Here is a 72,089-nt window from a genome sequence, read left to right as displayed (position 1 = left end):
TGAAAATTGATAGATCTATGTTAACATTTGTTTTATCAGGATACCTCTACTGGTCTTCAACCAATATATATTCCTCAGTTATCATTAGGATTAACTCCAACACCCACAAATATTCTAAATATAGGAAAAGGTAAGAATTATGTCATCAGTATGCCATTTTAAAGAATTATTAAAATCAGGGCCAGCATGTATTTTATCATCCATAAGTAGTCTATAAAATAAGTATGCAGTAAGGAATAAAAAGCATTAGATTGTAATAAGTTATAAGTATCCTGAAGCTTCAGTAGTATTTTAAATTGGGCATGTCAAGAGCTGAATTACAGAGCTTGACTCAGTGCTTAAGAGCACATACTATTTTTCCAAAGGACCTGAGTTCAGTTCCCAGCACTCAAATCACGAGGAAAACAACCACCCATAACTCAGCTCCAGAAGGATCCAACTCCTCTGCTTCTATACACACCTGTGCTCAGTAACAAACATACCCCCACAAGGACTTGCAGAAATAAATGCAATTTAGAGTAACTTAATTTTCACAAATAGGTGAGAATTATAAATATATTTTAATATTGTTTATCTGAGGAATTTCAAGCAATAAGAATTTGTAAAGAAGATAGGAAATGGTAGATAGAATGGGTATAGAGGAAGAGATTTGGAGTAATGTATATTGTGAAGGGTATAAAAAGAATGTCTTTAGGAAATGAAATGAGTTGTACTTATGGGGAAACATGTTGTGAACTAGTGGTATGGAAATATAACTGAGAGGAAAAAGAAAAGGGTGCTGTACCTTGGCGTCTTTATCATTTGTGGAAAGGTGTCAAAGACTGGAACTGGGCCATAATGGAACTTCTTTTAATCTACAGTAGATAATCTTAAACATCTGTGTCTCCCATAACATATATGGAATGCCTGTGGATTCCTGGGAACTCTAGCATCTGGTTTCTCCCTGTCCCTATGATGTCTCCTATCATAGTATCTCTTTCATTGCTCTCCCACTCAGTTCCTGTTCTAGCTTGACCATCCTGTTCCCTCATGTTCTCATCCCTCATCCCCTACCTGATATTGCCCCCCTCAACAAGGCCTCCTGCATAAGCAGAGAGTTGTGTACCTTGGTATGTTTAAGGGGCCCTTTAGCAGTAGGATCCATCCCTGGTGCATGAGCCAGCTTTCTGGAGCACACTACCTATGGCTAGAAATCATGCACAGCCTTGATGCAGTAGGGAGGTGCTTGGATCTGCCTTGGCTGAATGTACCAGGCTCTGCTGACTCCTCATGGAAGGCCTGGCATTGTTAGAGGAGGAAATGGGAGGTGGGTTGGGGGGGAAAATTGGGGGACAGGAGAAGAGGGGGATCTGTGGTTGGTATGTAAAATAAATTAAAAAAATCTTATAAAAATATACGGAATGTCCAATGCAGGTTTTTCTACTTCTCTGATTCTATGACACAGCCAAAATATCAATGACAGGTAGACGCAATACATGATTTGGAAATAATAAGCAGATGATCAGTCTATGTGATGATCATTGCCTCAGACTCCTTAGGCAGTGTGTATTAGAACAGTGAAAGAACCCTATGAGTTTGACACCACAATGTAAATTCTGTATAACAAAATGTGGATTGAGACTGTAATTGAACTAAGTCTTCTCAAATATTTATGGACCATCTATGGAGGACCATTGTTAAAATTTAATCTCTGATTCAACAGCCCTGGACCTCTACATGTATAAGTCATGTTCAGGTGATGCAGATTTGTCTGGTGGTTTAAGCAAATTAAATGCTACTTAGCGTTCAGTTGTAGAATAACGGAAGCATGCTTTCATTAGATGTGGTCCTGTGCCCCAAGGTAGGAGAGGATGGTTTATAATTTTTAGTACTTGTGAAAACTCAAGCTATTGTGATTTTATTTCAGTTATAAATGAAATTTATTTTGTATTTAAGTTTCCTTGATTCTAAATATTTCTTAATACAAAATTCACCTGTAATCTAGAAAGTAACAAGGAATGCATTACTCACAGTTTTAAGCATGTTTGTTTACAAAGTAATATTTTTATACCTTATTATTCTATGAGTGGATTCTTTGCTGATCAGTTCAATCCACATTTTTTTTGTGGAGAAGTGACTTATTCCCTTCACTGTATTTTGTCAGTGCCTCATGTTTGCGGAATTACAATTCAATATGGAAACTTTGAGAGTATATTGGTGTGAATGTCTCTGGAGTGTTTATATGAGATAGCACTCTACTTCAGTTTGTATGGTTGGAATTCCACTATGGGTAGCTGATTTCAACCTGCACTCACTCTGTGATAGGTTATCTTACTGTAATTACAAAGTTCATAGTGGTGTGTATGACTTTTGTATTTAGTTTAGTTATTTTTATTTGGATTGTGATCATGCTTTGGAATTTTTCATTCAATTAAATATTAGACCTTTTTGTTTTACCAACCAGTATCCTATATTTGAGATCTAGAAAGACTAAGCACAACATGCAAAGAGTAAATTTATCAAAATGCTTTCCAAATATTCTTACCCATTCCCCAAATCAGTTATAATGATTTTTCATTCCAGATCTGTAGGAAATCCAAATTTTTGATGTTTTCATAGTATATGCGGATATATATATATATATATATATATATATATATATATATATATATATAATGTTTGGAAAAAAACAGGCTTCCAAATGGACAATATGAGCCTCTAGATACATGAAAATGAAAATTTATTTAAGCATATTTACATATAATTGACTATCATTTTAGGTTTTCAAAAGAAATTTCCTGAATGGAAGGCAATAATTTCACATTATTTCCTGAAATATTAGATTCATAAGCTATAGCATGTAGAAGACTCACTAAATATATATTTGAAAACCCATTCAGCCTCCCAAGGAAATGAAAGATTGTGACCCACCAAGATTTCAGCAGTGATGCATGGACAAGGATTCCCAGGAGGTAAACTCTACAAACTACATGTCTTTAGCAATGTCATGTCAGGTTTCTTTTAACTATGTAAGTATTGATTTCTTTTAATAGATGCAGACTTAAAGTTGGAAACAGAGAGCCAGGACTATATTGATATCAATGAAAATACTTAATATATATAGTCTCTATTTTCAAACATGAAATTCTCATAATCTTCTAATCTCCAAACATCTGTTTCCAATTGTTTAGGGAAAGATTTGATGTGAATGTTAAAAATATTATTATATGAGCTATGTTTCCCTGCCTTCTAACCTGCATGGGGAAGACTGCATTTCACAAAATATCCAGTATTTTCTGAACATTTACCACTAGCACTAAATACTTATTACTGTGTTTGTTCAGTTGGTAGTTTTTTTTGCTCAGGAGTGTCATAAGTTATACTTGTTGTTTTCTATGTCTGTGTATTTACTGGAGTGTTGTTTGGCATTGTTCCTAGGCACTTTTATGTACAATTCATATCCTCAACCAGTTAATTGCACTCTCCTTTAAAATGAGAAAAATAAAACTTTACTTTCTATAACAAATAATTGCTAAACTTCTTTCTCTATGATTGTAAGATTGTGACTTTAGTAATGTCATGCCAGGTTTGTTTTAAATATTTGTTGATTTCTTTTAATAGATGCAGACTTAAAGTTGGAAACAGAGAGCTAGGACTATATTGACACCACTGAAAATAATCATCTGTGCATAATGTTTTATTTCAACTCCTACTTTAGTATTTTATTTTTTAAACAGTGTACTGTTGACTAAACGAAATCTTCTGGGTGTGCTTTCAGAATAATAAGTCCAAAGTTTAAAATTTAAGTTTCTTATTTTTGAGACTATAATAGAAATTCATCATCTCTCCATTTCCTTTCCTCTCTCCAAACCCTTCTAGGTTCTCCTTCTTGCACTCTTTGCCACTTTTTTCATGAATTGTTATACTTAGAATCCGCAAATATTCTTAAAATGCCTCAAATCTTCTAATCTCCAAACATCTAATTGTTTAGGGAAAGATTTGATGTGAATGATCAAAATAGTATTCTAACATCATCATTTCAAAACAAGTTATTGAATTGTGAGTCAGGTATTTTCACTTTCATGTATCTAGAGGCTCATATTGCCCATTTGGAAGTCTGTGTCTTATGACATGAAAAAATGGAAAGCAAAAAACTTCCTTTTTTTATTTTTTGATGGGATGGACATCGATTCAGAGGTCAGAGGTGAAGGACTAACCTTCACACACACACACACACACACACACACACACACACACATACACACACACACACACACACACACACACACATTTATATCGATATTTATATACATTCAGGAAAACATAACTTTTGCCCAAAGCGAATTTCTCAAACTGAAAACATCAAGAAAATTGGTTTTTAAAATTTTTTGTTTTTATGTTCATCCCCACCCCCATGCTGTACAAAATTCTCCCCTTTCAGCCCCCAGATACTATTTACAGTTTAACCTTTTTTTTATTTATTATAATAATATTTCTTTTACAAAGTTTTCTTAAATAGAGTATGGACCGGAAATACCTTTGTGCAGTGATTTCCATTTTTTCGTGGTTTTTTTTTTTTAAATCAGTGTTTCTGCAGGTAGGTTTTTTTGAATAGTAAGTCTTTCTTCCCCCGCGACTCATGATGTGGAAAAAAACCTCCCTCTGAGCGTTGCTCTGTGTTCAGGGTCTACTCCTCACCCAGCACAGGGGGAACTTGCCGATTATAATTCTTTTCTTTCTTGGTGCATCGTAATTAAAATAAAAATTCAAAAATATTTCCGCACTGGTCATCATCGCCCATTGAGATCATCACGCTGGGCTCCATGGAGTAGTCGCGCTTGGTTTCCATCAGACCTTGGCGTCCTCGTGACTCGCCTTTGCTTCCGGTGCCGCTTCCGGTGCCACAGAAGCTGTTTCCGGTGCCCCGGGTGCGGTGTCCTGTGCAGACGAGCCGCGGCTCCCGGTGCCTGGGAAGGACGTCATGTCCGGGGACAGCACCCGCGTGGTCGTGGACAGGTACTGGAAGATGTCATGCAGGCTGTGCAGGATCTGAGGTCCGCACTGCCGATGTCGTCCTAGTGATGGAGGGTCACGTGTGGCTTCCGTGTGTGGCTTCCGTGACAGGCCCTGCCCTCCGACATGGAGAAAGCCGCCAAGTAGGTTCCCTGTAGTAGAGCAGTGCTGAACAAGCATGACATGGCCTCCTGGGCATCTCCCTGAGGATCCATGCCGGCCGCTGAGGGCTCTGGGGTGCCCCTGTGTGATGTCATCCTGCAGTGACCAGGACTGACAGTTGAGTGCCCGGGGACGTGGAGGCGGTACCCGACCTATGATCATTTGTGTGACTTTCCCTTTTCTCCCACCAACCCCATTCCTGCTATGACGCGAGAATTTCATTGAAACGGTGAAATATTGTATTTTAGAAACATACATATAATTTCCTTTCTGGGGGAAGGGCTCGAGACAGGGCATCTAGGTGTAGTTTTGGTGCCTGTCCTGGATCTCGCCAGGCTGGTGTCAAGATCCACCTGGCTCTGCCTCCCTTGGGCAGGGGTTAATGGCTTGTGCCTCTGCTGCCCTGCGAAATTACTATTTTTAAGTAAAGCATACCAATTACTTTATGGAAAAATGGGTAATATTACATGGACAGAGAAGAAAATATTCATATATTTAAGAGTGTATATTAAAAGTTAAAGAAAAAAAGGAAAGGAATTTGAGATAGAGCAAAGTGGAAAATACCGTATATCATAGGAAGGAAAAAGAAGGGGAAGGTTTTGTAATTATTTTGGCTTTTTTGATAAGCAGACTTCTCTGCAAAAGAAACCATTCCTGAAGGGTCAGAAGATCACCTATGCCTGTAAGATTGGGCACCACAGCTGGAAAGACAATGAAATATGTCAAAGAATGATGGTTTTGACATTAGTCTTTCCCTGAACAAGTAACTTGATTAATTTCACTTCAGGGTTTTCAGTCTACTTCAGAAATTTGTATGTTTCCCATCATATCAAAATTGGTTCTCAGAGATTGTTGTCATATTTATCTGATTTTTGAAGTTGCCTGTTTTTTAGAAATAATTCCATAGTTTCATCATACATAGTGATTTATGACACACAACATTCTTGTATATATGTGGTAGTTTGAATGTAATTAATCCCCATAAGCTCAAAGGGAGTGACACTATTAGGAGATATGGCTTTTTTGGAGTAGCTATGGCCTTCTTGGAGGAAGTGTGCCACTGTAGAGGCAGGCTTTGAGGTCTCATATATGCTCAAGCCATGCCAAGTGTCTCAGTTCACTTCCTGTTGCCTGTGGATCAAAGATGTAGACTTCTCAGCTCCTTCTTCAATATCATGTCTGCCTATTTGTCGCCATGTCCCAACATGATAATAATGGACTCAACCTATGAACTGTAAGCCACCCAATTAAATGTTTTTCTTTATAAGAGTTTCCATGGTCATGGTGTCCCTTCACAGCAATAGAAACCCCAAGACAACATATCCATAGTGTAAGTTGAACATATTTGCACCATAACCTCTTCCCTCCCTCATTCCCTCTCATCTTTTCTAACTCTCCTTGTTCCCCTAGACAGTTGGTATCACTTCTACTTTTGTGTCATACATACATAAGTGATCTTACATGTTTATATAAAACTCAGGAATCACATATGAGAGAAAACGTTTTATAAAGACTGGTTTAATTCAGTAAATACGATTACATGTAGATATGTCCACTTTCCTACAAATGATAAAACTTTGCTCTCCTTTTTGACTGAAAACATTTTCATTATGTATGTAAACCACATTTTCTTATCTATTGATGTGTGGTTGGACACCTAGGTTGATCTGTTAACACAGCCACTGTAAATAGGGATGCAATAAACATTATACATAAATATCTCTTTTAAAAGTTGGCTTAGAACTTGTGGGTAAATAATCAGGAGTGGCATAGTTGGCTTATATGATAGATCTCTTACAAGTTTTATTTGTTTATTTAGAAATTTCCATTGGGGATAGTTGACATTTCCATTAACAGTGTGTAAGGGTTCATCAGACAACCTAGCACTTTTTGTTCTTAGTGACTGCCATTATGGCTGGGGTGAAATGGAATCTCAGTGTATTTTTAATTTTTCTTTCTCTGATGGATAGTAAGGTCAAACATACCTTCATGTTGAAAAGACATTTGTACTTCATATTTTGAGAACTTTATTCTTTTTATTAGCCCATGTATTCATTGTATTGTTTGATTTCTTTTTGTTTAGTTTTAAAATTCTCCATATACTCTACATATTAATCCCATCCTAGATACATAGCTAGTAAATATATATGCCTATTCTATGGGCTCTTTCTTTACTTGTTTATTTGTTTTCTATTGTGCAATGTGTAATTTTGGTAAAAAAAATAATAAGCTAACTATAATGGCTTTTGTAGGGAGTCTTTATTTGTCCTAAAAGAGAATTCTTTGTCTTAAACAGAGAATTCTTAACAGAGGAAACTCAAATGGTCTAGAAATATTTAAAGAAATGTTCACCATTCTTAGACATCAGGGAAACGCAAATCAAAACTACTTCGAGATTTCATCTTACATCTGTCAGAATGGCTAAGATCAAAAACACAAGTGAAACCTCATACTGGAGAGATTGTGGAGCAAGGGAAACTATCTTCCATTTCTGGTGGGAGTGAAAACTTATACAGCCACTTTGGAAGTCAGTGTGGTAGTTTCTCAGAAAACTGGGAATCAATCTACCACAAGACCCAGTTATATCACTCTTAGAAATATACTCATAGGATAGTCAATCATACCACAAAGAACTTGCTCAACTATGTTCATAACAACTTTATTTGTAATAGCCAGAACCTGGAAAAAACATAGATGTCCCTCAACTGAGGAATGGATAAAGAAAATGTGGTACATTTACCCAATGTAGTATTACTCAGCTGTTAAAAACAATGACATCATGAAATTTGAAGACAAATGGAACTAGAAAAATATCATCCTGAGTGAAGTTAACCTAGACTGTCTTAGTTAGGGTTTCTATTACTGTGAAGAGACATCATTACCAAGGCAATTCTCATGAGGATAACATTTAATTGTCTTGCTTACAGTTTTAGAGGTTCAGTCCGTTATCATCATGGTGGGGAGCATGGTGGCATGCAGGCAGACATGGTGATGGCTACGTCTTGATCAGAAGACATCAGGAGAGTAGACTGCTACAAGATTGGGCATGGCTTGACCACATACAAGACATTAAAGCCAACTCCCCCAGTGACATACTTTATCCAACAAGCCATATCTACTCCAGGAAAGCCACACTTTTATTTTTTTTTTGGTTTTTTGAGACAGGGTTTCTTTGTGTAGCATTGGAGTCTGTCCTAGAGCTCCCTCTATAGACCAGGGTGGCCTTGAACTAACAGAAATCCACCTGTCTCTTCCTCCAGAGTGCTAGGATTAAAGGTCTCTGCAACCACCGCCCGGCAAAGCCAGACCTCATAATAGTGCCACTCCCTATGTGCTTATGGGAGCAAATTAGATTCAAACTACCACATTCCATTCCATGGCCCTTGTAAGCTTTTAACAATATCATAATGCAAAATACATTTAGTCCAACTTCAAAAGTCCCCATAGTCTATCACAGTCTCAATATTTTTAAAAGTCCAAAGTGCAGAGTATCTTCTGAGATACATGCAATCTCTTAACTGTAACCCCCTATAAAATCATAATACAAAAAGAGATCATATACTTCCAATATATAATGGCTCAGTATATATATTATCATTCCAAAACTTAGGGAAGGGAGTATAGTGAGGAAGTACTGGACCAAAGCAAGACCAAAACCCAGCTGGGCATACTACAAACTGTTTCTCCATGTCTAATATCAAAACACTCTTCTGATTTCAAACTCTTTTCAGCTTTATTGACTGCAACACACTTCTTTCTCTTAGGCTAGTTCCACTCCCCCTTAGCAGCTTTCCTTGGCAGGTATCTCATGGCTTTGGCATCTCCAACATCTTGGGGTCTCCAAGGCAATTCAGGCTTCAACGTCATAGCCTCATGAAATGGTCTCACTGAGCCTCCATACAGGGATATCACTGACACATTTCTAGCCTCAACAGCTTTCCTTAGTCATCAAGGTAAATTCCATAACCCATTACTTCTAAACTTACCTCTAAAGTCAGAACTCCATGGCTGAAGCTGCCAAGTTCTGGTGTTTTTGGTGCTGGAACATGGCTTCTCATTCAGTTACATCTTTACCAGCCTTTTGTCTTTCACTGCCTAAGCTTGGCTATCTAGAAACTTGCTCAAACTCAGAGATCTGCCAGCCTCTTTGCCTTCCCAGTGCTGGGATTAAAGGCATGCACCACAACACCTGGCTCTAATTTTTCTTTAATTCCTTTTCTCAAGTTGGAAATTTAGCTGGGTGGGATCTTGCCCCAAGGTCATCACTCCCTTTATTCCATTTCTTAATCTATCTCCTTGAGCACAGGATTTAGTTCTATTCCATTTCCAGGGTGTTGTTGGTTGTTTTTATTTTTTGCTCTTTGGGGCCCCACCACCCAGCTCCCAAATAAATCATACACAGAGTCTTATTTTTAGTTATGAATGCCTAGCCTTGGTTTGGCTTGTTTCTTGCCAGCTTTCCTTAACTTAAATTATTCCATCTACCTTTTGCCTCTGGGCTTTTCCCATTCTCTCATTCTGTAAATCTTAAACTTACTCCAAGGCTTGCTATGTAGCTGAGTGGCTGGTCCCTGATGTCCTCCTCCTTCTCTTGCCCCTTCTTCCTATCTCTTCCCAGATTCTCCTTCTATATATTCTCTGCCTGTCGGCCCCACCTATCCTTTCCCTGCCTTGCTATTGGCCATTCAGTTCTTTATTAGACCATAAGATATTTTAGACAGATGGAGTAACACAGCATCACAAAGTTAAACAAATGTACAAAAGTAACACACCTTGAAATAATATTCCTTAACACCTGGTGCCCCTTTTCTCATTCTGTACATTTTATCTTTTCATTTTCTCAACTTGATCTGATGGAGATAAATCTTCATCAGAGTTAACACTAATAACTACATGACAGAGTTTATACTAGGCTGTTTTGAGAATTCCTCTGCTAACAAAATTAATCCAAAAGTCTTCACTTTAGCCTTAGGCAGACTCTTTGGACAAGGACAAAAAGCAGCCACATTCTTCACCAAAATATCACAAGAACCATAGGTTGCTTATTAATATTTGTCTCCTCTATAACCTCTTAAGCTAGCACCCCAGAATTCAAATAACTCTTTGCATCATTGTCTTCCATGCTTCTACTAGTATGGCCAACTAAGTAGTGCTTAAATCATCCCACTGCTTTCCTATCCTAAACTTCAAAGTCCATATTACTCTAAACAAAAACATAGCCTGGTCTATCTCAGCAACATCCCAGTCCCTGGTACCAACTTCTGTCTTAGGATTTCTATTGCTGTGAAGAGACACCATGGCCACTGCAACTCTTATAAAGAAAACATTTAATTGTGGTGTCTTGCTTATAGTTTCAGAGGTTCAGTCCATTATCATCATGGCAGAGAGTATGGTGGCATGCATGCAGACATGGTGCTGGCTACATCTTGATCAGAAGGCAACAGGAAAGTGAACTAAGACACTGAGCATGGCTTGAACATATGTGAGACCTCAAAGCCCACCCCACAGTACCACATTTCCTCTAACAAAGCCACACCTAGTCCAACAAATCCATACCTCCTAATAGTGCCACCCACTATGAACTTACAGGGGCAAATTGCATTCAAACTATCACACAGACCCAGAAAGATAAACATGGTATGTAATCATTAATAAGTGGATATTTGCTGTAAAGTAAAGGATAACTATACTGCAATCCACAGACCCATAGAAACTAGGTGACAAGAAGGATTCAAAGAGAGGAATGCTGGATCTCCCCAGGATGGGGGAATAGAAGAGAGTTTGTGAGTGGATTTTGCATGAGTGGGCATGGTAACATGAGATATCAGATTGGGAAGGGGGAAATGGGGAGAGTACTGAAAGAGACTACTGGGAAGGGGGGCATTTCAGGTCAGGTAAAAACCTGGTACAAGGGAATCTCACAGTAATCTACAAGGATGACCCCAGCTAAAAATCTTAGCAAAAGAGTACTATACTGAACTGGACACCTGTGATCATGCAAGTCTTCAAGTAGAGGGAGTGGAAAACCAAACCAGCCACATAACCTTGACCTAGAGTCTGTCCTGCCTATGATATATGCTGGGGTAAGGGTGGTCTAGAGATTGAGGGAGTGACCAAGAAATGGTTGATCTAGTGTAAAACCATGCCAAGAAAGTAAACCCATCCCTGACACTGCCTAGAAGACAAGGAACCACAGGCTGGATGACCCAGAAACCTAGGATAGAACCAAATACAATTGGATGAAAAAATGTCAATGTAATGGTGCCTAACAATATTCTGCTATACACATAGATTGGTGCCTAGTCCAATAGTAATCAGAGAGGCTTCATCAGGAACTAATGGAAACAGATGTAGACATACAGCCAAACATTAGGCAGAACTTGGGAAATCTTGCACAAGAAGGGGAGAAAAGATTGTAGGAGCCAGAGGGATCAAGGAAATCATAAGAAAACCCACAGAATCAACTAACCTGGCCTCACAGGGCCTCACGAAGACTTAACTGACAAACAGGGAGCCTACATAGGACTGACCAAGGCATTCTGCATGTATGTTACATTTGTGTAGGTTGGTCCTCTTGTGGGACTCCTAACAGTTGGAGCAAGAACTGTCTCTTGGGACCCTACTCCTTATATTAGGTCACTTTGCCTAGCCATAGTGCATGGGAGGTGCTTAGTCTTATCGCAACTCAATATGCCATATTTTGTAGATATCCATAGGAGACCTGCACTTTTCTGAAAAGAAAAAGAGGAGGAGTGGATTGGGGATGAGGAAAAGAGGGAGATTTTGGGGAGGGGCCAAGAGGAGAGGAGGGAGTGGAAACTGTGGCCAGGATGTAAAATAAATACAAAAAAGAATTACAGGCAAATAAAGAATGCTGAATATTGGATAAACAGTGTTCCCCACAAAAGAGCACATCAATTGGTTATCCAACACCAAATGGCCATCCCTGAAAATATACATAGAAGTAATACATACACTGAGCAGATTACATTTAGGAATGTGTGTGTGTGTGTGTGTGTGTGTGTGTGTGTGTGTGTACTGCAGGTAACAAAAATCAATGAAAAAGTATAAATTTGAAAGAAAGGAAGGAAAGTTTTATGGGAGGCTTTGGAGGGAATAGAAGGAGGGGCAAATGATGTCATTATAATCTCAAAAATAAAAGAAAAAAAAAATTTTCTGGTGGAGACTTTAGAGTGTCTTATATGTACATTATAGCTGTAAATAAGGATATTTTAATTTTTTCTCTTCCCATTGATTTTCTTCTCATGTCTTTAAGATTTAATAAAGATGTCAAGCAATATATTAAACCAGACTGAAATAAGAAGACATCTTTGTCTGATTACTGATTTTGGCATACATTGTAAGTGTCACTAGTTCCTTGTACTCAAAGATAAGCATGGAGGAAACCAGGAATGTTAAACATGAAGGGCTGTTCCTTCAAATGAAGAGATGAACAATCTGGTATTTACCCAGTAGGCAGAGAGCAGCCATAGTTAATAGCTCAGTTACCTTTGTACTACCTGTGTGAACAAGACCGCACTAGGTCCTCCTCCAGACCCCTATCATGACCTTATTTTTCTCAGTCAGTCTATAAACCCAATATTTATGGAAGATGTTAAATGTACTTTGCAGAGTTTAGATATACTCATACATGATCATTATTCAGTTTATTTGTTCATCAAAGAGATTTATATATGCTTTATTGTATACATGGGACTGAAGAAATTATTACCAGAATAGTTTTCATCAAATTCTGCTGTTCTTAAATTTGCCTAAAAGAAACTCCTTGGGGCCAGACTCCCCAAGTTTAAACCAGTACCTACTACTTAGTCTTGCTAAGTTGAACTGCCTTCGTGCCTCCTGTGGATTGTTACTTTGCTGCCTGTGATGGTTTATGACTGATTCTACCAACCCCCACTCATTTAATGTTATACTGTCTGCAGACTAGCCATATGTAGTTTTTATTATGTTGAGAAATGATCTTTCTTTCCCTAGTTTCTTCAATGCATTTTTAAAGTTGTAGGAAAAAGGTCTGCTTTTTACTAATGTTATTTTTTTTCATAAAATATCTTCTGAAAAACGGTTTCTACTCTCTCAAACCCTCCCAGATCCACACCACTTCCCTTCCCCACCCACTCATATCCACACACTTCCTGTCTCTCTATATATAGAATAGAAAATAGGCATTTTCCCACATGAAGAAGTTGGAGAAATCTCACACTAGTGACTTAACAGCACACCTGAAAGCTCTAGAACAAGAAGAAGCAAAGTCTCCCAGGAAGAATAGACGCCAGGAAATTATCAAAGTGAGAGGTGAAATTAATAAAATAGAAACTAAGAGAACAATACAAAAAATTAATGAAACAAAGAGTTGGTTCTCTGAGAAAATCAACAAGATAGACAAGCCCTTTTCCAAAATAACCAAAAGACAGAGAGAGAGAATCCAAATCAACAAAATCAGAAATGAAAAGGGGGACATAACAACAGACATTGAGGAAATCCAGAGAATTATCAGGTCATATTTCAAAAACCTCTACTCCACAAAACTGGAAAAACTAAAAGAAATGGACAATTTTCTGGATAGCTACCACATACCTAAGTTAAATCAAGACCAGATAAACTATTTAAATAGTCCAATAACTCCTAAGGAATTAGAAACAGTCATTAAAAGTCTCCCAACCAAACAAAGCCCAGGACCAGATAGTTTCAGTACAGAATTCTACCAGATCTTCAAAGAAGAGCTAATACCAATACTCTCTAAATTGTTCCACATAATAGAAACAGAAGGAACATTACCAGACTCCTTCTATGAGGCTACAATTACCCTGATTCCTAAACCAAACAACGATACAACAAAGAAAGAGAACTACAGACTGACCTCCCTCATGAACATTGATGAAAAATACTTATTGAGTATACTGGCAAACAGACTCCTAGAACACATCAGAACAATTATCTACCATGTTCAAGTAGGCTTCATCCCAGGGATGCAAGGGTGGTTCAACATACGAAAGTCTGTCAATGTAATACACCATATAAACAAACTCAAAGAAAAAAAAACACATGATCATCTCACTAGATGCAGAAAAGTTATTTGACAAAATCCAACACCCCTTCAAGATAAAAGTCTTGGAGCGATTAGGAATACAGGGAACATACCTAAACATAAGAAAGGCAATTTACAGCAAGCCAACAGCCAACATCAAATTAAATGGAGAGAAACTCAAAACAATTCCACTAAAATCAGGAACGAGGCAAGGCTGTCCACTCTCCCCATACTTATTCAATATAGTACTTGAAGTTCTAGCCAGAGCAATAAGACAACATAAGGAGATTAAGGGGATACAAATTGGAAAGGAAGAAGTCAAGCTTTCCCAGCTTTCCCTATTTGCAGATGACATGATAGTATACTTGAGTGACCCCAAAGATTCCACCCAGGAACTGACACAGCTTATAAACACCTTCAGCAACATAGCAGGATACAAGATCAACTCAAAAAAATCAGTAGCCCTCCTATATACAATGGACAAAGAAGCTGAGAAGGAAATCAGAGATACATCACCCTTTACAATAGCTACAAATGACATAAAATATCCTGGGGTAACACTAACCAAGCAAGTGAAGTACCTACATGATAAGAACTTTAAGTCCCTGAAAAAAGAAATTGAAGATGTCAGAAAATGGAAAGACCTCCCATGCTCATGGATAGGAAGGACCAACATAGTAAAAATGGCAATTTTGCCAATAGCAATCTACAGATTCAATGCAATCCCCATCAAAATTCCAATACAATTCTTCACAGACCTGGAAAGAATAATACTCAACTTCATATGGAAAAACAAAAAACCCAGGATAGCCAAAAGAATCATGTACAATAAAATAACCTCTGGAGGCATCATAATCCCTGACTTCAAGCTCTACTATAGAGCTACAGTAATAAAAATAGCTTGGTATTGGCATAGAAACCGACATGTGGACCAATGGAATCGAATTGAAGACCCTGACATTAACCCACACACCTATGAACATATAATTTTTGACAAAGAAGCCAAAAGTGTACAATGGAAAAAAGAAAGCATCTTCAACAATTGGTGCTGGCATAACTGGATATCAAAGTGTAGAAGGCTGCAAATAGATCCATATCTGTCACCATGCACAAAACTTAAGTCCAAGTGGATTAAAGACCTCAACATAAATCCAGCTACTCTGAACCTGCTAGAAGAGAAAGTAGGAAGTAGTCTTGAATGCATTAGCATAGGAGATCACTTCCTAAATATAACACCAGGAGCACAGACACTGAGAGAAACAATCAATCAATGGGACATCATGAAACTGAGAATCTTTTGTAGAGCAAAAGATATGGTCAACAAGGCAAAGCAACAGCCTACAGAATGGGAAAAGATCTTCACCAACCTCACATCTGACAGAGGACTGATATCCAGAATATATAAGGAACTCAAGAAATTAGACATCAAAACGACCAACAGTCCATTTAAGAAATGGGCTACAGAACTAAACAGAAAATACTCAACAGAGGAAACTCAAATGGCTGAAAGACATTTAAGAAATTGCTCAACATCCCTAATCATCAGGGAAATGCAAATCAAAACAACTCTGAGATACCACCTTATGCCTGTCAGAATGGCTAAGATCAAAAACACTGAAGACACCTTATGCTGGAGAGGATGTGGAACTAGGGGAACTCTCCTCCACTGCTGGTGGGAATGCAAGCTTGTACAACCACTTTGGAAATCAATATGGCACTTTCTTAGAAAATTGAGAATCAATCTCCCCCAAGATCCAGCTATCCCACTCTTGGACATATACCCAAGAAATGCTCAAGCATACCACAAGAGCACTTGCTCAGGTATGTTCATAACAGCATTGTTTGTAATAGCGAAAACCTGGAAACAACCTAGATGCCCTTCAACTGAAGAATGGATAAATAAATTGTGGCACATATACACAATGGAATACTACTCAGCAGAGAAAATCAATGACATCATGAGGTTTGCAGGCAAGTGGATGGATCTAGAAAAAAATCATCCTGAGTGAGGTAACCCAGACTCAGAAAGACAAATATGGTATGTACTCACTCATAGGAGGATACTAGATGTGGAACAAGGATGACTGAACTGCTACTCACATCCCCAGTGAGGTTACCTGGAAAACAGCACCCCAAGAAAGACACGAGGATAGCCCAATGATGAAGAAATGGCTGAGATCTATATGAACAACCTGGACATGAGTGGGAGCAATGAAGGGCAAGGGTCGAGGGAAAGAGAGCAGGATATCCCAACTGGATCAAGAACAGAGGGGAGAACAAGGAATAGGAGACCATGGTAAATGAAGACCACACGAGAAAAGGAAGAAACAAAGTGCTAAAGAGGCCCACAGAAATCCACAAAGATACCCCCACAAAAGACTCCTGGCAATGGTCGAGAGACAGCTGGGACTGACATACTCTGGTGATGGGATGGCCAAACACCCTAATAGTTGTGCCAGAAACCCCATCCAAGGACTGAGGAATCTGGATGCAGACATCCATGGCTAGGCCCCGGGTGGAGCTCCGGGAGTCTAATTAGTGAGAAAGAGGAGGGTTTATATGAGTGAGAATTGTTGAAACCAAGGTTGGATAAAGCACAGGGACAAATAGCCAAACGAATGGAAACACATGAACTATGAACCAAAGGCTGAGGCGCCCCCAACTGGATCAGGCCCTCTGAATAGGTGAGAGAGTTGATTGGCTTGATCTGTTTGGGAGGCATCTAGGCAGTGGTACCAGATCCTAGGCTCATTGCATGAGTTAGCTGTTTGAACCTGGGACTTATGCAGGGTCGCTTTGCTCAATCTGGGAGGAGTGGACTGGACCTGCCTGGACTGGGACTACCAGGTCGATCTCAGTCCTCTGGGGAGGCTTTGCCCTGGAGGATGTGGGAATGGGAGGTGGGCTGGAGGGAAGGGGAGGGGGGCAGGAAGGGGGAGAACAAGGGAATCTGTGGCTGTTATGTAGAACTGAATGGTATTGTAAAATAAAATAAAATTAAATTAAAAAAAGAAAATAGGCATTTTGATAATAATAATAATTATTATTAATACTAATATAAACAAAGAAGGACAAAACAAACAGAAGAAGAAGCACAAGAAATGCACACATATGCAGAGACATGCATAGCTATGTATTTGTTTCCCCTTCTAGGAGGATTCAAGCCCAGTCCCTTTTTCTATTCCTAAGCTCTGCAGTTACATGGATTATAGCCTGCTTATTGAAGACTTAACAGCTGATATCCACATATAATTAATATGTGCTTCAGTGCTTTTTTTTTTCCCTTGGGCAGGCCTGTATGGCATTTTCTTTTTTTTTTTTTTTTTCCATCACAGGCAATTTATTTTGTTCTATTCATTCACAGTTAATACAGAAAATACTTGGAAACATTTCCATATAATGTTTGACACAGAAATCATCAAATAGAAGTATACAATGTTGACAGGAGGTAGTACATTTATAATTTATAACCCCAAATGTATTTATAAATTAGAAATGGAAAGATCTACTAATGAAATTATGAAGGTTCACCAAAGTCATTTAATCTGTCAGTTTCTCATTCATTTTATGTCTTAAAAATATTCTATTGTATGAATAAGCCACATTTTATTTCTCTCCAGTATTTGATAGCTATTTGAGTTGTTTTAACTTTTTTACTATTAGCAACACACTGCTGTAAACTTTCATGTACATGTTTCATAGGTGCACATTTTCAGTAGTTTGAGGATATATTCCTAAGGGTAGAATTGTTGAGTAACAGAGTAACAATGTTTTGCATTTTGACCAACCACCAAACTGTTTTGCCAAAGTGGCACACCATTTTACAGTCTCACCAAATCCTTGTTTTTAAGGCTCTGATTTTTGTACAAAAGCATTCAATCATTCTGTCAGACCAAACCAGGAAAAGTAAGCTATAGTTCAGAGCTGTTCTATTCCATTTACTATGCAAAGCCATTCTTGGCGTTTGCAACTCTCAGCCCTTTTGAGTATTCTTGCAGTGTTTACCTTTTCCTCCACCACTTTTTTTTCTTCTTTTTTTCTGGTTTATTTCTATCTATTACAAATGTATAAAAAATCCTCCATCAACGCTGCTGTCAGCAGCAGAACCTTGAGAAATATACCTTTGGTTTGCCTCAGAAAAGGAACACATATTGCACTGTAAAGTTTATAAAATTGGCACAAAACATTGTGATAATGTTACAATACCAGTTTTAAGAGTTCAGTGACTAATGGGGAGCCAATGGGATACATGCACAACTGTGAAAGCGATCTCACTTAGCCAGCTGTACACATAGACTGTAAATCTACATTCAGATCATTTCTGAACTAAGACTATCATCTCAGTTTATCTGTTGAGGTCAACCAGGAAACCCTAGAATATACCTTGATTTTTGCAAAAAGCAAAATAGGGGGAGGGGTTTCTTCAGCATTTCAGTTCACGAGTAACTGTATCCTAACAGGCAAAGTGTTCTCTCACTGTCAACATAGAATGAACTGCTGCTGGAGGTCAACTTGGGTTTTAATTTGCATTAGCACTTACATGCATAGTAGTCCAAGTTGTTGACCTCATGACTTTAAAAAGTAACTCTAAAAAAGTAAAATGGCCCTTCTTGGAAGACTAAAGAAAGACATCCAGCCACAGTTGTAAAAAATCTCATCCAAACAATATACCCTTTTATGAATTACTCCTCAATTAAAAAAAAAGTAGCCCCAAATAAGAAGCAGCTCTGAAAAAGAAAATATAACTTAAGATATTTGAAAAAAACAAAGTGAATACAGGTTCAAAAATAATTAAGATTCATTTTCTTAAGGCTATCTAGAATTAGGCTTTAAAGAATTCTACCATTTCAAGTTTACCACTAGTTACTAGATACCTATTTACAAACAAGATGTTCACTTTTTTTGTTCCTTTATCAAGAGAAAAATCTACCTTCAGACTATGAGGGTGGTGATGGGGAGGGACCAGAAAACAAGATTCAAACAATCCCATGCAAATATCACATTTTTCAAATGGAAGAACTCCAAACTGCACTAGAAGTTCCAATCACCAAGACACTTTCCATTGAAATGATTCAAGTACAACTACATGGCACCATGGCCTAGGCCTAACATAGGCCTGACAACCAAGTCCTTGCTTTCTGGAAGAAAGGACTCAAAAGTCCCACTCAATTCCACATAACAATACTTCAAAGATCAATCAGGTTTTCCTTTCCTTAATATTTTTGTTTTTGACTTCTAATCTTAAAGACTAGATTAAAACTCAACTCATTTCCCAGAAGGCATTGCTTCCCTTTGCTCCACGAAAGAGTCCACCAAGACCTCTTCCTCAAAACCATCCAGCCCCCAGCCTCCAGTCTGTGCCCGTGATGCATCTTTCTCAACATCCTGAAAAGGCAATGTAGGTAAAATATGCTCACAAACACCAAAACTAGCTGTCAGAAAGACGTAACGAGCTTTATAATTTAAGTTCCAAAACACAAATACTTGCAGCTTAATCTGCACTGACAATGATTGTCAAAGCCCAGGATTCAACATTCATAAATTCTCATTCACACACACACAACACACCATTATCACACAACCTGTGTCTTGAGAGAATCTTCCTGGGTTGTCCCCAGACAGAGTGCCCAGACTCGCCCTGGTTCCGAGATAGCCTCTTCCCCAGGTGTTGGGGCTAGGGTGTCCCTGTTCCAGGCTGCGTCCGCCCCTCTCCGTCCCCGGGCCCGTCCACCCCTGTGGCCCGCCACCACAGGCCCACCCGCGTCCACTTGTCTCCGCCGCCGGGCCTGTATGTCCCTGTCAGCTGCCGCTGGGTCTGTCTGCCTCAGCGGGCCGCCAACGGGCCTGTATGTCTCTGCCGGCTGCCTCAGTGGGCCCACCCACCTCAGCTTGTCACTGCAGCTGGGCCCATCCACCTCCGTCTGCTTAATTCTGCTGCAGGGCCTGTCCACCTCTGTGGGTCACCGCTGGGCCTGAATGTCTCTGCCGGCTGCCGCCGGGCCTGAATGTCCCTGTCGGCCGCTGCCACCTGGCCTGTCCACCTCCGCGGGCCGCTGCCACAGGCTTACCTGTGTCTGCTTGTCTCCGCCATCTTGATTCGTGCTTCAGTGCTTTTATCATGAATATATTATGATAATACAGATAAGTCAGAATTGTCTTTCTGTCTTTATTGAGATCTTTTCTATCATTAAATACATTTATGTGATGTATTGCATATATTGGCTTGTATATGATGAATCATCCTTGCGTTTCCAAAATGAGGCCAACTTTATACTGATAAATTAAATTTTGTGTCTTTCTTTGTGGTCCTTTGTTTGATTATAGTGGTTCATTGGGAATTTCATACAAGATATTTGGTCATATCCTGTTCCTCTGACTCCTCTAAGCTTCACTCTCCTCCTCTTCCCACCCAGCTTTGTTTATTATTCATTTTTTAGCCTATCAGATACTGTTTCTGCAGTTCCTTCCTTATTTCTGCTTCAAGACTAGTTTTGGATCTCTGTGTTAATCTCCATCTACTGCCAATAGATTCCTCTTAGAAAAAGATTGAGGGATACACGAATATATAGGTATAATAAAAAGTTTAAATCTGTGACCCTATACTGGAATATATATTAATAGATTTTTCCCCAGGACCTATGACCTGTTTGGTCATAGGTAGCCACTGGTCATTTTAGAGGATAGCCACACATTCAAGAATTTTTGTGCAACACAAATAGATTTGATAAAATTAAAGAAAAAAAAGAACACAAAGGTGAGTGTGTAAAGAAAAGGGATGCATCTGGGAAGAGTTGATGGGATCAATATCATCAAATATATTGTGCAACATTATCAAAGATCATGTAAAAATAAAGAGTTGGGAAGTTTAATGAATAAAAACTTCACACACACAAACACACACACACACACACACACACACACACACAGCCATATAAATGTAAGTTTAAGCAAATATCCTTTTGGCAACTGCCTATTCCCAGCCCTTGGAAAGACTATATTTTATTTGCTCTTTAAAAATCTCTATGCTCTATAGTATGAACACATGTCATCTGACTTTTTTTTTTGATGGAGCAGGAAGACAGGAAGACTGGGGAGCTAAGTGGAGTCTGGAGCCAGAGCCCAATGAAACTGAGGTACTAACTCACAATATCCAAGTTATAGAACTACCCAAGTGGCTGGTGCTTTTCAGATGAATAAAAATGGAGACACATATATGCACTTAATTGAATAATACTGAGTCATAAAAGACTATAAGTAACATTAAGATGAATGCAAATAAGTTACCTCATAAATTAAGAAAAATATATCAGAAACAGAAAGTGCCACACATTTTCTTTCATATACAAAACTCTATAACAGCAATAAAAAGATCAGAAAACAGATAAAGGATTTTAATTCAACAACTAAAATATTTAAACCTAAATTAAAAATAAAACTAGGAGATTATAATTTAAAAACTAAAATTTTGATCTTTCATACAAATAGAGCAATTCATAGAAGAGAAATAAATTATCAAAAATCATATGAAAGGGAAATAAATGATAAGATTTATTAGTATCTAATAGCAAAAGTTAATCAGAAATTACTAATTTTCTTAAAACATGCAATTGATCTTATTAAACATTATGGAAGAATGGATATCAATTGTTGAAAATTTCTTTCACAAAAGGAGGTACAAGTTGAGACTCTTGACCATTTCAAATGGAGAAATAATAACTATAGACATTACAAAAATTTGAAACAAATTTTGTCTATTGGCAAAAAATATTTAATAAAGTAATAGCTTAGTAAATTCAGTAAGTATGCAAACTGTAGCCATGGCCAACTGCTAGATTTATTTTAACCATGCAAGGCTGAATTAGTGTTTTCCAATGAATTAATGCAGTTCTTTATATCAATATTGTTGCATCAATTGATTCATCAAATGATTATGTACATTTTGTTTGTGGTGAAGTTCAACCTCTCATGATAAAAAAAATGTCGTAGCAAGTTAAAAACAGGGCAAATATAGCACAATGTGTTTCAAGAACTAAGCTCTGATATGTAGTATCATTCACTCTTGTTATAAGTGCCATGACTGTTCAAGGTATTCTCTAACTAAAGTTGCTGTGTGAACTGGATAATTGCATACAAAGGCAATTACATGAATAAACTTACTAGTAGTTTAAAATAATGATTAGTTAATCATTTTAATATCCATCTCTTTTCATCAATGATATCTACTATTTAAGTAAACAATGAAATGTCATTAATTGAAATTCCTGAATATTTTGCTGTTATGCTACTAGATGGAATTATCTTTGTTTTTCACTCGATTGTTGTTCAACATTTACCCTTTGAGTCAACAGGCTATAATAGTGGAATTCCCATGATAAAAGTCTTAGGGACTCAGCTCACCAGCCTTCAAGTGGCCAAAAACTCCACACAGTACCAAAGAGAGGACACTTCTTAAGAGATTCAATAATACTAGAAATAAGGATTTCTATTGCCTTTATTCTCATTAATCAGGTAAGTTGAGATGCTACAATTAGTCAATAGCCTACTAAAGTTAGCAGTTATTTTTCTGGTGTAAGTAATGGATAAGTCTCAGGTCACAACAATAAAAGTTTTTATTCTTTATTGTTATTTTTATTTAAAAAAGCATTTATTATTGAACCTTTACTTAAACTGGACTTCCACAGAGAAGTCAAAATTTTGACTCCTTACTCTTATCCTGTTTCTATCTTGCTTTGCTCAGTACCGATTGTATTTCTGCAAAGATTAGCTAAGGTTTTGGAAACTTGCTTTTAATTGACATTCTTCAGTTCTGCCATAGGAATATAATAATCTCTAGAGTAGCAATTGATAATTCTTCTGGAATCAGTTTTGAGTAGCTTTAAGATGGAAGGCACATCTTCATTATCAATAAAATGGTATCATCAATTATCCTTATATTTATATTATTGTCTATCTCAAACTTAATTTACCATGGATCAGGATTTATTAATAAGATACACTCCCTGCTTTTGAGATGCTCATGGACTTGGTATAGCTCCAAGAGAATATTCATTGTAAATTATGCTATGGAATATGAAATATAACATATTTACAAGCATGATGTTAGGGCATGGAGGACGGCTATCTAGTCCATAATTAAGTAAAAAGGCATTCTTGATGAATTGACATAGGAGAGAGTTTTTGCAATAAGACATAACCTGCTAAATAAAAACATTAAGTGATCTTTTAAATAAAACAAGGAAACATTTACAGCCATAAAGGAGCAAAAGGTGTTTGAGACAGATGAGGCAGAGGCTGGGGAGATAGAAGGATTACAAGAACTTTTCTGGCACACAAAAAGTGAGAGCAGTGAGTGGAGCAGAGAAGCATCAAGAAATTTTCCACTGGTGTGCTTGTCAACTGCATCTCCTTTAGTGTTTATGGAATTCCCTCTGCTTGTTTCTATTTTCTCCTGTTTCTTTCTGCTTGCTTTTCATGTCCCATCTCCTCTCTTCTCTATTTGCTTTTCATCTACTTCCTTATTAGTATCAGCTGGCTAAGAATAGGTATATTTTAGGGAAAACTAACAATGGATTGCTCACAAACTTGAACTTAATATTAGTGATAAAACTCTTGCTGAGAATTCTCTTTGTTAATGGAATTGTGATATTTTATGAGAAAACCAGTGTTTTAATATTGGTAATCTTTGTCATAATTTCTAAAGTTTGTTTGAATGACTCTGACATTACTATATTGAATTTGTAGAGCTGTTTATCTTGATTCTATTCTGTTGTAAAATAATCCACTTTTAACTTGACAGCATATAACTTCGTTTTAGCCATCTGAATAACACATAAGTATAAATGTGGGGAGGTAAAAGCAAATGGGAGCTTACATTTCCAGATTATTGAATGATGGTACTTAATATACATTCTAGAATATTATTTCTCTTTCAAATAAAAATTTTCCTATTACTAATTTTACTTAATACCCTCCAATCTTCAAATTGGAAATATTTCCAGATTTACATATGTAAAATGACTTAGTCTAATAACTTCAATCTATTCCATTGCATATATGCACAATTATGTAGGTAATAGGTTTGTACTATTCAACATTAATAATATTCATGATATAGGATGTATAATAAACATTACTTACTTATGCACAAAACTTGTGTTGTCATTTGTTTTCTAGAAGTCAACCTGGTGTCTCATCTTAATTAATGTTTTCAACTTATAAATCAAGAGTGTAAGAAAATTTTTGTTCTGAAACATTGATAATACTGAGAATTATTTCTCTCATCTATATTTTATCACTCTTTGTTGATCTTTTTCTTGACTATTTTGATTGTTAAACTAAAAGCTACCAAACTACTCATGACTGATAAGGTTGATTGTTAATAAGCCTACTGGCCTTTGCATGCCTGTTTTGTGAGTTCTCTGCACATACTTTCTTTCTCCTTAAAATTAGATCTACTCCTTCCAGCATGATTACTTTGATTCTTCATTAATAATAGTAGTAAAATTGTGATAGTTTTCCAAGCCATAGTCAAAAAGTAGCAAAGAACAGTTTGACATAAAAAGAAAGTCAGAGTAAACTAGTCAGTTGCCCAATCATTTAGAAACAAACAATAAACCTAGTAGTATTGCTTTCTGTTAGTGTTTGTGCATATAGTGGGCATGTTTGTTCATGTGTGTGTCCACGTCTGTGAGCATGCAAGAGAACAATGATGGTTGTTGTTCCTCAAATGGCACATACCTTGATTTTGTTTGAGTATGTATGAGAGAGACAAGGTTTCTCACTGGCCTGAGGCTCACAAATTTGGTTAGACTGGGTTAGTCAGTAAGGTTTAGGGATGTGCTTGTGTGCATACTGGAATTACAAACTCACATCACTATGCTTGAATTTTTAACCTGGGTTCCTGGGTGAAATTAGAACCTCATGCTTACACAATAAGCACTTTACTAGCTGAACCATCTCTGCAGCCCTGACTTTTGGTCTTGGTGCTTTTCTATGCCTATTCTTTGGAAATACAGTATGTATAACTTTGCACTTCTAAATGTGCATGCCTTGGTTTCCTCACAATGAATGATTACAAGTTTTAGGCCTAACTAAAGCTCCCTTGATGGGAAAAATATATTGTCATTCAATTCTGTGATTATGCCTTTACTCCTTGCTTAGATTCTGTGAATTTGAATTATAAAGATTTACCTGTTACACAAAAATGTATATACCATGAATGATTTGAAAAAAAGTATATATAATTTCATATTGTATATTATTCAAATTAGGGTTAACCTATATATATGCTCACATATTTGTCATAACTTTGTTGGAAAAATGCTATTTTTCTCTTCTGGGTCAGTATCAAATTGATCACTGATTTCAGCTCTAATGTTCCCCGGTGACTATCTGTTTAATCATCACTAAGTGGTGTTTTTTTTTTAACCTCTGTAGTGTTTTGTTTTGCTTTAATATCTATTCCTACATTCTGACCATCATGATGCCTCTTCTTGTATGGTTTTGCTGCACAGAACTCTATTTCTGACTCCAGTGAGTTCCTGGTGTTTGCATCAATATATTCTATTTTGTGAGTATGCAGTATAAGGATTTATTCTTGTGAATACCAGCTTATTAAAAAATTACACATAGGAGAGGAAGTGGCATAAAAATTGAAAATGAGTCATTGTCAGTGCTGAGTCTAGAAGGAGCAAGGTAGTTGAATTACAAGGGGGAAACAATGGCAGTCAGTCATGTGTAAGTTAAACATAAATTGTTTGATTGAGTTGCCTAAAAATTAAGTAGTTAATAAGACAGAAAAAGTAAATTAATATATTATGTAATATATATTTTGGAAGATGCAGATATGTCAATTTTGTATGGTTTAAACTATTAAGTGCATCTAGGGTAGCATAGAAATAAGCAACTAACAGGTAAGCATGAGAGAATCATCCTCTGTTTTTCTTAGACATGTAGCTCTTAAATACAAGCTTCTTATGTATTTTGTCTAGTGACAATTTTCATTAAAAATACATTATTCACCACTTTATATAATATTGATTTTCATTCCTTGTAGTTGCTTTAACATTCTTTTGAAGGTGTCTGTTAAAGAAATTATATCAAGTTACATTCCAATTGACAGCGTATGAAACTGTCTTTCCCCCTCACTGCCGTATTTATAGAACTTCATCAGATTATGAAGAATTTGATAACAAGTGAAAATTAATAAAATTTACTCTTTTGTTTATGTTTTCTCAGATAGTACAAAAGTCGATTTACCATTTGTATGGTGACTAAGAGACTGTTCTTAGGATAAAACAGCAAAGTTCTTTAACACAAATGCTTGCTTTACTCTGATGTACTTCCCTTGTTTCAAGGTCATTGCAGAGGACATTTCAAACCCTTTACACTCTAATTCCTCTTCAGTCAGATGGCACTGATATAAACCAACCATTCTCCTATGCTTTTTCTTCATCTTAGTCATCAAGGTTTTGTGTTTAAAGTTGTTCACGCTTAAAGTATTCAATGTGTCTGCAATTCTGCCAGAAACAGGATCACCGTCTTACCAAAGGACACAACATAGTATTTGGGATACAGTATATATTCATAATGGATATTGGAAGAATAGAGACATTAATTCTTCAAAATATGTTCTGTCATGAAGAATTGTTTTTATTAATACATATTTTGAAACAATTTATGTTTATTTCTTTCAATAGATATTTATTTTAAATTATACTTTTTAATATAAAATCATTTTATTGTAATGAGTTCACAAATAAAATATTTCACTGCTAGGTTATTATTTTATTATTTCTGGTAACTGCTTTGCTTGTTTTGTTTTGAGTATTGTAGATAACTCAAGAAAGATCCAATGAATGAAGCAAATTACTCTGAAGTATCTGAGTTTATATTCCTGGGATTATCAATCTACAGACCAACACAATGTTTCCTCTTTGTGTTTTCTACAATATCATATGCAACCATTTTTCTGGGGAATTTCTCAGTTGTGCTTACAGTTGTCCTTGACCCTCATTTACATTCACCCATGTACCTCCTTTTAGCTAATCTTTCATTTGTTGACTTATGTTTTTCTACCTCAACTGTTCCTAAGTTGATTTCTGATCTGTACTCCAGTCATAATACCATTTCATTCCAGGGCTGTATCTTCCAGATGTTTGTCCTTCATGTCCTGGGGGGATGTGAGATGGTGTTGCTGGTAGCCATGGCCTGGGACAGATATGTGGCCATATGCAAGCCCCTTCACTACCTGACCATCATGAGCCCACGAATGTGCCTTTTGCTTGTGATTGGTGCATGGGTTATTGGTCTCATTCACTCAGTGGCTCAGTTAGCTTTTGTTGTCCATTTGCCTTTTTGTGGTTCGAATGAGATAGATAGTTTTTACTGTGACCTTCCTAGGTTCATAAAACTGGCCTGCATAGACACCTACAGAATGGAGTTCTTGGTTACTGCTGACAGTGGATTAATTTCTGTCACTACCTTTTTCTTATTGATTGTCTCCTACATCTTCATACTGTTCACTGTACGGAAACAGTCCTTGGGCAGTTTGTCTAAAGCCCTCTCTACACTTTCTGCTCACATCTCTGTGGTGGTTTTGTTCTTTGGACCATGCATCTTCGTGTACATATGGCCATTTCCTAATGTCCCAGTGGATAAGTTTCTTGCCATTCTGGACTTCATGATTACGCCCATCCTGAACCCTGTCATTTACACACTGAGAAACAAAGACATGAAGGTGGCAATGAAGAGACTGAGTAAACAACTCCTGAGTATGAAAAGGGTCTCCTAAGCTCCTCACAAGAATATACAACCTGAACTGAGTCTACCAGGTCAACCCCGGTCCTCGGGGGAGACCTGATCTGGAGGAGGTTGGAATGGGGGGTGGGCTGGGGGGAGGGGTGGGCGAGAGGGGGAGAACAGGGGAATCTGTGGCTATTATGTTGAACTGAATGGTGTTGTAAAATAATAATAATAATAAAAAAAAGGGGGGGAAAAAAGAATATACAACCTGAATACTGTATTATAAACACAAATGTTAAATGATGTCCTCCACTTTGACACGATTTATTATTTCTTCTCTAACTGCTTGATAAACTTGAATAATTTATTTCAAATTGAAGATGAAATGATCATATCTATTGGTTATAAGCCATATATTATTACATATTTATTGCTTGGTTATTATTTATATATCACTTTTTTGTTATTCAGTGGTCACATATTTACTAGCTATTATGAAATACATATTTTAGACTATATAAAAAGCACTAATGGAAATGAAAGTTAAAAATTATCCATTGTTTTCACACCTGAACAGTTCATCACTGCCTTCCAGACATTTCTGGTACTTTTTCCTATTTGGAGCTAAGTTTAATCAAAGCTAGCAGCAAACTCAAAATTCTCCTGCATTAGCCTCCTGAGCACTAGGATTAAAATGTGCACCATCACGTCTTGTTTGCTTGCTTTTCACTGTGTGTATGTGTGGTGAATGAATGAATGGTGAGATTATATGGTGTGGGTGAAGGTCAGCAGGAAGAAGAGATAGGTGTATTCTGGAATCTTGTGGGAAACCTAGTGAAAGGGGTGTGGAGAGAAGGAAGTAAGGTAGAAAGAAAGATGGACTTTCCAGGGGTGCATTTGAATGATGAACTAATGTAAGAGCTGGGTTGGGCTGCTGCTCCTGGGGAGAAGAATGGGGTTGAGAAGGGGGTAGTGAAAAATGGAAGAGGAAGAAAAAGAACTTAAGGTTGTATGAATAATGGAGGGATAGAAGAGGGAGAGAGAAGAAGGGAAGAGGAAAGGAGAGCAAAGTGTAGAAGGGGAGTAAGGAGCTAGATCTCAGATTGAGAGATGGAAGCTGAGGAGGAATATTGTTTGCAGTGAGGGTGATATGGATATTTAATGGAACACAGACTTGTTTTCCTGAAGAAAGATGGCCAGAAGTGGCTTGTACATTCACAATGAACACCCTTAAACTCTAGGGATGTTAGCAGTGCAGGAGGCCCGCTCTTGCGCATGCACACCAATGTTTACCTGTGTTGCTTGGCAACCTGGAGTCCAGCAACTGTATCTAGGGGTGTCATAAGCTATTTCCCCCACCATACAGTTTTAGTGGGGGAGCTTGTGGGCGTATCTTGATTTTTCCATAATTCTGAGTTGGGGAATTAGTGGGCCAAAGGACAAATACTGAGCTAATTCTGAGTTGGGGAATTAGTGGGCTAAAGGACAAATACTAGGGAAAATCCGAAGGTCAGGGCCAGGCGGTGAGGCCAGTAAGTATCTTCAGTCATGAAGAACTTGGTTCATGGAATTAAGGAAAAGACACCTATGGGTTTCTGCGATGTCCCAGGAAAAAACTTGTTGGACTTTTTACGGGATATGAAAAGCATTTGTGCAAACGAAGCCAGATACAAACCTCGCAAAAAGATCCACCAGGCTGCAAGTGAAGGTGATATCAAGAAACTGCAGAGAATGATAAACCTTGGGAAACACAGCGTGCATGACAGAGACTTTAAGGAAAGGTAACAGCGCTTATGAGCTGGTTGGAGGGGCCTGTGTGGAGGATGTGATATGGCCTCTGATATATTCAAAGACCAGAATAGGGGACCCAGTAGGAGGGGACGGCCTCTCTGTGTTCTGTCTTCTCTGGATCCTCAGTACTGTCTCCAGACTTACACCCGGGCTAGAGGTCTCTAGTCCAGATTGTCCCATCCTGCCTACAAATTTATCCTGATAAATCATGAATTTACCATGTAATTTATTCACCATTGATAACATGAACATCTATTATGTAGCATTCCTATTGTACTATTCTTAAAACATTGCTGCTTTGCTCCTCTAAGCAAATTTAAATACAATTTAGAGTCCTTGAAATTAATAATACTTAAACATATCAGAAGAATTATTATCATATAATTTTAAGTACTTGAAATCTTGTTTGCTGAGCAGAAGGGATAGTGATTAAATTGAGATGTGGAGTGCAGGGAGCTATTCTAGACATTTTGCATTTCCCATTGATGCATCACAATGGTATTCTGTGAGATAACTACTGTTTTTGATACTTGCTTTACTGATGAGAGAATTGATTCATAGGAAGTCTAAGTTTGTAGCAAAGTTTAAGTTATAATTAAACCTATGGTGATTTAAACTCAATGCCATGCTTTTTCTCTAAACCTGCTCCTGGTTGGATGGTATTGAACACTGGCAGATTAATTTCTAAGCACGAAAGAGGCCATGTGCTCAGTTCATAGCACCACACAAAATACACCATCGAAAATGTTGTTTTTACCAGTATAGTGAGTAATACAAGCTAATAAATATTTCCATTTTTTACAAGGACTTATTTGTTCAGAAGTTAGAAGAAACACATATCATCCAATGTTTATGAGTCATTTAATATTTTTTGATTACATGAGTAATTGTAAATTTTAAGATAGTGTTCTAGAAATTCTTTAAAACTTTCTCATTTCCATAGGACTGCTCTGCATTTTGCTTGCATCTATGGCAGGGAAGAAGTAGTAAATGTTCTACTGAGAAATAATTGTGATATTGATGCTGTTGACAGGAACTCCATCACACCTCTGATGAAGGTATGTATATCTGTCCAAATCTAGCATAACACAGACTTAATTTAAATGATTTTAAAACAAACTTGCCCCATGAACATGTCACTACTTGGTGAACTCTATGTGATGATCATATTGAATTCATTGAACAAGCAATCTCTTTCTTGGTATAATCCCTAGGCTGTACAAAACTGGTCATATGGGTGCATGTGTACATTGTTGAAGCACGGTGCTAATCCCAATCATATGGACAAAAATGGCAATACTTCTCTTCACTATGCTGTGTCTGAAGACAATCAGAAGCTGGTTGAATATTTGCTTAAATACAATGCAGACATGGAACAAAAGAACAAGGTATAATTCACAGCATTGTAGTCCCCAAAATAATCTGAAATACATGTGTGTTAATAGCAATACACATAGGATTAACTTACTTGAATGAAAATACTTTGAAATAGCTTAATTGTTTAAGCATATGACTTGAAATAGAGAATGTGACTTACTTTGAACGAAGTGTTAGAGTCTAGAACTTTCCTGCATAGAGGAGTAGTATTAGTGAAACACTATGTGAAAGGATAAATAAAAAGGAAGACAGTAGTGGGTATATTTTGGAGGGTCCTGCCAAGGTATGCCACTAAGCAAACAGGCCGTGCATTACAGACTTAGTGCAAGGTTTACTGGTGAAGGAAGAGAGTGGAGATTGGAAGGCCATGTCAGCATGGGGACTTGAAAGAGGCAGACAGACAAGAGGAAGAAGAAAAGCAAGGGAGAGAAAAAAAGGCAACAGAGGAAAGAAGAAAAAAGAGTAGCAAGAAACGAGAGAGATGAGAGACAAGAAAAGTAAAGAGGCAAAAGAGAGCGAGCTGAGCCTGGAGGGCACTTTTAAGGGTGCACATGTCACTTAGCTGATGGGGGAAAGGCAGCTGGAGACAGGTGATGATGTAACTCCTTTTTGTGGCTGAGGCAGCCTGCTGCTGGTCCAGAAACTATGTTTGCTATATTTATTCAAGGTAAAGCTTCTCTTTTTATGATTTTTTCCACTAAAATTTGTTTCTAACCTGTGCGAAGTAACAGAACTGTAGAGCAAAAGTTCCCTTGCTAAATAAACTATTTTAAATCTCAAGTGAAACAAAAGAATTTTGGCAAATTTTAAATCTTATTGCTGTTGACAAATAATATCAAATGATATATTTCTCTGTGTGAAGATTAAATCAAGAATACAGAACAAGAATCTGAACAGAAATATGAAGGCCCACTTGGAACTTGGGCAATTGGAGGCATACATGAAGAATTATTACTATTTTCAACTTATTATTTTAATGAACATTTTTCATTTATTTTGATCACATTCTTTACCATCACCCAACTCCTTCCATATCCCCACCAATCCCCCTTCTTAACTGTTCAGCTTCATGACCCCTTTCACAAAAAAGCAAAGCCACCACCACCAACCAAAAAAAAAAAACAAAACAAAAATCAAAACTAAGAGAATTATTTTGGAATGAGTTTACAGGTTTTGCTACTGTGTTTTCTGTTTTAGGAGTGTTCATTCTTCATTTGTTGAAGTTACTGAGCTACAAACATGCCTGTAGTTCAATCTGAGGAGTAAGTAGTGAGTAGGTGGTGGATATGTGAAAAAAGACGAAAGATCACAGAATGCACTGGTGTATTTCCCTTTTTTTGAAGATATGACTACCTTTTAGGTCAAAAACTAACCTCTGTTTTCCAATCTAGGATGCCTGGATTGGGAGAAGGAGAAGATGGAACCGACATTTTTTCATATTGAAATGAAATGTAACCCTAGCAGCTTGTTCCCTGTCTGTTCCCATCAAAGGAAACTAAGAAGTTTTCAGTGACTGAGTCCTTTCTCTTTTCAGTGATAAGAACAAATGGTGAAGGGAATTAGACATGTGGGTTAGACATAAGACTGAAATTCTTAGTTCTGGATTGTGTGTCCCGATGACCTCAGGAGAAGTTTGAATATCTGTATTACAAGTAGAGTTTTCTATGCAGAGTTTGAATCTTTAAATCTAATTAGTCATGGACAAAGGCATTTACAAAATTTATTTCCTTGAAATTCTGAAAGAGTTCCTGAATAAACATTGAATGTGTGGATGCTAGATCTCAAAATCCTAAGGAACTCTGGAAGAGCCATGGTTTGACTCCTATAATCTTAGTCCTACTTTCTTCTTTTACTATTTTTATGTTTGGGAAAAAAAATAGTAACAATGGTGAAGATTAGCTTATAACACTTCTTGCTTTAAGACAACAATAATTTGCCGGGCGGTGGTGGCGCATGCCTTAAATCCCAGCACTCGGGAGGCAGAGCCAGGCGGATCGCTGTGAGTTTGAGGCCAGCCTGGGCTACCAAGTGAGCTCCAGGAAAGGCACAAAACTACGCAGAGAAACCCTGTCTCGAAAAACCAAAAAAAAAAAAAAAAAAAAAAAAGACAACAATAATTCATTACTTTTAAAAGATATTGAAAATAATAAGAAGCTAGACTTTTAAGAATTCTATGTATTATTAGTATTCAGGTAAACAGATCCCAGACTAGTAATTGCAAGTTTTCTTTCCTATATTGAAAGAGTAGCGAATCACAACCTTGACATTTGAGCCATTACTGTGTGGCTTGGTAAGTTTATAAAGCCTGGGTGTCATATCCTAACAATTGTAAACACTGCAAAAACAGTGAGTTAAAGACAGTGTTGAAAATCAACTGAATGATTTTGATTTAACACTAATGCTTCATTCCATCAACATTAGGGGAAAAGAGAGTGCAAGTGAAGTATAAATTAACAAAAGTTTGAAAATTTCTGGGTCGATGTTGAGTTATATGTCCTTTGGGCTAAATATCATTTTTATAAAATGTGTTAGATGATTTCACAAGTAAAAAATGGTTTATACAAACGCATTGGAGGAAACACTCACTGGAAAGGTAAAAACCTCAGAAGCTATGGACTCAGTATGGTCCACAGATAACAGTAGTTTCCTCTAACAACTAAGCACACTGCTGAGCCTCAAGATATTCATGCAGAAACCTGCTTATCAAATTGCTCTTAAAGAGGTGAAGAGAGCAATTACATGACTCCATATATTAAATGCTAAGGTAGAAGGAAATGTTTGTAGAACAAACACAGTTTTAAAGTCATCTATGGAAGTGATGAGCAGGTTTCATGTGTCGCATGTAAATAGTTGTAGGGCATTTCAAGGAGAAGGAATGTGCAGGGGCCTGCAAGGAAGAAGCTGCTTATTCACTTTAGCAAGGCTTTGTATTCAAAGGACTGTTTAAGGCTCCATTAAGTTGAAGATTACAATGATTTTGGATTACAGATTCTTTTGTTTTGTTTTGCAGGATGGCTTTACACCACTTTTACTGGCTCTCAAGGAAAACAAAATGGAGATGGCGAAATTTTTAGTAAAGAAGGGGGCAAATATACATGTATTTGATAAGATGAAAAGGTACAGTTGTTTGAATTTTTTCAATAAAAATGTGCGACATACTGAAATAACAATCTTACGACCAAGAAATATCAACTTGATGGAAAGAAGACTAACTTACAGGGATTCAGTGATCAGGTATCAATTAGTCATCAGTCTAATTAGTTGGGTAAGCAAAGCAATAAATTGAGGTGAGCAACACAAATCATTTATAAGTTTCATATCCCCTTATTATAATTATTGATGCTTCTTATTTGATATTTTGTTTGATTGGACAACTGATATTATGGTAGATTAATGGGTTTTCAGTTTGGTTTTACTAATTTTTTAAGAAGTCTAAACTTTTTGATTAACTTTGATTCATAACAAAACTCAATCATTTTGTACTGTTGTTCCTTGCTCTTATATGCTTATCCTATAAAATGCCCTATTATTCATAAAAAGAGTTGACAATAACAGTCTATTAGATGACTCTTGCCTTTCAATTCCCTTTGTTTGAGAAATAATGAGGTTAGAATATCCTATGATGACTAAGAATTGTTATTTCAGGATGCTGCTCAACTCTACCCCCTTTTGTCCTGTACAACTGGTATTGATGTGTTTATATTTACATAGAGTTGGGAAAGCAAAGTAAATTCACTTTATTAGTAGAAACATTATGAAGCTAAGTAATAGGTGGGTAGATGCAGATTCATAGATGACTTGGTTTAAATATCAGCTACCTAGCTGCTAGGTGTCTGAACTGCTAGTGTTACATATCATCAAATATGAAAAGAAGGATAATACCTTGTAAAGGTTTACATGAGATCATTTATGTAAAATTTAGGGCAGTGCATAGGACAGGTTATCCTCATTACTAACTGTAACTATAATGAATTTATTATTAACAGAGTATTTTATAATGTTGTTATAGTTTAAATAATGAAAATACCTTTCAATTATCTGATGGTTATCTGATTAGTAATTATATGTTACAGCAAACTAAAGAAAATGGAAACATCTTTGTTTAGGTCCTTATCTACTTAAGAAGAATAACTTTTATACACTTATATTCTATCAAAGTCGATGAATCTAAGAATTCTACTAAGAAGATACAAAACACTGCCAGAGGCTTCCTATCCATTTTCTTATTTTATCTTTGCACACCAAATATAAAGTTGGATTTTTGTAACAAATAATATTTATGTGTATAAAAAGGACAATTCCAAACAGACAAGCAAGATATTAAATTTGTAAAATATACCCAAGTATTAACAGTTTTAATTAAGTTATCTAATAATGAAGCTATTCTGTGTTATTTCAGAAACACACTCTTATATGCCATAAGATGGGATTCAACAGATATGGTCAGTCTATTTCTGGATGAAGGCATTGACTTTTTCGTTAAAGATGTGTTTGGATGGACTGCGTTACGCTATGCTATTGAAGGCACAAGTAAAGGGTAGGTGTTTGCACTGTAATGCTAGCAAACACTAACTTGCAGTTCAAATTAATCCCAAAGTCTTCATCTTCCTCTCATAATGTATTATTGTTGACTCTAGGTTGTTTTGGAATAACAGTGAATATCCAGTATGCAAAATGCATACCATTAGAATTAGAAATGAAGAAGTGTTTCTTTATCTCATGATTTGGTTTTGTATTGCTGAAGACTGAACCAAGTGCCTCATTTGTGCTGGGCAGTTCTGTAAATGAACTATATCTCTGTGTAGAACTTTCTGGAACTTAGAAATTATGGACCCTAACATTTTCCATTTCATCCAATTATAAACCCTATACTTTATATATTCAGATGTTTCATATTCTAATTAGCTGTTTTAGTCTTCAATTACAGTGTTGCAGAAAATTGTGTTTCTTCCTCTGGGGGGCTTTCTTCTATATATTATTTTTGAATCTTGAAAAATGTACAGGTTTCCGGATTCCTTAATTCCCAGGAGGAACACTCTCTTTCACAAGACAGGTGGAGCAAGAAGAGGACATCTAGTCCTTCTTTTGTTTTTATGATTCTGTTGCTGCACTGTTGCTAATCACACTTGTCCTGGAGATCAGTAGAGCCTGACCTCTATGACGAGGCTGCCTTTGTTGAATCAGTTCTCTAACGATTTATGGCAGTTCACATTTACACTGAAAAGTTACAATATATTAATTGAGCTGTTAGTCCCAAAGTGACAGTGCTTTCTTTTGGCTGCTGGGCGTTTCAGCTTGTGCCACACACATTGCTACCTATTTGACCATTCTCAGTTATTCAGAACCTTCCATGGATCCACATGTCATTTTAACCCTAGACCTTTTTTGTTTATTAACTGTGAAGAGTTTGTTCATCTCTTTTGGTAGAAAATGTGACTAGGGATCATTGTAAGCTGTCATGAATGTTTAAATCATGTTTCAGGGAATATCACAAATCTTTATTCAGTACTACTAGAACCAGACCCCTTTGCATTTTGTGCAGCATCCTTTCCTAGGTGCTATGAGAGCCAATATTATCATTCTCTGAGTGAGTATTTGTAAACCTTAGTCTGTATTTAAGAGACCTCATTCACATTATGTTCCAATGGAATCCATGGGTAGGATAGGATTTTATCTTGGAAGGAATTTGGACACAAACAGACCAATCAATCTTTCTAACAAGGATCTGCAGGTTCAGAGCTTGATTCGGTACAGGAAGACTGGAAGTAATTAAGTGAAATTTTGTAAAGTGTTAGTTTGAAGTTTTTGGTCATTGTGTGTTTGATAATAGCAAACAATCATTTTATTTAGTGGAAAGAAATCCCATGATAAAAAGCTTATATTTTCAAGTTGTTAAATAGCTCATTTTTCCCCAAATGATAAGACAAAATTACATTGATAGCTGTAATTTAGAGGGCTTATGATGTTAAATTCTAATTATCAAGTCATGAAGCTTAAAGTCTCCTGGAGGAGGGGTGTCAGTGAGTGATCATTTAGATCAGATTGACCTGTAAGATGGTCAGTGGGGAACTTTCTTGATTGTTGATAGATGTGGGAAGACCCAGCCTAGGAGTAGCATCATTTCCTAGGCAGGAGTCTGTTGTGGAATATTAATTTAAGGTGTGTTACCTTTGTTTATGCTGTGAAACATTTGTTTTAATGATGCAAAGTTGTGTTGCATTCTTTTATGTTGCATTTGTTTAACTCTGTGAACCTGTGTTACTTTGCCTCTCTAAAACACCTGATGGTCTAATAAAGAGCTGATTGTCCAATAGTTAGGCAGGAGAAAGGACAGGTGGGGCTGGCAGGCAGGGAGAACAAATGGGAGGAGAAATCTGGGAAAGAAAAGATAAGGGAAAGAGAGAGAAGGAGAAAGATGCTAGGAACCAGCCACCCAGCCGCAGAGCCAGCCATGGAATAAGAGTGAAAGTAAGAATAACAGAAGTTAGAAAAGGGAAAAGCCCAGAGGCAAAAGGTAGATGGAATAATTTAAGAAAAGCTGGATAGAAACAAGCCAAGCTAGGGCCAGGCATTTGTAAGAAAGAAGAAGCTTCTGTGTGTGATTTATTTGGGAGCTTGGTGGCAGGCTCCCTAAAGAGCTAAGAGCAAAAGAGTAAAGGAAACCACCAACAATAATATTCCTGAATTGTATAAGAATAGTGTATGTGAGGAACGTGCATTGCATTCCCTTGTTTATGCTCTTGATTGTGGATATGATGCAACTACCTACTTTAAGTTCCTGCTGTCTCAACCTTGCTGTAATAATGATTACCATTGTGAGTCAAAGTAAGTCCTTCTTCCCCTAATTTTCTTTTGCCAGGCTGTTTTATCACAGCAACAGAACTGAAATTAGAAAAAGATTTCATGTTTTCTAGACAGCTATAATAACTGAATATAAGCTGTGAAAAGAAATAATACATTGGGCTTTACTCAAGTATGGTAATGCCTTTGATATTGTCTGCAGTATTCTAGAAAATTCAACATAGCATAAAGATGTTTTTCATATCAATACTAAAATAGAATTTTTTTTTTCACTCGGCAGTAGTCGAAAGATTCTTATGGACTATGAAATAAAGTTACATATTAAAAATAAAGATGGCAATCCAGGTAAGTCATATGACAATGAGAAGTGAATATTAAACTCATGATTATCGCACAACCAATATAAACCAACACTGTTATTACATGCTTTCTAAGCATATACAATTGAAACTTCTTCCCTTATTTTCAGTATTTTAATTTAGGCAACAGCACTCACATTTGTTGCTCTAATTTTAAGTTATCTCCCATTAAAGGTTGTCTTTTTGATATGTAGTTATAGTAACCTCACTGAACATATTTATTTTTTTGTCTATGTTGAGACATTATTTCAGTTATCCTGTCATGGCTTCTATCTTACCGTGTAGTTGAGGTTGGTTTTAAACTCCTGATTCAAACTGTCTTAACTTCTCAGTTGAGGTTAGAGGCATGCAGTGCACACTCAGCAGCTTTCTTTAATAAATTATTAAATTGATATTACAAACAGATGAGCAGTTTCTTTCCTGAGTTAAATTCCAGCTAAAGTGTCTTCATTCCTAATGGCACATGATTTATGTTTTCCTGTATCTGTTAGTATTGCAAAGCTTCAAGTTTCAATTCTTAATTAGGCTCTCTATTTGTCTTCATTGTCTCTGTCATGGTAGAGAATAGGATGTATAAACAACCCCATCATATATATATATATATATATATATATATATGTGTGTGTGTGTGTGTGTGTGTGTGTGTGTGTGTTTGTGTGTGTATGTAGAGAGAATATCATTCAGAATGTGAAATTTGTTATCCAAAAATCAAATTGCTGGCTTGTTTTTATTTAAACAAATAAAATCAGCAAATATTATAAACATATAACTCCTGACTTTATTGGCATAAGACTATATCAGAACTATGCATAACATAGAATGTATATGTAAATGTACATTCCTATATGAGCTTCTAATTTGTAGAAAACTTTTAAAGACCCATGCTACTGGAATTGCAACTGAAACTTGAAGCCTTCCTGAAGAAACTTTAATATTATTATATAATATTATTGGATATAATAATATTCATTATTAAGTAGATGCTGTTCTGGAAAACAATGAACATGGCAGATGAAGACATATACTAGAGTGTAAGAAAAAAACAAGTAACATGTTTCATAAGAAGAGAGTTTATATTTGTAGTGGAGTAGTAGTCAGGTGGGAAATTTGTACTGAAATAAATCCTTGTGAATATGGACAAGAATGTGAACATGAAGCTGCCAACTAAAGGAGAGAGATAGAGATACGCATAGAATTCTATCAGGATGACAAATGGGAAAAAAATGTACAGTGATAACATGTTTTCCATTGGAGGCTTAGCAACAAGGAGTTGCCAGAAAGCTGGAAGAAACAGAGATGTCAATACAGTCATTGTTTCCCCACTTCATATGTAAAGTAAAATCCGCAAGCAAAAATCTGTTGTAGTATACACATTTAATTAGAGATATCTGCAAAATTCCATCCTTATTAGTCCCTGCTATGAGTGTTTAAAGTTCTCTCTGAATGATAACAACCTACCTGTCTGTGTTGTTTAATGTTAGAATAGCTTTATTTAAACATATCCCTAAAAAATCTATAAAAATCTATCAGTTTATACTACTAGGTTTCTTTACAATTCTTCTGATCTGTAGCAGCTGCTACAAAGTTTGCATTGAAAAATTTCATACATCTTGAAACCTCTTTTCATTTTTCTACTTTGGACAATAAGTATATCTGTCATTGCATATTCTCTAAATAATTAATATTGTATTAAAGCTAATTAATTTATAAGTATTTTCTAAAATTAACATTTGTAAATTTTTTTGTTTTCTGTGGAATGAAAATAACATTTATGAATTTTGAAGTCTGTTCTTCATTTAATATGTACTTGGGCTAGTCTTTTATTTACAAATATATCTCATCTGTACTTCACTGTCTTATTTACATAGATAGAGACTCACTGAGGATTAAAGTTAGATATTAATGATGAAAGGTGTTTGATCATTTTTTTCAAATCTCTTGGTTTTGATTTCTTGTTTCTTTAATTTTCTATGTAATTAATATTAAAAAGGATTGTGAGGTTTTCTGGGAAATGGATTAGAACATTTTTATCTAGCTAGTCTTTGATATATATATATATATATTTTTTTTTTTAACAGCACATGTTTAAGCAGTCCCAGCCCAAGGGTATTTACTATAGTAAATTTGAAAAATATAGAAGAGCCAGAAACCAAGTAAACATGGAGAAGCAAGGTAAGAGCATTGCATTATACCGAGTGCTTCTTTGACAATGAAGGAGCCAAGTGTCCCGCTACACAAAAGAAAATCAGTTATGAAACATTTATGAATTTATAAATTTATATTAAGTGACAATTATTTGTATATCTCAAATCAAACCCAGGTTCAGTAGATGGCAAGAAATCATAAAAATCCAAGCAGAAATAAATGAAATATAAATAAAGGAAGAGTGGGGATATCAGGGTTTTATTCATTTTATGAGTGCTAAGACATAAGGAATAGTGAAGTCATGGAAATGATGATTAGGAAAGGTAGAGGGATGAGAATTACATGAAGGAAAATGAGGTAGGTATATATAGGGGATACTGTAATACCCATTTATTTAGAAAAAGAAGTCTCAGAGTATTAAATATGTGGGGTAACTATAAATGAACCTGCTAGTACCGCTACGTGTTTCAGAGGCACAAGTAAATATCACTCTGCTTTTTTGTGATGTGCTCCTCAATTCTTAGGAAGACAAAAAGGATACAAGAACCAGGCCATACAGTGCTACTTTTTACATTACTTGAGCATAATTATGTATGATCTTCTCTACATAGTTTTGATACAGTGTCATACATTGTAACTACTTCTCAAAATATTACCACACAGGATAGAATACAGAAAAATACACATAGATTTAAGTTCATTAAGAGAATATCAATTTGAAAACATACAGACACTGCTTCAGAGAATGTTTTAAAAACAGAGGTGATGATCCAGAGGAACAGAAAAAGAGACAGACTACAACTTACATAAACTTGGAGTTAATGCTGAGGACATAGAAGAGAACTCATTTCAAAAACCCTATATTACCACTGTTGCATAGATGACCATTAATGAGATGGAATGAGGTAAATGTTAAAAGCCTCTGTCACTCACTCCCTGTCTACAAACGCGGTACAGCAATTATTGGGGTTATTAGAATCTTAAATCTCAAATATTCACATGGGCAAAGCAAGCTCAGATACTCTGATCTTGAGTAAGACCTAGCTAGGGAGCCTCTGTGGGTCCCCACAGTGGTTATTAAATTGGCATGAATTTAAAATGTTAGATATAATTAAGTATTTATAATTTTATACCTGCATTTCCTCTTTGAAAGCTTAGTTATCTTTTTCGTGATTTTAGTTTGATAAACAAACAAAAACACACTCACCCATTTTATGAAGTTAAAATCTGTTTATTCTAGCTGGGCGGTGGTGCACAGACCTTTAATCCTAGCACTCAGTGGGGCAGAGCTCAGTGGATCTCTCTGAGTTCAAGGCCACCCTGGTCTACAGAGTGAGATCCATGACAGGCACCAAAACTACATAGAGAAACTCTGTCTCAAAAAAAAAAAAAAAAAAACACAAAACCTATTCTACATATTGTTGGTGGTCTATGCCTATATCTGAGACAAGCGATTCCTTTATCAAGGGTCTTGAGGGATCCTGTATAGGAAGAACTTGTGTATTTAGTTATACGTGTGCTTTAATTGCACTTGATAATCCATTCTGTGAGTTGACTACTAGAAGTGATTTGAGTTCTAGTTTGTATTCTATTACAGTGCCTCTGGTCATTCACAGTATCTGGTATTTATATGCTGGGATTTATATGCTACAATTTGGTGAACTGCATCCTCTTGTCTTTTCCTAACCTGCAAATCTGTTTGACAAGCACACGCCTTTAATCCTAGCACTCGGAAGGCAGAGGCAGGCAGATCTTTGTGAGTTTGAGGCCAGCCTGGTCTACAGAGCGAAAGCCAGGAAAGGCACAAAGCTACACAGAGAAACCCTGTCTCGAAAAAAACAAAAAAATTAACAAACAAAAAATATCCAGTGACTTTCACAAACATTTATTACCTCCATCATGTTCATAGTTCCTTTTTGGTTCATTTGATTTTTATCATTTTAATTTGATATTTTCCCTTCCAATTAATAGTTAGTTATGGTTTTGGCACTTAGTTTGTGTACTTATTTAGCATCAGGAGTGGGAAATTGTCTCGAGGGCATTTCACATGCTATCCATATCCTTAACCATTGAACTAAAAACACTACTCATTATTTAGTTTCTCTGTGACCTGGTTACACATAAGAAGCACATGTTCCTGAAAATGCAAATGAATTCCATCAACATAGGTGCAATGAAAAGAAAGGTCAATTTGAAAACATACAACTTACTCATTCTATGCAGTACAGTCATATCCTATTTGATAATATAATGACAGTGTGTTGTCACAAAGGGATCTCGTTTATATTGACACTCATCAATTGATGTTTTTTCTGTATTGTTTTCTAATTAAATTCCAGGAGATACTTTTAAAGCATTCTGTGAATTAAAGATTACATCATTGCTATAGATGTTTATTTACCTCAATATTATTTTTCTCCATTTTCATTCATGCCACTCACAGTCAGTGTTATCCTCACATTAGAGGGTCTGCTCAGCTGCACAGACCATCAGCCTCTATCATATATCATTGTCCATACTTTAGGTATTCATGAAAATGTCACTATACCAATTATTTTGACATATCATCAATGTTTTAGGTATAGATACATTTTTATTGATTGTTTTGGGCACAAAAAGTAGTGTCTAATATTATGACAGTTTCATGAATATCTAATATTATTGTTTTTATTCTCTGTGTTGTTTGGAAGCCTTGAAATTCCTCCATGATTTCTACATGTTTTATTTTTTATATTTTACTTTTGTTTTTTGCTATTTTCTATGACTTGACTGTTTGCTCTTAACTCTTTCTCATCTGTTGTATATTTCCAAATTGATTTGCTTCTCATTTAATATTTCTCTACCTACCTTACTACTACATTTTGACTTATATCTTTACTGTAATTCATAATTTATACTTTTGTCTATTTTTATTTAATATTCTCTTTTCAATTTATTTTCAGTTATACTAAGTATTTTTCTTTTTTGTTGATACCTGACTGTGTAGATGAACATTTAGCATATGTTCATGTTTGAACATGGAACACTTTATGATATGGGTTGTGTATAGAAGTTCTTGTTATTGTGTGTATTTTTTACATCAGTAAATCTCCATTGGAAGTATAAGCTTAACTGAGCCTCAAAATAAGAAAACCAAAAATGTATTTCATAATAACTTATTTTATCTGTTGTTGCAAAGACTTCTAGTATAGAAATGTTATTTCTAGTTTATTTTAACTATATAAATATTGATTGATTTCAGCAGAAGCAGATATACATAAAAAATCTCAAAGGAAATGAGAGTACTCAGTTATATGTATGTATTGTTAAATTTGAATTTCCATTTATTATATATTTTTATAAACAATGTACACAGGCTAAATTATGTCTTCTTCTAGAATGCATCATCATGAATAGCATTAAGATTAAACTTTTATTTTAAAACATTTAACTAGTTAGGAATATTGAATTTTCTCAGCTATTATCTACACTAACTCAGAGCTAAAAATTTCTCAGATATTTGTTCCTAATATTTTTTTCTTATTATCCCTTGTATGTCCCTTCATTTTCCCCCTTTATATTCTAGAAACGGGGGAGGGGGCACGGGGGAAGGTGATGGCGCACGCCTTTAATCCCAGAAACAGAATATTCCTAAGCACGTGAACATATGAACAATGTGGCTCTGATGTCCTGTTGTTCTGCTCCTGATAGGCATCCAGACTTTTTATTTCACTGAAAAAAAAAAAACAGTAGATCAAATCAAAATAATAATCACTGGCATGAACTCAGTTTAGAGTATAGTAGATGTGATTCTAGTTAAAATACACTATGTAGGCATCTGACACTGAACTTGTAATTTGCAGAAAACTGTTAGAAGGACCTATTGTGGGGATAGAGTGATCTGAGCTTGAGTCTCAACAAAGCCATTCAATTCCTTTGAGATTGAATAGTCTTTCAGAAGTTCTTGCCATCAAAGCAGACATAGAAGTCACAGCCAAGTTCTGCTCATTTCCTTACCCTTGACTCATTTTCCATATATGGAATATCTAGGCACTATCAGAAAGTAAGGCAATGAGTATTACAGACGTGTTTATGCTTTTCTTTGATAAAAATAAGTAATCAGAAAACACATCTTAAGTGATTAAAACAAATAATTCTGAAGCTATAGCATTATTGAAAACTACTGAAAATTATTCAACTTTTCTATTACAGTGAAAATCAGAAAAAGTGCAGATTTATATTCAGGATAAAAACCTTTCCTTCTGAAGAAAGACTTTGAAAGAACAGTGTCATAATGGGTAAAGTAAAGAGAAATAATATCTGTTTATCATATAAGTCTTTATAATCCTAGATGGATGAGGGAACATGCATTTAGAGAACCAAGACTATTAGCAACATACTCGAAAACAGACTTCACCAGGAAAGTAATGTGATTTCTTAATTTTAAACAGGTATGCTTTTTAATTTTTTTATTATGAAGAAATTTTTTATTCATTTTACATAGCAACCAAAGATCCCTCTCTCTTCCCTCCACTGCCCCCCAGCATTATCCCCCCAATCCATCCCCTATTCTCTCCTCTGACAAGATAAGGCCTGCCATGGGGAGTGAGCAGAGCCTGGTACATTCAGTTGAGGCAGGTCCAAGACCCTCCCCCTGCATCTAACTAATGGAAGCAGATACAGAGATCTACAGCTAAGCACCAGGCTGAGCTCCAGGAGTCGAATTGAAGAGAGAGAAGAGAGATTCTATCAGCAAGGGGCATAAAGATCAACCAAACAAAGCTAGTGGGAACTGTAGCTGGAGAGTTTTCTTTCTGGGTCCCGCCAAGCCCTGGCAGTCCCTTAACCCACTTATAAAATAAACATACAGAGGCTTATATTATTTAAACTGCTTGGCCATTAGCTCAGGTCTATCATTGTCTAGCTCTTACTCTTATATTCAGCCCATTTATATTAATCTAAACTTTGCCACATGGCTTGTGGCTTACTGGTACCTTACATCTTCCTTGTCCTGCAGGCAGTCTCCTCCTTCCCTTCCTATTCCCTTAATTCTCCTCTCTGTTAGTCCTGCCTATACTTCCTGTCTGACTACTGCCCAATCAGTGTTTTATTTATTAACATATTTGCCATAAAGAACATCCCACACCAGGGAACTCATGAACTTTAGACCCACAGCTGTGGAGCCTTCATGGGACTGGACTAGGCACCCTGCATAAAATGATATGCTTTTATAGTAAGAAATAAATTTATTTTACTGCATCATGATTGTAAATCTTCATGGAACAAACCCACTGCTGATATCTGTTTTACTAGGATACCATGACAGATCTTCACTTACCAGCACAACTAACTTCAATCCCCAGGCATCTTCTAATTGAAGGACGAAAAGGTAAAGATTATGTCATCAGCAAGTCATTTCAAAGACTTTTTATTAAAATTGGGGGAGTAACATATTTTACAAGAACAAAAAGTTGCATATAAAATGTTTAGTTAGTAAGGAATATAACTTATTAGGTTGTAATACACTATTAATCTTGTGAGTTTCCATTAAATTTTAAGTTGAGAGTATCATGATGAAAGCTCAAATGTAACTACATGATGGAGTGTTTGTTATCCGAGGAATTCCAAAGAATAAGCTAGTGGTATGGAAACATGACTGAGAGGTAGGAAAAGGGTGTTATAATTTTTGCCTTATCAATTATAAAAAGACATGAAAGATTGGAGGACTGGGTCTTAGCATAGCTTCTTTCATTCATAACAGATTATAATAAATACCAATGTTAGCCAAATATACTCACAATTTAATATCACAAATAATGTTGCTCCTTTCATGATACTGATATATAAGCCAAAATGAGAACATCAGGTAGAAGCAAGGGATAATAAACAATGTCATCAGCATTTTAGTTTCCTGAGGTTCCATTTACTAAATGTTCTGGTAGAGCCTTAACTATTACAATCCTATTCAGAAAGCTCTCTCCTGTGTCAACGAGTTCAAGTATATTCCATACTTTCTCCTCTGTCAGATTCAGGGTATCACATCTTATATTGGGGTCTGTGATCCATTTGGAGTTGAGTTTTATGCAGGGTGAGACAAAAGAATCTCTTTTCATTCTTCAAAATAGAGCTATGAAATTTGACCAGCACCCCTTGTTGAAGATGCTGTCTCCTTTTCAATGGCTCTTTGTCAAAAACATATGCATGTAGAAACATGGGCTCATACCTTGTTCCTCAATTCTATTTTATTGACCAATGACTTTGTTTTTAAACCAGTACCACATTGTTTTCAGTGCTATAGGTCTATAGCATAATTTGCAATCTAGAATGCTGATACCTTTATACATTCATTTATTGTTCAGAATTGTTATGGCTATCCAGGATGTCTTGTGTTTTTGTATAGAAATTATGATTAATTTTCTCAACCACTGTGAAAAATTGCATAGGAATTCTGATAAGGATTGCATTAAATATATAAAATACTTTCTTAGTAGCATGGCCATTTTCATAATATGAATCTTATCAAATCTTGAGCATGGGAGGAATTTTCATCTTCTGAAATCCTCTTCAGTTTCCTTTTTCACTGTCTTGGAGTTTTTATTGTGCCAGTTTTTCACTTCAGTATATTATAAGACATTTTATTTTCTTTGAGGTAGCTGTGAATGGAATTGTTTTGCTTACTTCTTTCTTGGTATGCTTGTCATTGTGTAGAAAGGCTACTGATTTTTTATGTTAATTTTGTATTTTGATAATGTAATGAATTTATTTATATATTGTAGGAGATTTCTAGTGGAGTCTTTTGGGTTTTATGTATAGAATTGTATCATCTGTAAATAAAGATATTTTGATATTGGCCTATATTTGGGGGGGCAGGTGTGTCTCTCCTACTAGTTTTGATATCTGGGTATAATAGGGACTTCATAAAAAGAATTTGAAAAGATTTTTTCATTTTCTATTTTGTGGAGTGATTTGAGGAGTATTGGGTATTATTTTCATTGAAGTTCTGATAGAATTATTTGCTGAGACCATATGGTTCTGGACTTCTTACTGAGAGATTTTAAATTAATGTTTATCTCATTTCATATTATTAGTCTATTTAAACTGTTAATTTCATCTTTATTTAGTTTTGTAGGCCACATATATTCATCTGTTTATTTTAGGTTTTTTCAGTTTGGTAGATTTTAAAGTATGTTGTGATTATCTGAATTTTCCAGATGTCTGATGTAATGTTTGCCCTTTTGTTTCTATTTTTATTAAATTTGAATCTTCTCTCTTTACTTTGTTTAATTTGGCTAAAAGTTTGTCAATCTGTTTTTTCTTTTCAAAAGAACCAACTAATTCTTTTGTATTTTATAATTTCTGTTGGTAAATTTCAAACCTTATTTTGATTATGTCTTTTCATTTTCCTTTTTGAGTGTTGCTTGATATCATTTTCCCTAGGCTTCTGGATACATCATTAATTTATTAAATTCAAATCCCTTGAATATCTGCATGTCCTCTTAGTATAGCCATTGTGCCTTATAGATTTTTTTATGATGTGTATTAATATTCATTCACTTCTAAGAATTTTAAACTTTATTCTTGAATTTAATTAACTATGTTTAGTGGGATCATAACCTTGGAATCATTTAGTCAAATACTTGGTCTTATTTTTACATGAATATTATGTATACTTATGACACAGCTTGGCTACAGCACAAGTAATATGATAATTGACTATATTTCCAAACTCCAGTAACTTTTCCCCCAGAGAAATCCTACATTAATTTACCAGTTTAGTTCTATATGGAATTCTGTCTTATTTAGGGATATTAGCACATAATTGAATTTATGTCTTTTTAAGTTTTTGTAAGCAATACTCTAAATGGGAGGTAATGTGGAATGAACATCTGACATATCTTCATATTTTGAATATGGAACCTTTTGTGATCCAAGTCACTGATGTACTTGCTAACTATATTTTCTGTATATGTGCAGTTAAAGGTTAAGCTCAATTGAGCACTAAAGTTAGAAAGACAAACATTCTTTTCCATAAAAATAAATTTTAAGCTTTATTTTTGGATATACAGACTTCTTTCCAATGCTATTCTTCATTTTGTTTTCTGTCTTTTTTTTTCAAATTCATAAACAATCAACAGAGGCTGAATTACAAAAGAAATCAGTGAAAAGTCAAAACAATCTTGAGAACAATAAAAATACTCAACTATCTGTAAGTCAATGTTAAATTTGAGTTGCTACTTAGATATTTTCTTTTGTGAAATAATATATCATAGGCTCAATGAAGTTTTCTTATGTATATGCCTTTATATTGATTTGTCATAATTAAAATTAATTTTAAAAATATTTAATTTTTAGAAACTTAGAACTTTCTTAGATTCGTCTTTAAGTTTTTATCCTGTACACTTCCTTTCTTTGAAAATTTTTAATGAGAAGGACATGAATATATGAACAATGAAGTACTTATCATCAAGTTATTCTATAACTTTTTAAAATTTGTGTCTTGTAACATTTTGTATGCCTGTGTTTTTCTAAGTTTGGAAAACATGTTTCTTTTGGTTTCAATAATATTTCTTCAAAATAGGAAATCTTCTATGATAAACTCCTTGAAAAAAATTCATGGAATTCACTATTGATATTTACTTTGTCAGAATAACATCATGGATCTGCAACCAAGGCATAGTCCTCATTCATCAATGAGACTAATTCCAAGATTCACAGATCTTAATTCAGGAGAAGCTAAGACTCCTATGTCATCAGTAAGTCATTGAACACATTTTTTTTTTAAATCAGGGAACACAATATATTTTGCTAGCCCAAAAATTGCATATCAAATGTGTAGTGTGGGTTCAGATTTATTCAGTGATAAGGTATTATACAGCTTATGAAATTTCAGTAACATTTTAGGCTGTTATTGTCAAGATGAATGCTGCATAAGAATTATATGGTAAATTATTTTTATCTGGATAATTTCAAGAAGTAAGAATTTGGATAGAAAATGGGAAATTATTAAAATGATAGCTACAGCACAGGAACAGATGAAGACAGAGCCTCACGCATGGCACACACTAGAATTCCCTAAAAACAACATTGGAAGCCATGATACACAAACAAGACTTGTAGATTAAAAATAAGTAAGTTAAAAGTAAAAAGAAATGTCAGACAAATCGTTCAGAGACAACAACAGCAAAATGTGTTGGCCATCTACTGCTGGGAAGAGGTCCTTGCTTTAAAAAAAGGTTTGTCTGTCCAATGAGAATCCACTGGAGAAAACTATTTTCACTTGCGAGTGGTTGTCAATTGGAGATAGCCTCTGGGTTAGAAATGGTGGCTTACGTTCATTTCTCTCAGTGCTGGTACTCCATCTAGTGCAGACCTGTTCAGGCCCTATGCAAGCTGCCAGAGTCTCTGTGAGTTCACATGTGTATCAGTCCTTCTGTTTTTAGAAGGACTTGTTTCCTTGGTGTCCTCCATCCTCTCTGGCTCCTACATTCTTTCTACCTCCTATTCCACAGGGTTCCCTGAATTTTGAGGGGAGGGAGTTCATGGAGACCTCCATGGGTGTTCAGAGGTCTCTCATTCTCTGCCTAATATCTAGCTATGGTCTCTATATTTGTTCCCATCTACTGCAGGAGGAAGTTTTTCTGATGATGGCTGAATAAGAACAGATCTATGAGTGTAGCAGAATACTGCTAGGAGTCACTTTGTCTACATCCCTTTTATATTTGGTTTTCCCTTAGGTTCTGTCTCCAGCCTATCTAACTTCAGGTTTTTGATGACCAGAGAGGTATCAGGGATAAGTTCCAGACCACAGAGTGGATCTTAAATCCAATCAGATATTGGGTGTTACTCCCACAAGCTTGGTGCCACTTTTGGACTAGCACATCTTCCATGCATGTCACCATTGTAGCCTAAGGGGTGGTGTTTTCCTTTCTCCTTCAGTAGTATGCAGATTTGTGGTGATATATTGTTCACACCAATATATTGTGTACCTCATAGTATACCCTAATAAACTTATCTAGGAATTAGAGGACAGATTCAGCCACTAGATTAGACACAGAGGGTAGACAGTGGTACCACACACGCCTTTAATACTATCACTTGGGAGACAGAGATCCATCTGGATCTCTGTGAGTTCAAGGCCACACTAGGAACAGAGCCAGGCATGGTGGCACATGCCTTTAATCCCAGCACTTGAAATCTCATATCTTTGCTTATTGAAGGACACACAACTTTAATCTCAGGAAGTGATGGCAGGAAGCAGAAAGGTGTATAAGGTGTGTGGATCAGAAACTAGAGGCTTTGAGCAGCTCAGCTGAGATCTATTCAGGTGAGGACTCAGAGGCTTTCAGTCTGAGGAAACAGGATCAGTTGAGGAGTTGGTGAGGTGAGGCTGGCTGTGGCTTGTTCTGTCTCTCTGATCTTTCAGCATTCACCCGAATATCTGGCTCCAGGTTTTCTATTAATAAGATCATTTAGCAATTTGTGTTTCACAGATTATTTTCTAGTACAATGAACACTAGTCTAATAACTAGCTACATCCTGCATTTGGTTTGATTTTTGACCCAATTTATTCAGTGTTTTTAAGAGATCATGGAATGAAGTCTGTGACAACAAATCACATTACATAATATATACATTATATAAAAATATATATCAGTTTTCATATTGACAGTGTATGTAACTCATCATTATAAACTGTCTTCTGGATTAGAACCTGAAAGTCACATGTAATAAATTATTCGTTCACTAAAGTGATTTAATTACAACTTTTTTCTCACCTTTCCTGTTTCCCTCTTGCATGGATTAATAGTCCTTTCTTGGGTTTTCAAGTTATAACTCACTTAATATTCTTTTTCTGTTGCTGCTCATGTTTCACACTATTCCATCTGCCTAAGTCACTCTACAAATCTCAGCTCTATCTTTCCCTCTTGGAATATCATGCCTGAAAACTTTCACCAATAGCTTTTAATAATCTTAAGCACCTTGCATTTTCCAGGACCTCAGTATTTACTGAGAAAAATAAATAGTGACTATTTAAACTAAGATGATTGCAAAAGTTTAACGTACCTAACCAGGAGTAAAAGGAATAATTTTGAAAAGCAAATAAAGTTTTGCTGGTAAAGCCAAAGTAGAAAAAAATCATGTAAAGCATTAATTTAATTCAAAAGAGAGGCCTAGCATTCAGGGGGGAAAAGAGTGAAGGAAAACTTCTCAAAGTCAACTGAACCTTAAAAGGAGCAAGGAAAGTTAGCACCACAGTGACCAAATGAATGAAAAGTTATATCAGGAAAATGACTGTAGTGTTTAGCAGGCTGTTTAAATTTTCTGTTTTGAAGTAATGAATGGTATACATGGTGAATTCATATGTGTGTGTGTGTGTGTGTGTGCGTGTGTGTTGTTTTTTTACATTTAACTTTAGTTTTAAATTTTTAAAAAATATTGGCCATAGATAGATAGATAGATATGGTGGATACAATTTTGACTAAATCTCCCAATTCTGTTGCCTTAAAGCTAAGAAATATTTGGCATCTGTAAAGGGTTATATTGAAGTTTTAGATAATGGGAATTATCTCCTAAAGTAAAGTTTTCAGCTAAAGATAAATAAGCTGAATTGAAATTCTCAAATGGGAAAATAAAAAAAATAATATTTTTATTGCAGATCTTAGAAAAAATAGTACTTATTATTGCAGATTTAAAAAATTTTGGCTAATATTAAATCTGTGTTGTTTTCTTTAATGTTTGTGGTATAACTAAATACATTTATTTATTACGAACAGTGGCATTCAAGATGATCAAATTATGTGTGATGGAAGCAAAATAACCAGCCATTGGTATGTAAATATTACATTTAAAAGACTAACGTTACAATGTTTTTGTTTTTGTTTTTGTTTTAAATACTGTAGCATAGAGCAAATAGCACTAATGTTTTTTAAACTTCTCCATGGGATAGAAAGGTAATAATTTCATACTTTATTTATTTTTTTTTTTTTTTTTTTTTTTTTTTTGGTTTTTCGAGACAGGGTTTCTCTGTGTAGCTTTGCGCCTTTCCTGGAGCTCACTTGGTAGCCCAGGCTGGCCTCGAACTCACAGAGATCCGCCTGCCTCTGCCTCCCGAGTGCTGGGATTAAAGGCGTGCGCCACCAACGCCCGGCCATACTTTATTTTAAATATCCTTAAATGATAAATGTTCCTTCTAGAAGAGCTATAGTTACTGTTAGGCTAGAAACAATAAACTTTAAGGTAAGTAACAGGTTATTGTTATCAAATAGATTTAATTCACCTTCTTTGCTTTGTATCCACATATGTTAATAAGTAGAAGACTGAGTTGTGAGGTATATTGAATCAAAGACAGTAAAAAATATACAGAGGCATTCTTTCTTTGAATTAATTAACTTTACATCCTGGCTGTGGTTTCCCTTCCCTCCTCCCAGCCCCTCTCCCCAACTCTCCCTCTGTTCCTACCCCCAATGCACTCCTCCTCCATTTCTGTTCAGGATAGGGCAGGTCTCCCATTGATATCAACAAAACGTGGCATATCAAGTCGCAGCAAGACAAAGCACCTCCCCATGTGTTAAGGCTAGGCAAGGTGATCCGGTGTGAGGAAAGGAGTCCTAAAAGCCAGTACCAGAGTCAGAGACAGCCCCTGCTATTAGGGGTTCCAAAAGATCATCAAACTATATAATTGTAGCATAAACAGTGCCTACATGAGTCCTGTGCGGGCTCCCTGGTGGTTGAGTCAGTCTCTGTGAGCCCCTATGAGCTCAGGTGACTTGATACTGTGGGTCTTATGGTGTCCTTGACCCTTCTGGCTGCTACAGTCCTTTCTCCCCCTCTTCTGCAGGATTCCCTGAGCTCTGCCTAATGTTTGGCTGTGGGTTCCAGAGGCAGTCTTAAAAGTAAAACTATGTTAAGGCTCCCCATCTTCCTCAAAGACATCAAACCACTTTGTCAGCTATACTGTTTAATTAAAGTAGATACTTTGCTGAATTTTATAATTGGATTTTGACTCTATCATGGTGATAAAAATTTCTCGCATTTGTCAAATTTTATGGTGGATCAATGTGAAATTTGGAAATTATCTTACATTTTCCAGTTATTTCAAATTATTATACTTAGAACTCTGAAGTTCTGCTCTCTCCCTTGCTTTGAGCAAACCTGGCTTCATTTTTGTGGGCTCCTTCAGATTTTGGTTACCCCAAATCCCAGTGAAAAAGGAGGGAACATAAAAGACTATATGAGAAAATACCTTAGTGCAGATAGAGGAGACACTCCCCCCCCCAACACCTTTGTTTTGGAAGAACTAAAAGTTACAGTTCTAAAGATGGCTTTTAATGTTACATATCACTAACAGAGCGTTTCTTTTATAACAGTTGTATAGGAGTTAGAAGTATGAGTTAGCAAAGCATACATGGAAGAAAAAGCTCAAAATGAGGAATGCCCCATTTAAAATTTTAAAAAATAAAAGAAGGCATATCGTTTTTACTTAGAAATAAATGAAACATTTCCCCCTAAACTTTCCATGACCTCTTATAACAAACTAAGCACATAAAGATTTTATGAAATAAGTTCTTCAGTATTTTCAACAGTCAACTCATAAAGACTATTGGGAAAAATAGATCTTTATTATGAAAACAGTTATCTTTAATGTTCAACTCTCATTAAAGGTTGCAGCAAACAGGAAGAAACGTGCAAGCAATGAAACGGAAGATGCAACACACTCCTACGGTTGTGCAGCATCCTCTGCCGCTCCTGGTCCTCCGAGGCTTCTGTTGTCGCTGCTATCGTTGCTGCAACTACTCCCGCTGCTGCAGCCCCTGCTGCCTCTACTGCTGTTGCTCCTGGTGCTGCACTGGACAGTTCTGCTGTTCCTGTTGTTGTTGGTGCTGCTGCTGCTCTAGACGCTGCCATTGCTGTTCCTCCAGGTACTCCTGCGTTTACTACTGCTGCTGGTGCTGGTGCAGCCCTGGATCCTCCTGATGCTTCCTTTGCTGCACCCGCTGCTGCTGCTGCTGCTGCTGCTGCTGCTGCTGCTGCTGCTGCTGCTGCTACAAAAAGTGGATTGATTTGTAGCTTGATTTTTTCGCCTTGCCCACAATCAGGACAAATCTTTGTCACCCGCCAGTCCCACAGCCGCTCAGACCCAACCAAGTAAACACAGAGACTTATTTTGCTTACAAACTGCATGGCCGTGGCAGGCTTCCTGCTAACTGTCCTTATCTTGCTAACTGTGCTTTTATCTTAAATTAGTCCATTTCCATACATCTATACCTTGCCATGTGGCTGGTGGCTTACTGGCGTCTTCACATGCTGCTGGTCATGGCGGCGGCTGCAGCCTCTCTGGTCATGGCGGCCTCTGCAGCGTCTCCTTCTGCCTTTCTGTCCTTTTATTTCTCCTCTCTGTTAGTCCCGCCTATCTTTCCTGCCTAGCCACGGCTGATCAGGTTTTATTTATTGACCAATTAGAACAACTTGACATACAGACCATCCCCCAGCACAGCCAAGTGCAGACCATCTCAAACACCTGCACTCAGGCCCATGGTCCTAATCATCCTCTATACGGACCTGCTGGGTAACGCCACAAGGAACCTGAGAATGGGCTCCCACAGGACCTACAGAACATCCCACAGCATTGATTCTACAAGGAAAGCATGTGGAAGCAAGAAAGCAGCAACCCCACGTTGAGGAGGCAGAAGAACATGATGGGTAAACTAGGAAGATTTAAAACTAGGTATTGTTCCTGCCTGTTGAATGAATTCTACTTCTTGATAATTTCCATACCTAACTTGGTTTTACTAGGGATAATCCTGAATGGGAAGACATCAAACAAACAAACAAACAAACAACAACAAATAACTAAAAAAATAAATAACAAAATTATGTACCATTGTGTCCCATTAATATTGATGCATTTTGTTTAAAAGATAATAACCAAGGTTGTCAAAAATGTGAGGCAAAACAAACGTGGGAACCAGTGTGTATAATATAGTAGCAATGATTCACACAATTCCAAAGTATCACTGTTTTTATCTAACAATTTCATTTTGAGGATGAGTTCTTTTAGATTAGGAAAATATTGCTTTTAAACACAACCACAGACATTCTGAAAAACAATATTGTCTATCATAGGCAAAATAGAAAAGATGCAAACATATGTGATACATATTAAACAAAGTTGAAGAATAATATACAGAATTTGAATGCATATGTAGATGTATGTTCAAGAAACAAGGGTATTTATTTAAGCATCATCAGATTATAGTGTTACACTTAAAATAACCATCAGTAAGGAATTAGATTACCAAATCCATATAAAATGTAGTATGTGAATATTTAAGAAAATGAGTTTCAATCTATACTGTACTCACAATTTTGCCAGTAAAATATTCCAGAGACATGGATTTTGATAGCACATCTGAAGCAAATTTTGTTCTAAAACTACATCTGGAGAGTTGCAAAAGGAAGCTGCTTGCTAGAATGGAATTCTACTTCCTAATTAACAAAACTATTAGTTGTTAATCTGTCTGTTTCTTCTCAGTGCTCCTGTGTTGATAATTGAAACCACAAATTAGTCTTGCTGTTGCTGTGAGGATTATACCCAAGGAAAATGTCAATAAATGTTTCTGTTATCTATTATCTGTTGATATGCAATGGCCTAATTTTAGTTTGAAGTTTACTATCAGCTATCAGAGTAGTTATGCCTACTTTCTTTGTTTCTAATCACTTGGTAGGTTGATTTTCACCCTTTGTCCATGAGTTCCTTTACCAGTATTTCATGGAGACCTCAGATCATTGGATGCACTTTTGTTAATGCAATAAGCCAATCTAGATTTTATTTATTGATGTGTTTGGCTTACTTAAGTGTAAAGTTATTGTTGAAGATCTTTATTAATAACTGAACTTTTATTGCCTGATTTTCTGGTGTATTGCATTATTATTAGCTTCATCATTCTCCCCAGTTAGCCTCAGGGCCTGTGCTGATTTATTTTGTGGGACATGATGGATTCATTCCAACTCTTTGTTCAGATACTGCTCCTAAGGTATTTATTCTTTCCTGTGTCCCATAATTGGGACTCCTTCTCTTTCCTCTGTGTACAGTATTTATTAAGTGCAGGCTGTGAGGTCACGTTGAGAAATTAGCCCTTCATATTGAGATCATTCTTTTTGACTCTTTGCTATGCCCTAGATCCTCCACTTTTTCCTTTATCTAAGAAACAGCCTGTGTCTGAGCAACGGAATCACTTTTTCATCTTGGTTTCTAGCTACATTTTGTCGCCTCTTTCAATAATATTATTTTTTCTCTCTCTCTATTTTAACACAATCTTCATTGAAATAAAAGTCCATCACTTTACGCCTCTTTTTCATTCCTCTCTCCCCTCCCAGCAACCCTACCTCAAACCCATCTGATCTCCTTTTAAGTTGATAGCATCTTCTTCACTGCTATTGTTACATACATATATGTATTTTGTATGTATGTATGTGTTTATGCAAATTTATATTGGTCTCCCTTCACTCAAGTGAGCAAACAGCTACCACATTTCTTCTAAGAGCTTTGAATCTCCTTGGAATTCTATTGGAACTCATGCCATTCTAAAAGGAACTTTCAGAAATCCTTTTGAGATGAACTCATTATCTTGGCTTCCCATTTAGGCCAACTATGACAATGTTTTAGACCAGGACTCTAAGGTTCACCAGAAAATTTGTGACCTTGCCTTAGAATTTTCTGAATTCTTACATCCATGGTCCTTTTACGAGTGTGGATTCCCAGTGGCATCTGGGTTTGATCTCATTAGAAGTCATTCACACTGCCATTTTTTTTTTTAACAATTTGTACATGGGTAGTGTAAAAACTAGAAACCAGTATTTGCACACAGTAAATGTTGGCTCTTCTGTGTTACATGGATTTTTAACTTGTGTATCAAGTAAATTTAATATTCAGCTGTTAGGTAGCTTCCTCTAAGCTTCATTACCTTTATAATTTCCAGTCAGTCTCTTTGTGGTCCATGAGCTCCCTCTAGCAATAACTTTGGATCTTTTGTGGCTCTTTCTTTTAAAGATACAGAACATATCACATTTAAAGGCTGAAGATGTGGCTCATGTGTTAGAGCATGTACCTAACAAATGGAAAGATCTGGTTTTGATGTCCAAGTGCCTCAGATGTAAACAATTTTGCAAGTCAAATTTTGTGCTGGCATAATACAATTGATACTGATGAAGACTTGAGATTCTAGTATCACTTAATTACTGTATATTTGTATTTTCTCTTACTCACTGACTTAAAACTACAGTCATCAAACACCTGCATTAGCTGAGTACAATTGTTTTTGACATTGTTTTGTTTTGCTTTTAATGTTTCAGGCACAAACAACAACTAAACCATACTCAGAATTCTTGAGAGTCACACAGCTTCAACAATAAATGTGATGGAAACCAAAATTAGAAGCCTTAAATCTACACTCTCTAAATAAAAAGTTAGCAGAGGAGCATTAAGTGCATTGGAACTGGAATGATCTAAGTACCTCCATCATGAAGAATTAAGCATTAGAAAATCACTTCAATATTACCTAAACAAGTAAGGAAAACACATATATGTAGAAAGCCCAATAAGTTTATTAATTTGTCTCTAAAATTAATTTTTAGCAAAGAACTATTTGTGAAATTCCTATAAGAATTTTTTAGACAAAGTGAATGTTAGTTATGTGATATAAATTTGGGAAATAATACTATTGCATAAACTTATTTTTAAATGATCACTCTTATAGATTAGGATATTTGATATTTTCTGCTTTTTATTACACTTGATAATTTCATATACTTAGTCAAATCAGGTATATATTCACCTGTGTATTTTTGAAACTTTCTAATTAAGACAGTGATATTTACATAAAACCTTTGTAAGCATTATCATAAAGATAAATATTGAATGTTGAACTACCTTTAAAATATTATAGCTTAAAAAAAGGGTACAAGTACCACCACCACTACTTCACCAGGCATACATATTCTGACAGTTGGTAGATAATTTTCTTTGCTGTGAACTTTGATTGTACCACTAGAGGGAGCCAGGAGACAAACTGTTCTTTCGAGTTTCTTTTTTTTTTTTTATTTTATTTTACAATACTATTCAGTTCTACATAACAGCCACAGATTCCCTTGTTCTCCCCCTTCCTGCCCCCTTCCCCTTCCCCCCAGCCGCCCCCCCCCCATTTCCACCACCACCAGATCAAGGCCACCCCGGAGGACTGAGATCGACCTGATAGACTCAGTCCAGGCAGAACCAGTCCCCTCCTCCCAGATTGAGCCAAGTGTCCCTGTATAAGTCCCAGGTTTCAAACAGCTTTCTCATGCAGCGAGCCCAGGACCTGGTACCACTGCCTAGATGCCTCCCAAACAGATGAAGCCAATCAACTGTCTCGCCTATTCAGAGGGCCTGATCCAGTTGGGGGCCCCTCAGCCTTTGGTTCATAGTTCATGTGTTTCCATTTGTTTGGCTATTTGTCCCTGTGCTTTATCCAACCTTGATTTCAACAATTCTCGCTCATATAAACCCTCCTCTTTCTCGCTAATTAGACTCCCAGCACTCCACCCGGGGGCCTAGCCGTGGATGTCTGCATCCAGATTCCTCAGTTCTTGGATGGGGTTTCTGACACAACTATTAGGGTGTTTGGCCATCCCAAGTTTCTATACTCTTCACAAAGGCATTCTGTGGTATAGGGAAAGACTAATATGGGGGAACGGTGCAGAAGAAAGCCTAGATCAGAAGCAATGTTTAAAAATTGTTGAGTGTGAAGATATTGGAAGCTATATTGGCGATTTCCACTGTGCTGCCTTGGTGTTGAGGAAATGATGCCACAGTGTCTTAAGCTTCTTTGGTTCTTTTTCATTAACAGCCCCACATCACATTCTAGTAGGAGTTTGTTGTGAATTATTCCCCAGTGCCAAATGTTTAATTATACTCAGCTAATACATGAGGTGCACATAAGGGAAAGCAAATCTTTTCAAATCATGTCAAAAGGTGATATTTGTAAAATCTACTAACCGGTTTACAAATATCGTATGACCTCTTCTTGGAAGGCATGAGGACTGCAGTGATGACAGACACACAGATGACCATTCTACTCATCCCAGCTTTGTGGGGCAGTGAGTGGAACTGGGGTAACTTACAGGAGCTTGAGTAAACTCTTACTCACAGTAACATGGGGAACTTACAGGGAGCTACAGCAACCACAAAAAAAGATTCTTTCTCTTTGTGCAATGATTAATTGTCTATACGTTCTCATGGAGAAGTAAGGACTCATGAGGCCCCAACTCCATATGAAAATAAGGGGCCCGGTGTGTCAACAATTCTGGTGCAGATAATTACATCTGCTAAGAGTTTAAGAGGGCAAAAGCCATATCTTGTTCAAAGGACAGAGTGGTATAATAGTGAAATCCACATATTCCTAGATGTTTCCTATTAGCTTGTCAAGTGAATATGTTTAAGCATGACATCATGATGTTATCACAAATTTTCATGTAATAAATCCCTTTAATAAAAAAAGTGAACATCCAGGACCTTATGTTACTCTTTACATATTTTATTGCATATTTCAATAACATCATGAAGAACATTATAAACATATTTAGTCTTGATAAAAGGAGTCTTATTGGTCAAGATGCACATCATTGATGGCTATACCCATCCCTCCTTCTTTAAAAATCTAGTTTCATATTTGGAATACCTCTAGAATCACATGAACTATCTTTGGGAAAATTTCATGCCCACAAATGCATACAGTTGGTACACTCAGCAGCACCTTCACTGTTAGCATGGCATTTCCATGAAAATTTAATTTAGTCTCATGGCAGTATTGTTAAAATGCAAGTAATGTAATAGACCTTCAGGAGAAATGGCAGCTTTAAATTTTACTCTTTCCAGTCTTTGCAGGAGTAATGAGAATTTAGAGAAGAACAGGAAAAAGCTTCACATGAAAATGCAGCACAGCAGATCTACAGGAAATGCACAAAGCTTGAGGCCGTTCACAGAGTGCTCTTCTGCTGGTTATTTTGATAGCATCCCAGGACCCAGAATAAGTCTCCTCCGGGGAGAAAACCTGACAGCATCTTCCTCAGACTCTCCACGATCAACCAGGGACCTGGAAGACTGCCTAGGAATGGTTAGCTATGCTTCCCGTTGTACAGTTCTGTGCAGTTCTTGTTTTCAACTTGGTTAACTATTAGGCTTTGCAGTTGACCCCTCCTAAGTTAAGACAAGAGCGAATCATGATAAAGAAGAAAAGTAGAGGGATTAGAGAGAGGGCTCCACTGGGAAACTGTGCTAATGTGCCAGTGCAAGGGCATAAGTTCAGATTTCCAACACGCACCTAAAAGTTTGGCATAGTGCCTGTCACTGTAGTGATGGAGAATGGGTGGAGACAGGGGGATCCTGTGGTTCTAAGTCAGGCTAGTCTTGAATAAACTGTGAGCTCTAGGTTCAGTGTGGAACCTTGTTTAAAAAAAATAAAGCAGAAAAGTGAGAGAAAGATAGTGGAAGTAAGCTACCCCTACAGAAGTACATGCACTGATGAGTGCCACCCCATACATTATTAGTACACACGTATGTAGTGGGTAGCCATTCCAGCTTGGATCTGGAAGTTCCAACCCCCATTGAGACTCTGGCAACTGTCACAAATACGAGGCGGGGCGAGGAGAGGTGCCTGGAGACCCAAGAGCTGGATGGGCCAGCGCTCTCTCTGTGCACTCTCTCTGTGCCAGGATGCTGAATGGTGAAGATGGACTGTGCAGAGAGAGTGCACAGAGAGAGCGCTGGCCCATCCAGCTCTTGGGTCTCCAGGCGCCTCCCCTCGCCCCGCCTCGTATTTGTGACAGTTGCCAGAGTCTCAATGGGGGTTGGAACTTCCAGATCCAAGCTGGAATGGCTACCCACTACACACGTACACACACACACACACACACACACACACACACACACACACACACACACAAACATACACACACATACACTACATGGAAAAGAGAGAGAGAAAGAAAGAGAGAAAACAAAATTAGAATAACTTGGAGATGTCTTGGTGTTCTTATTTCTATGAGACATCATTTACAAACTTTATACACATGTAAGTGAATTTAAACATTTTTAAATGTATGTAAAATTGGAATGCAAATTGCTTTTAGGAAATGATTATTCCTAAACAGACGAATTGGCTCAGTGTGTAGAGGCCTGTGTTGTGATGTCTGATGACTGTTCAATTTTCAAAGCCCACATGTGAAAGGAGAGAACAAGTTGACCCATCAGTTGTCAACTGACCTAGACAAATGCTCCATGACATGTGTATGTGTACACCCAGATACAGATACACACAAAATGAACACATAGACACACAGATGCATAAATGAACAGACATGAATGAAAGGGATGATTCCTGCACATAAGTCTACGTATGCTTTGACATGCTGTGGCTTACTTTCTAAGCAACTTTTGCTTGGCCATGCAACATTTTGCTGAATCTTACTTTTAGGTTTCATGTTCCAGCTTAATTTCAAGATGATGTGTCCTATGCACTAGGAGCCATCATATACTTTTGTTTTGTCCCCACTAGATGTTATGACCTTGCAGTTACAAGTTATGTACCTAACATGAGGAGATATATCTTTAGGTTCTGTGTATAAAGAATCATTGTCTGATCACTGAAAAAAAATATATCGTGCTGAGAATTGAGGATATAATCTGTTGTTGTAAGCACACTCTTCTGCCACTGAACTAGAATTATTTAATTGATGTAAAGGTTATAAATGACATCTGACTTTTTTTCAAATGCAACATGAGTCCCAATTGAATCATAGAGAAGCAAATAAAGCAAGATATGTTGCCAAAATGTATGAATTTAGTTTAATAGATTTTTGAAATAAAATTTAAATAGTAACTGGCTTTCCCTTTATTTTGCTTTTTTTTTTTTTTTTTTTTTTTGTTTTTCGAGACAGGGTTTCTCTGTGTAGCTTTGTGCCTTTCCTGGAACTCACTTGGTAGCCCAGGCTGGCCTCGAACTCACAGAGATCCGCCTGGCTCTGCCTCCTGAGTGCTGGGATTAAAGGCGTGCGCCACCGCTGCCCGGCTTATTTTGCTATATTAACTAGTCTTGTTACAGACAGTGAATGAATATATAAGGTGTAAACATTCATAACGTTCTCATTATTAATCGTCTACAACTTTTAAAAGCATCTACATTTTGGAAAGAAAAACAAAGACATAATTGCTAAAACACAAGGTACTGAAGACACAAAACAACAACACTGAAAATAAACAACACAATTCTTGCCAGTAACATGCATAAATTTCAGTAGTAACTTTAACTATTAATGGCCTCAACTCTCCAATCAAAACATGTGGGCTGACTGAATGGATCAAGAAACAAAATCCATATATTTGTTATCTAAAAGAAATACATCTTATCTTGAATGATAGATACCTTAATGATAGTGTAAAGGTATGGAAAAAAAATACTCTGATCAAACAGGACCAGGAAGTAACCAGGCATCACTATCTATCCCAATATCTGACAACAGAGACTTTGATCTAAAACTAATTAGAAGAAATAAAAATATATACTTCATTCCATTTAATGGAACTGCCAACCATCCTAAATATACATGTACCAAACTCTGTTGCACCAAAATTCATTTAAAAAGTTGTATCACTAGATTTAAAGACACAGATAGCATTGACCCATGCATTGTATAGTATGCATACTATATCCAATAGATGGATCATCTGGACCAACAATAAAGAGAGAAGCATCAGAATTAAGTGAACCACACATCAAAAAGACGGAACAGTTAGCTGCAGAATATTCCACCCAAGCACCAAAGAATACACATTTTCATTTCTACCATCCCAATGAAACTGACACTTGCATTTTGAAACTATTCTTAACAAATAAAAGCCTTTTCAGATTAACTTTTTGAAATCCCAGACTCATTTAATAATTCTTGTTTTTAATTTTCAAACCTAGTGAAAGTATAACAAAGTTTCTGTGGTTGTGAGATACCATACATATGCATGTGTGTATATATATATATATATATATATATGTGTGTGTGTGTGTGTGTATACATATATATATATATATATGTGGGTATATATATATATATACTCATTCTATAGACTGTTTCTTAATAAACCTCATTTAAACTAATACAGTGTGAATAGACATGAGATGAATGAAAAGGTCCTCTTTCTTTGATGCTGAGTATGAGACAGTGCATGTGATTATAAAACAATGGTTTTTAATTTTATTTAAAGTGATTGTCATTATATTTTTCAGTCATTTGGGAAGTTTGGTGAGCCTCCTTCTCTGAAAGGCCTAACCTCATAAATTGTAAAGGAACTGATAGATGAGTTGACTATCAGACTATCTGGCTCCATGTTACATTCTCCTTCCTCTTTCCTATATTTACCTTAGTACTAGCATCGAGATGCAGATCATATGAGGGCAATTCAGAAAGTCATATTTAGTAGTATTTTAACCCATGTATCAAATCAAATTCTGCTTAGAAGACCAACTATATCCCAATACTTAGCCATTACCTTGCTGCTACCATGAGATGTGGTAGAGGAGACTTCACTTACACGTCTTAGACCCAGAATCATAATATATGTAAGAGAAGAATATTCCATGAAAATAATTAGTATACCAAAAATGAATATCTGTTTTAGACCGTACATTTATTATAATTAACAACCATTTAAAGAGCTATTTTGAGAAGAGTATCCCTGACTGGCCTGGCATAACAGGATGGCCACAAACACTCAGAGGTCCACTTGCCTCTTCCTCCTGACTGCTCAGATTAAAAGTTTGCAACACCACACAAATCTTGAGGGTATTTTGATTCTTGTGGAGTTTTCTATTTGGTATCCCTTTCCAACAATCTCTCTTGTATTGTTCCTTGTGGCTGGTTCTAGTGCCTGTTTTTTTCTGTAATTTTTTGCGAATATTTCTATCTTTCCGGCTTTCCATTTGGTTCTTTCTGAACATTATTTATATTGACTATATATTTTCTGTTTTCATATGAAAGTAGCAAAACCGCAAAGAATTTCAGCATTCCATGGATTCTTAAAGACTAGTCAAAATGCTGCTCACTTCATGAACTTGTATATCCTGAGTAAAATAGTAGTTTTTATATAAAATGGTAAATTCAAAACTTTTAATGTGCCTCTGAGAACATAGTAAGCATACATGAGGTTTACACTAACATCCCTTAATATAGGAAGATTCCTCTGGGTGTTTTCATAAGAAATTGAAAGATTGATGTATGTATTACAATGAGAAAAGAATCAGAATGTGTTTAGCAAGTGAACCCAATTGTACAGGGTAAAAATGAATTATCAAGAGAAGGGGAGATTTAAAAGAACAACACTGGGTAGGATATAGATGTTTTTGGAAGGAGACTTGTAACTGGAATTGTAGAGAAGCTGTGTATACACAATATATGAAATAAGGATTTAAGATATTGAAGCTTACCTGTAAATGAATTTTAAATTTGTGAGATTGAATGATTATAACAAATATTTTGCTTTCTTATCTTTGATTGTAGGAACTGACAACCAACAATATTTTTATTGACAGATATTAAACAATTGGGGGAGTTTCTATGGCAGATAAGAATATGGATTATCTACTTTTTAACAACCTCTCTCATGAGCATATGTGTGTGTGTCTGTGTGTGTCTGACTGTCTCTCTCTCTACCTATTTGTATCTATGACATCTATATATCTGTTTACAAAGGATATGTTATAGATCCTCTTATACAGGGATCTAAGTGTTGCTGAATTATATGTATGTGTGACTCAGCTCAGGTTAGATTTATCCTATACATCCTTGCCTCTCACTGACATTTTCATGACAGACATGTGTGGTAGACAATAGATAGGGCCCCTTGCACCACATTCATAGAGCTGTATCTACACAGATGTCAGCATTCATACAGAGACAATAGCTGGTTGAGTCTACATTTAATCTGATTTGAAAAAAAAAATAGGGAAATTGAGAACACCTTAAGGACCACTATCCAGAAATTAGGTTTAATATTTAAATATCAGACATGTACACTGATCCCACTGAAGTGGGAGAGCAGGTAGTGAGTTGTCATAGGAAAGACATATTCTACAGACATACCAAACAGATAGTTTAGAAAAAATACCCCTTAATAACAATGTTGTTCTTTTCAGTGAATATTTTACTCATATTGAAATGTAAAGATTTTTTATATCAAATACTTCTCTAAAATCTATTTTATTTTCTACTTTATAATAATCATATTTCAGTACTGAAAGACTGTTATCTATCATATATTATATGTGATTCATAGAACTTCTTACATAAATGTATGAAGAAACTTCTATATTGGGTAAAGTAGAAGAAGCAAGAATTGTTGACATGACAATATTCTGAAAATAATAAAATTGTTAAAGAATTTTTTTCCAAAACTGTGTATGTTCAGTATAGCACACTCAACTGTATATTAAATGTGTTATTAAATATTCCAGATTTAGCCATTCTGACAGGCGTAAGGTGGTATCTCAGAGTTGTTTTCATTTGCATTTCCCTGATGACTAGGGATGGTGAGCAATTTCTTAAATGTCTTTCAGCCTTTTGAGTTTCCTCTGTTGAGAATTCTCTGTTTAGTTCTATAGCCCATTTCTTAATTGGACTGTTGGTCATTTTGATGTCTAATTTCTTAAGTTCCTTATATATTCTGGATATCAGTCCTCTGTCAGATGTGGGGTTGGTGAAAACACTGAAGACACTTTATGCTGGAAAGGATGTGGAACTAGGGGAACTCTCCTCCACTGCTGGTGGAAATGCAAGCTTGTACAACCACTTTGGAAATCAATATGGTGCTTTCTTAGAAAATTGGGAATCAATCTCCTCCAAGATCCAGCTATACCACTCTTGGGCATATACCCAAGAAATGCTCAATCATACCACAAGAGCACTTGCTCAGCTATGTTCATATCAGCATTGTTTGTAATAGCCAAAACCTGGAAACAACCTAGATGCCCTTCAACTGAAGAATGGATAAATAAACTTTGGCACATATACACAATGGAATACTACTCAGCAGAGAAAAACAATTACATCATGAGGTTTGCAGGCAAATGGATGGATCTAGAAAAAAATCATCCTGAGTGAGGTAACCCAGACTCAGAAAGACAAATATGGTATGTACTCACTCATAGGAGGATACTAGAGGTGGAACAAAAATGACTGGACTGCTACTCACATTACCAGGGAGGCTACCTGGAAAACAGGACCCGAAGAAAGACATGAGGATTGCCCAATGATGGAGAAATGGCTGAGATCTACAAGAACATCCTGGACATAAGTGGGAGTAATGCAGGGCGAGGGTCGAGGGAAAGAGAGCCTGTGGGAGCGGGAGATCCCAGCTGGATCAAGAACAGAGAGGGAGAACAAGGAATAGGAAACCATGGTAAATGAAGACCACATGAGAAAAGGAAGAAACAAAGTGCTGGAGAGAGGCCCACAGAAATCCACAAAGATACCCCCACAATAGACTGCTGGCAATGGTTGAGAGACAGCTGGGACTGACCTACTCTGGTGATGGGATGGCCAAATACTCTAATAGTCGTGCTAGAAACCCCATCCAAGGACTGAGGAATCTGAATGCAGAGATCCACAGCTAGGCCCCAGGTGGATCCCCAGGAGTCTAATTAGCGAGAAAGAGGAGGGTTTATATGAGCGAGAATTTTTTAAACCAAGGTTGGATAAAGCACAGGGACAAATAGCCAAACGAATGGAAACACACGAACTATGAACCAAAGGCTGAGGGGTCCCCAACTGGATCAGGCCCTCTGAATAGGTGAGACAATTGATTGGCTTGATCTGTTTGGGAGGCATCTAGTCAGTGGTACTGGGTCCTGTGCTCATTGCATGAGTTGGCTGTTTGAAACCTGGGGCTTATGCATGGTCGCTTGGCTCAGTCTGGGAGGAGGGGACTGGACCTGCCTGGACTGAGTCTACCAGGTCGATCTCAGTCCTCAGGGGAGGCTTTGCCCTGGAGGAGGTGGGAATAGGGGGTGGGCTGGGGGCAAGGGAGTGGGGCAGGAGGGGGGAGAACAAGGGAATCTGTGGCTGATATGTAGAACTGAATAGTATTGTAAAATAGAATAAAAAGAAAAAAAGGGATTCTAGAATTACTGACTGAACTCAGTTTTCTGTATTTGGTAAAAAAATAAACTTCACATTTTACTGAAGTGTTGAAAGTTTGTACTCATGTTTTCCTGATCTTTACAAAAACCTAATGTCTCAGATAATCATTTCAAAAACTATCAGAAGAATTCAGCTCTGTCCCAATACTTCATGAGTTTGCACTAACCATAGAAATAGTCAGACTGAATTGCTTCTATTCCTTTGTGGTTTTTTTAAGGGCTGAGAAAGGAACTTCCTTAAAATTTAGAGTTTTTACATTTTGACTTAAATTGTTCAGTACATATCGAGTAAAAGATACAATATTTAGATTACAATACAAGTACTATCTTCATTCAAAACCCTTCCAGACTACCACTGAAATGAAAGATTCCAAAGGAGAAATGACAGTGCCCCAACGAAACACATTGTTTAAGGGGCTAGAACCCAAACCCAGCAAGAACTTACAGTAGAGGGAGCCATAACACTAACAAGGAAACACATTGTTTAAGGGAATAGGACCCAAACCAAGCAAGAATATACAGTAGAGGGAGCCATAACACTAAAAAGGAAACACATTGTTTAAGAGAATAGAACCTAAACCAAGCAAGAACGTAGAGTAGAGGGAACCATAACACTAAGAAGGATAGTGTCAGGATAGTTGACGAGATAATATTTGCTGTAAAGAATCTGGACTCACAGGTAGGAGGATTTAAGGCAGCAAGAATTTGATAACGAGTATGCTTAGTGGCTTGATTTCCATTACAATTTTGCTATGAGAAAGACAGTAGTGTCAAGTAAGAATGTATTTACTTGTTCTAATGTTTCTGAGGGTTATTCATTTGCTTTAGATAGATCTTTGAAATGTTTCTGTGGCATGAACCTCATGCATTCTAGTTTTTGTCCAAGTGACAAACATGTTTGAGGTAATTAAAAGTATTTTAGAAAATATGAATATTGAATTAAATGATAATAGTGTTTCAGCTTAAGTGAAAGTTTTATTGGAGATTTTAAAATACAACTTTTATTATCAGTATTTTAAATATTTCCCATCAATGCTTATAGATAGTATGTTTTTCTAACAGTTATCATGTTGTTTGTAATAATATATATATATATATATATATATGGATTTATCAGTAGAACTGAATGTTAGGGTGTTACCAGAGGAAGATAAAAAATGTTGTGCAGGCAGACATTGGTATATAAAAAAGCAAATTTCTCATTTAATATTGTCCTGTTGAATATTGTAGTAGAGACTCAATAAAATAACTCTTCATACTACAAAACTAACCAAATAATCATAATTTAATATTTGATTCTGAAATAGTTTTACTATTCACAAAATAAAAAACTCAATTATTTCTACATACAACCAAATCTATACATAAATCAATTTTAAATGTGGATCTGTGGAATAACAGTTTCAAATTATTGAATCCATTTTGGTTGTCTCTGTAGGTTTCCCTATCATAATCATGATGCCTCTTGCTCATAGAATCCCTCTCTTTGACTGGACAATTCTTAAAAGAAAATATCCATAAAATGATTGAAAATATAAGAATTTGGACCATATATGTAGGAGTTATTTTGGAAAGACAATCAATTTCATCAAGAAAAAGGAAAGATGTAGAAAAATTAACTAAGAATTGTTTTTTAAAAAAAATGGTAAGCAATGTTTAGAGACCGCATTGAACACAAAGATTGGTTTATTGTGTCCACGTAACTAGAAGTGAGGGGAAATAGTAGAATTGGTGCAAACAGTAGCCCATCATTGTTGCACATTAGTCTGTGGCTTGGAGACATAGTTCATGATCATCCAGGGAGTTGATGAAGTTAATATGAATACAGAATATAGAAGCACTTGTTAACTTCTAAAATACCACATTTAATTATTTGTTTGTTTTATAAAAGTTTTTGATGATGAACATTGTATATAAAAGCAATGAAATTTTAGAGCAAAGGTAAAATCATTTGTGAATGGCAGCTCATAATCACATGCAAAGGTTCCTGAAATATTTGAGTGTTCAGTACATATTTTCTTTTTATAGTCATGTCCCATTACTAAAATTATGTTTTACATTATTTTCCACATGTGATTTATCTAACTTCTCACATCACTGGATTAAAAATACTTAAACATTACTAAAATAGAAGGAAGAGAGATATGACAGTAGCTTGCATGGGTATCGCAAAATTAATATTTTACAAACATTGTTCTGTAAGTGTATTTCAAAGCTAGCACATCAGAATGTACAATACATTTTCTGTAATGGTACAAATGGTTTAGAGGGTTTCATTTGAACTAATGCTTTTTATTCCCCATGAATATATTCAGCAATCTTAATGCCTCCACAAGACCATGATTTTCTCTCCTGCTTAGAGACTATTTTCTGTCCCTCAGACAGCAAGTTCAACACTGATTTATGTTTATTTTCTGTTATTATTTTCATTAGAATGATCGTATCCTTTCAAAACCTTAACTTGATGCCTTTTACTTGATATGTCATGCTTGGTTGAAACCCTTAGGAGGCCTGCCCCTTTATTAACAGAAACAGAGAAGCAGTGGGTTCTGGGGGAGAGAGGAGGGGTGGAGAGAGGGTGAAATAAGAAGAGGGAGGGAAAACTGAGTCAGTATGTAAAATAAATGAGTAAATTTCATTAATAAAGATTCGTTTTCTTTTTTTTTCATTTTTCTTAAGAAATTTTCTACTCACTCTACGTATCACCCACAGATTCCACCTCCTACCTCCTCCCATCTCCCAGCCCTCCCTCCCAACCCCACAACCCCATATCCTTCAAATCAAAGTCTCCCATGGGGAGTCAGCAGAGCCCGGTGCATTGAGTCTAGGGAGGTCCAGGCCCCTTCCCATTGTACCAAGGCTGCCAAATTCCCAAATTCCCAGATTCGCAAAAGCCTGCCCATGCACCAGGGATGGATCCCGATCCCCCTGCCTTGGTGTTCCCCAAACAGTTCCAGCCAAACAACTGTCTTCCATATCCAGAGGGCCTAGTCCAGTCCCATGGGGGCTTCACAGCCACTACTCTACAGTTCATGGACCTCCAATAGTGAGGCCAGTAATCTTTGCATGTCTTCCTTTCATGATCTCGACATTCCTTGCCTGCAGAATCACTGTCTCTCTCAATTGGATTCCCAGAGCTCAGCCTGGTGCCTGGCCATGGATCTCTGCATCTGCCTCCATCTGTCACTGGACAAAGGCTCTATGATGATAGTTAGGGTATTTGCTAAACAGGTCCAGAGTAGACCAGTCCAGGCACCCTCTGGACCACTACCAACAGTCCAAGGTGGTGTCATCCTTATGGGTTCCTGAGAGCCTCCCTGGCACCCTGCCTCTTCCTTTTCCCATGATGTCCTCATCTATTATGGTATCTCCCTTCCTGCCCTCCCACTCTGTCCCCATTCCAGCTCAACCCTTCCATTTCCCTATGTTCTCATTCCCCACTCCTTGCCCTCTGCCACCCTCCCCACACACCCAGGCCACTCATGTAGATCTCATCCACTTCTCCTTCACTGGGTCATCTATGTGTCCCTCCTAGGGTCTTTCCCTGTTAGCTAGCGCCTCTGGAGTTGTGGGTTGCAGTCTGGCCATCCCTTCCCTCACATCTGGTATCCACTTATGAGTGAGTACATACTATGTTTGTCCTTCTGAGTCTGGGTTACCTCACTCAAGATGATATTTTCTAGTTCCATCCATTTGACTGCAAAATTCATGATATTGCTTTTTCTACTGAGTAATATTCCATTGTGTATATTGCCACATTTTCTTTATCCATTTTTCAGTTGAGGGGCATCTAGGTTGTTTCCAGGATCTTGCTATTATAAATAGTGCTAATATAAACATAGTTGAGCATGTGTCCTTGTGATAAAATTGAGGATTCCTTGGGTATATGCTCAAGAGTGGTATAGCTGGGTCTTGAGGAAGACTTATTCCCAAATTTCTGAGAAACTGCCATACTGATTTTCAGAGTGGCTGTACAACTTTGCATTTCCACCAACAGTAGAGGAGTGTTCCCCTTGTTCCACATCCTCTCCAAGAAAAGCTGTCTTCAGTGTTTTTGATCTTAGCCATTCTGACAGGTATGAGATGGTATTTCAGAGTTGTTTTGGTTTGCATTTCCCTGATGACTAGGGATGTTGAGCAATTCTTTAAATGTCTTTCAGCCATTTGAGCTTCTGCTGAGAATTCTCTGTTAAGCTCTATAGCCCATTTATAATTGGATTGTTCAATATTTTGAAGTCTAGCTTTTTGAGTTCTTTATATATTTTAGAAATCAGCCCTCTGTCAGATGTGGGGTTGGTGAAGATCTTTTCCCATTCTGTAGACTGCTGTTTTGTCTTATTGACCATGTCCTTTGCTCTACAAAAGCTTCTCAGTTTCAGGAGGTCCCATTTATTAATTGTTGCTCTCAGTGTCTGTGCTACTGGTGTTGTATTTAGGAAGTGTTCTGTGCCAATGCATTCAAGACTACTTCCTACT

The 72,089-nt window shown here is 36.6% G+C and overlaps 2 protein-coding genes across 8 annotated transcripts; both read left to right on the top strand.

Moving 5' to 3' along the window:
* Window positions 1-22,913: 22,913 nt before the first annotated feature.
* On the top strand, window positions 22,914-28,011 carry LOC143272956 (olfactory receptor 4F6-like). The gene is made up of 2 exons (XM_076570272.1): window positions 22,914-25,769; window positions 27,035-28,011. The coding sequence occupies exon 2, from the start codon at window positions 27,054-27,056 to the stop codon at window positions 27,990-27,992; it is 939 nt and encodes a 312-aa protein (XP_076426387.1). The 5' UTR covers window positions 22,914-25,769; window positions 27,035-27,053; the 3' UTR covers window positions 27,993-28,011.
* Window positions 28,012-28,523: 512 nt separating this feature from the next.
* LOC102904650 (uncharacterized) lies at window positions 28,524-60,859 on the top strand. 7 transcript variants are annotated; one of them, XM_076570279.1, is made up of 16 exons: window positions 28,524-29,724; window positions 30,678-30,792; window positions 30,949-31,122; window positions 34,122-34,228; window positions 35,511-35,648; window positions 38,193-38,257; window positions 40,350-40,443; window positions 43,661-43,711; window positions 44,747-44,846; window positions 45,709-45,784; window positions 48,531-48,601; window positions 49,041-49,148; window positions 52,170-52,223; window positions 54,057-54,314; window positions 57,748-57,961; window positions 60,317-60,859. In XM_076570279.1, exons 1-7 carry the CDS (start codon window positions 29,492-29,494, stop codon window positions 40,358-40,360), a joined length of 843 nt encoding a protein of 280 aa, XP_076426394.1. In that variant the 5' UTR covers window positions 28,524-29,491; the 3' UTR covers window positions 40,361-40,443; window positions 43,661-43,711; window positions 44,747-44,846; window positions 45,709-45,784; window positions 48,531-48,601; window positions 49,041-49,148; window positions 52,170-52,223; window positions 54,057-54,314; window positions 57,748-57,961; window positions 60,317-60,859. The 7 variants fall into 7 exon arrangements, with proteins under 7 accessions (XP_076426394.1, XP_076426395.1, XP_076426393.1 ...); XM_076570280.1 differs by lacking the exon at window positions 44,747-44,846 and adding an exon at window positions 44,608-44,693; XM_076570278.1 differs by having other exon boundaries at window positions 43,658-43,711.
* Window positions 60,860-72,089: the final 11,230 nt, after the last annotated feature.

The sequence above is a fragment of the Peromyscus maniculatus genome, chromosome 4 (genome assembly GCF_049852395.1).
Source record: "Peromyscus maniculatus bairdii isolate BWxNUB_F1_BW_parent chromosome 4, HU_Pman_BW_mat_3.1, whole genome shotgun sequence".
NCBI lineage: Eukaryota > Metazoa > Chordata > Mammalia > Rodentia > Cricetidae > Peromyscus > Peromyscus maniculatus.
The sequence above is the reverse complement of the archived record's forward strand: the minus strand, read 5'-3'. Positions and strand labels throughout refer to the sequence as shown.

What these genes read in the sequence shown, in the direction of transcription:
- LOC143272956 (XM_076570272.1), top strand. Translation starts at nt 27,054, where the DNA reads ATGAATGAAGCAAATTACTCTGAAGTATCTGAGTTTATATTCCTGGGA.
- LOC102904650 (XM_076570274.1), top strand. Translation starts at nt 29,492, where the DNA reads ATGAAGAACTTGGTTCATGGAATTAAGGAAAAGACACCTATGGGTTTC. An exon ending in CCATCACACCTCTGATGAAG is followed by an intron (nt 30,793 to 30,948) that starts GTATGTATATCT and finishes TATAATCCCTAG; the next exon opens with GCTGTACAAAACTGGTCATA. An exon ending in ATTGAAGGCACAAGTAAAGG is followed by an intron (nt 35,649 to 38,192) that starts GTAGGTGTTTGC and finishes TTCACTCGGCAG; the next exon opens with TAGTCGAAAGATTCTTATGG.